The sequence below is a fragment of the Martes martes genome (assembly GCF_963455335.1).
Source record: "Martes martes genome assembly, chromosome: 14".
NCBI classification, from domain to species: Eukaryota; Metazoa; Chordata; class Mammalia; order Carnivora; family Mustelidae; genus Martes; species Martes martes.
The window spans coordinates 38,720,779-38,792,867 of NC_137902.1; the positions used below are offsets into that span (position 1 = coordinate 38,720,779).

At 38.9% G+C, this 72,089-nt stretch overlaps 3 protein-coding genes across 3 annotated transcripts; 2 read left to right on the top strand and 1 right to left on the bottom strand.

The window, feature by feature from the left end:
* Positions 1-10,420: 10,420 nt before the first annotated feature.
* LOC308355096 (olfactory receptor 6C74-like) lies at positions 10,421-11,374 on the top strand (the record flags this gene model as incomplete). The annotated part of the gene is made up of 1 exon (XM_080823047.1): positions 10,421-11,374. The coding sequence occupies exon 1, from the start codon at positions 10,430-10,432 to the stop codon at positions 11,372-11,374; it is 945 nt and encodes a 314-aa protein (XP_080679173.1). The 5' UTR covers positions 10,421-10,429.
* A 21,852-nt stretch (positions 11,375-33,226) lies between these two features.
* Positions 33,227-34,192, bottom strand: LOC308355001 (olfactory receptor 6C74-like; the record flags this gene model as incomplete). Its single annotated transcript, XM_080822920.1, has 1 exon — positions 33,227-34,192. One exon carries the CDS (start codon positions 34,190-34,192, stop codon positions 33,227-33,229), a length of 966 nt encoding a protein of 321 aa, XP_080679046.1.
* An 18,439-nt stretch (positions 34,193-52,631) lies between these two features.
* LOC308355173 (olfactory receptor 6C74-like) lies at positions 52,632-53,594 on the top strand (the record flags this gene model as incomplete). The annotated part of the gene is made up of 1 exon (XM_080823195.1): positions 52,632-53,594. The coding sequence occupies one exon, from the start codon at positions 52,632-52,634 to the stop codon at positions 53,592-53,594; it is 963 nt and encodes a 320-aa protein (XP_080679321.1).
* Between the last annotated feature and the right edge of the window lie 18,495 nt (positions 53,595-72,089).

Here is a 72,089-nt window from a genome sequence, read left to right on the forward strand (position 1 = left end):
TAAAAAAGAAAACACAGAAGCCCAGAAAGGATACATTACTCTATACCTTCAGTTTTGCCTCATGGGTCCAAGTTGGAAGCTACTAACACTACCATACTTTTACTCACATGGAGGGATAGGTATTGGGTGTGGTATTAACAAGACCTCTAAATCAGAATTGATCTGTTCCAGGTCCCTATTGGTATCATTACCTTATATTTATTGAAATTCTGAGGGAAAATGGTTCTCCATGTGTTAATAGTATGCCAATAGCTCCAACCTCAGCCTGGGATTTGGCCTAATGAGTGTTTCTCCCCTTCCTGATGCCCACATCCTGTTCAAATTAGTATCCTCTACAACCTCTCCCACAACATCATAGGTGATAGGATTCACCTTTCCTTGGGCATTAATTAAGCCTTCGCCCTTAGGGATATAACATTAGAACCTGGAACTTTTCTAGGAACAGACCATATTAACAATATACTATAAACCAAAATACTCTTATTATCTGAATCATGAATATATATGTGTAGCCTAACTTGTCAAGAGTGGCTGAGGGTTAGTGTGGCAAATATGATCATATTCTGCAGAGAAGAAACCACAAACTGATATTTGCTTTATCTTTTCATGTTTGATAATCACAAATACAACTTTAAGAACTACCCCCTTCCATACTCTAACTGGCTAACTAAAAACCCAAATCACAGGTAATGCTGGAAATGTCCAAGATAAATGAGATCTCAAGGTCATTTAAAAAATTAAGAAATGGGAGGAGTCAAGATGGTGGAGAAGTAGCAGGCTGAGACGACATCAGGTAGCAGGAGATCAGCTAGATAGCTTATCTAACCATTGTGAACACCTACAAATCCAACGGGAAATCGAAGAGAAGAATAGCAACAATTCCAGAAACAGAAAATCGATAACTTTCTGAAAGGTAGGGCCTGCGGAGAAGTGAATCCAAAGCGACGGGAAGATAGACCCCGGGGGGAGGGGCCGGCACCCGGCAAGCGGCGGAGCAACTGAGCACAAAATCAGGACTTTTAAAGGTCGGCTCCACTGGGAGACATCGCTCCAGAGGCTAAACTGAGGGGAAACCCAGGCGGGGTCAGCATAACCCCAGGTCCCGCGGGGTCACAGAAGGACTGGGGGTGTCTGAGTGCCACAGAGCTCACAGGTATTAGAGCGGGGAAGCCAGCTACAGCGACAAAGCCAAGGAGTGAGCTCTAAGCCCGGGGTTACCTTGTGCCGGTCGCAGGCTGGGTGGGCTCGGAGCGCAGCCGGAGGCCAGGGAGACGAAAGCGACCCGGCACTTTTCTCCAGCTCCAGCAATTGACTGCTTTCCTCAAGGCACGACCACAGGCCAGGGAGGCGGTGCGGTGGACGCTTTGCTCTGAATGCTCAATGAGGAGCAGAACCCCAAGCTCTCGGCTCCTCCGGGCCGGAGACTGGGAGGCCGCCATCTTCATTCCCTTCCTCCGGAACTCTACGGAAAGCACTCAGGGAACAAAAGCTCCCGAAAGCAAACCCGAGCAGATTACTTAGCCCGGCCCCTGGCAAGGGCGGTGCAATTCCGCCTGAGGCAAAGACACTTGAGAATCACTACAACAGGCCCCTCCCCCAGAAGATCAACAAGAAACCCATCCAAAACCAACTTTGCTCACCAAGAACAGCGGAATTCCACAGCAGGAGAAAGCAAATCTTATCTGGACAAAATGACAAGGCGGAAAAACTCACCTCAAAAAAAAGAACAAGAGGCTGGAGACCTAATCAATACGGACATAGGTAACATGACAGATCTAGAGTTCAGAATGACAATTCTCAAGGTTCTAGCCGGGCTCAAAAAAGGCATAGAAGATATCAGAGAAACCCTCTCCGGAGAGATAAAAGCCCTCTCTGGAGAAATAAAAGAACTAAAAACTAACCAGGTTGAAATCAAAAAAGCTATTCATGAGGTGCAATCAAAAATGGAAGCTCTCACTGCCAGGATAAATGAGGCAGAAGAAAGAATTAGTGACATAGAAGAGCAAATGACAGAGAATAAAGAAGCTGAGCAAAAGAGAGACAAACAAATACTGGACCACGAGGAGAGAATTCGAGAGATAAGTGACACCATAAGACGACACAACATTAGAATAATTGGGATTCCAGAAGAAGAAGAAAGAGAGAGGGGAGCAGAAGGTATATTGGAGACAATTATTGGAGAGAATTTCCCTAATATGGCAAAGGGAACAAACATCAAAATCCAGGAGATGCTAAGAACGCCCCTCAAATCAATAAAAATAGGTCCACACCTCGTCACCTGATAGTAAAATTTACAAGTCTTAGCGACAAAGAGAAAATCCTGAAAGCAGCCCGGGAAAAGAAGTCTGTAGCATACAAGGGTAAAAATATTAGATTGGCAGTGGACCTATCCACAGAGACCTGGTGGGCTGGAAAGAACTGGCATGATATATTCAGAGCACTAAACGAGAAAAACATGCAGCCAAGAATACTATATCCGGCTAGGCTATCATTGAAAATAGAAGGAGAGATAAAGAGCTTCCAGGACAAACAAAAGCTGAAAGAATTTGCAAACACCAAACCAGCTCTCCAGGAAATATTGAAAGGAGTCCTCTAAGCAAAGAGAGACCCTAAAAGTAGTAAATCAGAAAGAAACAGAGACAATATACAGTAACAGTCACCTTACAGGCAATACAATGGCAATAAATTCATATCTCTAAATAGTTACCCTGAATGTTAATGAGCTAAATGCCCCAATCAAAAGACACAGGGTATCAGAATGGATAAAAAAACAAAACCCATCAATATGCTGCCTACATGAAACTCCTTTTAGACCCGAAGACACCTCCAGATTTAAAGTGCGGGGGTGGAAAACACTGTACCATGCTAATGGACATCAGAAGAAAGCTGGGGTGGCAATCCTTATATCAGATCAATTAGATTTTAAGCCAAAGACTATAAGGTGAGGTGAGGAAGGACACTATATCATATTCAAAGGGTCTGTCCAACAAGAAGATCTAACAATCTTAAATATCTATGCCCCTAACATGGGAGCAGCCAACTATATAAACCAATTAATAACAAAATCAAAGAAATACATAGACAGTAATACAATAATAGCAGGGGACTTTAACACTCCCCTCACTGAAATGGACAGATCATCTAAGCAAAAGATCAACAAGGAAATAAAGGCCTTAAATGACACACTGGACCAGATGGACATCACAGATATCTTCAGAACATTCCATCCCAAAGCAACAGAATATACATTCTTCTCTAGTGCACATGGAGCATTCTCCAGAATAGACCACATCCTGGGTCATAAATCAGGTCTCAACCCGTATCAAAAGATTGGGATCATTCCCTGCATATTTTCAGACCACAATGCTCTAAAGCTAGAACTCAATCAGAAGAGGAAATTTGGAGAGAATGCAAATACATGGAGACTAAACAGCATCCTTCTAAAAAATGAATGGGTCAACCAGGAAATTAAAGAAGAATTGAAAAAATTCATGGAAACAAATGATAATGAAAACACAACAGTTCAAAATCTGTGGGACACAACAAAGGCAGTCCTGAGAGGAAAATATATAGCGGTACAAGCCTTTCTCAAGAAACAAGAAAGGTCTCAAATACACAACCTAACCCTACACCTAAAGGAGCTGGAGAGAGAACAACAAAGAAAGCCTAAACCCAGCAGGAGGAGAGAAATCATAAAGATCAGAGCAGAAATCAATGAAATAGAAACTAAAAAAACAATAGAACAAATCAACAAAACTAGGAGCTGGTTCTTTGAAAGAATTAATAAGATTGACAAACCAGCGGCCAGACTTATCAAAAAGAAAAGAGAAAGGACGCAATTAAATAAAATCATGAATGAAAGAGGAGAGATCACAACCAACACCAAAGAAATACAAACAATTATAAGAACATACTACGAGCAACTCTATGGCAACAAATTTGACAATCTGGAAGAAATGGATACATTTCTAGAGATGTATAAACTACCACAACTGAACCAGGAAGAAATAGATAACCTGAACTGACCCATAACCAGTAAGGAGATTGAAACAGTCATCAAAAATCTCCAAACAAACAAAAGTCCAGGACCAGACGGCTTCCCAGGGGAATTCTACCAAACATTTAAAGAAGAATTAATTCCTATTCTCCTGAAACTGTTCCAAAAAATAGAAATGGAAGGAAAACTTCCAAACTCATTCTATGAGGCCAGCATCACCTTGATCCCAAAACCAGACAAGGATCCCACCAAAAAAGAGAATTACAGACCGATATCCTTGATGAACACAGATGCGAAAATTCTCACCAAAATACAGGCCAATAGGATCCAACAGTACATTAAAAGGATTATTCACCACAACCAAGTGGGATTTATTCCAGGGCTGCAAGGTTGGTTCAACATCCGCAAATCCATCAATGTGATACAATACATTAATAAAAGAAAGAGTAAGAACCATATGATACTCTCAATAGATGCTGAAAAAGCATTTGACAAAGTGCAGCATCCCTTCCTGATTAAAACTCTTCAAAGTGTAGGGATAGAAGGCACATACCTCAATATTATCAAAGCCATCTATGAAAAACCCACCGCAAATATCATTCTCAATGGAGAAAAACTGAAAGCTTTTCTGCTAAGGTCAGGAACACGGCAGGGATGTCCGTTATCACCACTGCTGTTCAACATAGTACTAGAAGTTCTAGCCTCAGCAATCAGACAACAAAAAGAAATTAAAGGCATCCAAATCGGCAAAGAAGAAGTCAAACTATCACTCTTTGCAGATGATATGATACTATATGTGGAAAACCCAAAAGGCTCCACTCCAAAACTGCTAGAACTTATACAGGAATTCAGTAAAGTGTCAGGATATAAAGTCAATGCACAGAAATCAGTCGCATTTCTTTACACTAACAACAAGACAGAAGAAAGAGAAATTGAGGAGTCAGTCCCATTTACAATCGTACCCAAAACCATAAGATACCTAGGAATAAATCTAACCAAAGAGGCAAAGAATCTATACTCAGAAAACTATAAAGTACTCATGAAAGAAATTGAGGAAGACACAAAGAAATGGAAAAATGTTCCATGCTCATGGATTGGAAGAACAAATATTGTGAAAATGTCTATTCTACCTAAAGCAATCTACACAATTAATGCAATCCCTATCAAAATCCCATCCATTTTTTTAAAGAAATAGAACAAATAATCCTAAAATTTACATGGAACCAGAAAAGACCTCGAATAGCCAAAGGAATATTGAAAAAGAAAGCCAAAGTTGGTGGCATCACAATTCCAGACTTCAAGCTCTATTACAAAGCTGTCATCATCAAGACAGTATGGTACTGGCACAAAAACAGACATATAGACCAATGGAACAGAATAGAGAGCCCAGAAATAGACCCTCAACTCTATGGTCAACTAATCTTCGACAAAGCAGGAAAGAATATCCAATGGAAAAAAGACAGCCTCTTCAACAAATGGTGCTGGGAAAATTGGACAGCCACATGCAGAAAAATGAAATTGGACTATTTCCTTACACCACACACGAAAATAGACTCAAAATGGATGAAGGACCTCAATGTGTGAAAGGAATCTATCAAAATCCTTGAGGACAATGCAGGCAGCAACCTCTTTGACCTCAACCACAGCAACTTCTTCCTAGGAACATCGCCAAAGGCAACAGAAGCAAGGGCAAAAATGAACTATTGGGATTTCATCAAGATCAAAAGCTTTTGCACAGCCAAGGAAACAGTTAACAAATCCAAAAGACAACTGACAGAATGGGAGAAGATATTTGCAAACGACATATCAGATAAAGGGCTAGTATCCAAAATCTATAAAGAGCTTATCAAACTCAATACCCAAAGAACAAATAATCCAGTCAAGAAATGGGCAGAGGACATGAACAGACATTTCTGCAAAGAAGACATCCAGATTGCCAACAGACACATGAAAAATGCTCCACATCACTCGGCATCAGGGAAATACAAATCAAAACCACCATGAGATACCACCTCACACCAGTCAGAATGGCTAAAATTAACAAGTCAAGAAATGACAGATGCTGGCAAGGATGCGGAGAGAGGGGAACCCTCCTACACTGCTGGTGGGAATGCAAGCTGGTGCAACCACTCTGGAAAACAGTGTGGAGGTTCCTCAAAAAACTGAAAATAGAGCTACCCTACGACCCAGCAATTGCACTCCTGGGTATATATCCTAAAGATACAAACGTGGTGCTCCGAAGGGGCACGTGCACCCAAATGTTTATAGCAGCAATGTCCACAATAGCCAAACTGTGGAAAGAGCCTAGATGTCCATCAACAGATGAATGGATAAAGAAGAGTGGTATATATACACAATGGAATACTATGCAGCCATCAAAAGACATGAAATCTTGCCATTTGCGACGACGTGGATGGAACTAGAAGGTATCATGCTTAGCGAAATAAGTCAATCGGAGAAAGACAACTATCATATGATCTCTTTGATATGAGGAAGTGGAGATGCAAGGCGGGGGGGGGTTGGGGGGAGGTAGGAAAAGAAAAAATGAAAAGATGGGATTGGGAGGGAGACAAACCATAAAAGACTCAATCTCAAGAAACAGACTGAGGGTTGCAGGGGGGAGGGGGGACGGTGGGTGGTGGGGAAATGGACATTGGGGAGGGTATGGGCTATGATGAGTGCTGTGAAATGTGTAAACCTGAAGATTCACAGACCTGTACCCTTGGGGATAAAAATACATTATATGTTTATTAAAATAAAAAAAAATTAAGAAATGGCAGTTATTGGAGAGGCATAAGGGAACTCTCTCAGAAGAGAGAAATCATGGGCCAAGGACAATTTGAAACATTTCTGAGTGCTAGATGCAATGTAGAGTTAGCTCAGCCAATTTCTTTGAGAGTCTTCTCTGTAAGCCTTTCCATCAAACCTCATAGAGCCCCTCTCCTCCCACATTCCCACCATCTTGTTGGCACTGGGACTTGCTCAGGTGTGCCAGGTATTTCTGCACCATGACGTTAGCACTGAATAAAATTAAAACCCCATGAAATGAGCCTTTATCTGGGCATTAAAATCTATAGATAGTCTCACTTTGCTCCAGCTTCTATAACTCATCTCTCGTTATTGTTTATTTTCGCTCTTATCCAGGTTTAGCCTGGATTGAAAGCAGGGTGGGTAGATGGACAGATGTTATAAAAGTGTTTTTGTCTGGGGCACCTGGGTGGCTCAGTTGTTTAAGCATCCAACTCCTGATTTCGCTCAAGTCAGGTCATCGTCTGAGAGTTACAGAACAAGCCTCCTGTCATACTGCCCCCCGCCACCTTCAATCACACATGCTCTTTCTCTCTCTCTCAAAAAAAGGGAGATTTTGTCTATTTTGGGGAAGGTGGGACCCACATGGAAACTCATGAAAGTTTCTATATTTCCCTTGTCCTTCTAAGATCAATATTAATATGGGGGGATACAGGCAGAACAAATTTCCAAACAGCTCCCATATGTACCAGTGTTGCCTACAAATACTTTGGGAGGTTAGTACTCTTCTCTGGCTTGCGGTGGGAAGCCAAAAGTCACAGAAACATGGGTCTCCCTTGGCACAGTAGCCCAGCTGATATATCCTGTAAAAGAAGCAGCTTTCCAGGCTGCTGGTTGCTATGGATACAGCTTCTCCACCCTCAGACTCACATCTCCTCCTCTTCTGCATCTAGAAAGAATCTGGGTTCCATTTCCCACATTCTTTTTTAAAAGAGAGCCCTGTCAGGCTGGAGGTGTTACAGAAACCACCTAGCATTCCCCCTTCTGCCCTGAAGAGGAAAAAAAGGTGTACTTTCCTTTTTCAAGAAGATTGGAGAGCACAATGAAATTTTTTTCATATGAAAATATGAAATGAAAAGAACAATAACATTGGTGAAAGAATAAAGAAAAATTGACGAAGAAAGGCAGGTTTCCCCAGTACCTTCCTAAAAGCCTCATGAAATCTAGAATATAATCCAGCTTCTTCTCACCATAAAATCTGTTCTTTTAACAAGTATGCTCTGGCTTCAGTGCACACAGCACACGTAGAAAATTGTAGTCTGGACTGTTACGTCAAATCAGTAGCAACATTCAACTTGGGATTTTAAAAACCCTTGGGAAATTGTCATATAATTTCCTTCAAAATCTTGGCAGAGAAACAGTGTGGACATCTGGGAGTCAGCATCACCACACAAGGGAAGATAAATATAAGGGTTGCACCAGTAAATCTTGTCCTCAACATTGACCAATCAGCCGTGTCCAGGATACCAGCCATGCCCTTACTTTCTGTCCCTGTCTCTTCGGCATCTAAGAAGGTTTGGGGGCCTGAACTCTCTGCTCACTGGCTGGGTCCATGCTGCTTCACAACCATACAGTCTGGTAGGAAAACTATCACAGAGTCCCAAACTTGCATGACAGCAGCTTCTCAATGTTGATGCAGTGAAACAAGGATGCTTCTCCCTATGAAAAGGTGAGGATGTGATGGAGGAACATAGTGCTGTAGAAGGAGACTTGGTGCAGGTGTACCCATGATATGAAGCTCTAAACATAAGACCCTTGCCTTAGCAACACCAGGGCTAAACCTATAAGAAGCTACTGTTCCTGTTAAGATTGTAGGAGGTAACAGCAAGGTTGCATGGTAGGTGGGCTTTTACTCACTAAGGGAGCAGAGCCAGACCTCTATCAGAATGCTAAGTGGTCTGGAAGTCTAGCTCTAGCCCAGAATAGTAGGCAGTGAAATATAGTTGTTTTAGTCTGTCTGCTCCTTTCTGGGGCTTCCATGGTCAAGGCTTCCCATAGTTATGTTGTGCTATGAAACATCTGGGCTATGGAAAAAAAGACTTTGTCAGCCAGACATTGGCAGCATGGGATGTATATTCACCCCTCTCTGGGACAACAGGCTATGACAAAAGAATTTCCTTCTCCTCTCCTTTCCCTTCAGCCCAGAGCAAGCTCTTGATTTCTTAGAACAGGAGCTGCAGGGGAAGGAAATCCCATGAGATGACTCCTCTGTGTGCACCTGGCCTCACAGACCATGGTGGCTTGGTAGGCTTACTGGGGTCCACTGGGCCAGAAGCAGAGTCTCCCACAGGCTGTGGCACTCAAGAGGGAGCAGATGGTTCATGAGCAGCCCTTCACAGGACCTGGCCCAGGTTGGGTTAGTGAGAGAAACTCATGCCACACAGCTGACCTTCAGCCTAGCATTGAGATGCTACAGCCAAACAGCACGGTGAGAAAAGTCAGTGACAGAGAGCTCTGATGACAGCAAACTGTTCATTAAGCTTCAATGTAAGAGTGAGTGCATGAGTGACAGGTGCCCAGGCTATATACCTAACTGGGCTAGTTCCTCTGACCTAATGTCACTTTCACCTCATCACAGGACAGCATGAACCCTGGGTGGGGGTGGGGTAAATCCTGGATTTACAAATTATGTCATGCTGTAGAGAAGCCCCCAAAGTTCCAGTCTCCTGTCTCTTCTATAAAATGGTTGTGTTAAGGTAGATGTTCCCTAAGCCTCATGTCATTCCATAGGTCTCTAACTCATCAGTGATACTAACTAAGGGTAGAAACAAGATAAATAAAGCTAATCCATCACTTCAAGTTTAAAGATCATCAACAATACATTTTTTCCCTTTCAAAATATTTTGACATTGCATCTGGAAACAGCAGGGGTTCTGGATCTGGAAGATGTAGGTAAAGTGCCAGCTCTGTGAAGCAAATTCTCTGGAACTTTCTAAGCCTCAGTTCTGCTTCTCTAGAAGAAGGGGCTCATGGTTACTGTGAAGAGGAACAGAAATACTGAATTTCAGTGACCAGCATAGTGCTAAACATAAGTCCTCAACACATCATGGTGATCACAGTTTGGACCATAGAATGTTTTGCATTATTAAAAAGGACATCTAAAGGGAATATTACTAACATCATCATTATGTTACAAATAAATTGATAATACCATTAAAAATAAAACGTTGTATAACTAGAAAAACATCAGTACCCCTGCCTACAGATGTTGCTCTCCTAAGCATTATATTAGTGATCATAACATTACAATTAGACTTTGAGGAACATGTAGGAAACACTGGCATCAGATGCCAAGTGAGATACATGCTTTTCCTTACTTAGTTCTCACAGGAACATGAACAGGTAGATCCTATCAACTTCATTCTGCAGAGGATGTAAAAAAGTTCACAATGGTTAACTAACTTTCCAAAGATGCCCCATCTCTCATGAGTTAGGCCTGAGCATTGAGCTAATATTGAACTCAGGTCCATCTAATTGAAGAACCAACTGGCTAATCCACTTTACTACCAGCCTAGCCATCTTCCTGGGTAGTCAAGTAACTTAGTCATGCTCCTCTAAAATCTTTGTGTTCCCTGATGTCTTCATTGTAGGATAAGTACAGCCAGGACACTGCTGTGGAAAGAGATGCCCATGGAAATGGGGAATGGGACAACTGTCCAAGAATTCACCTTGGAGGGGTTTCCTGCCATCCAACACCTGGGAAAGGTCCTCTTCCTGGTGCACCTGCTGGCGTACCTGGCGTCCATTGCTGGCAATGTGATCATAATCACCATCACCTGTGCTGACTCCCGGCTCCATACACCTATGTACTTGTTTCTCAGCACTTTCTCCTTCTTGGAGTGTGGTGTCATAAGTGCTGTTATTCCTAAGTTGCTGGTCATCTTTCTCACAGGCAAGCAAACCATTTCCTTTCCTGCGTGTTTCATACAAGCCTTTGTCTTTTTATTTCTTGGAGCAGTAGGTTTCCTCCTCATAGCAGTGATGTCTCTGGATCGGTATGTGGCCATTTGCAAGCCTCTGCATTACCCGACCATCATGAACCTGAAGACTTGCTTCCTCCTGGTCACTGCCTGCTTCACATTGGCCTTTCCCCTTATCACTGGGCTGGTAGTGAAGGTTTTCCAGTTGTCCTTCTGTGGTCCCTGTATCATTCCTCACTTTTTCTGTGACATTGGCTCCCTAATTCATCTCTCCTGCTCTGACACCAGACCTACTGAAATGTTGACCTTTGTCCTCGCTTTGTTTATCCTTATAACATCTCTTATCATAACCATCATTGCATACAGCAACATAGTAGTCACAATCGTACAACTCCCATCAGCCAAGGAGAAACAGAAAGCTTTCTCCACCTGCTCCTCTCACCTCATAGTTCTCTCTCTGATGTATGGCAGCTGTGTGTTTATATATGTGAAACCAAAACAAATGAACAGGCTGGACTCCAACAGGGAGGCTGCCCTTGTGAACACGGTGGTGACCCCACTGCTGAACCCTGTCATCTACACTCTACGGAACAAGCAGGTCCACCGGGCTCTGAGGGAGACAATGTGCAGAATGAAAATATCAAGATAAAAAACTCACATGGCTTTGGGGTGGAAGGTTTCAGAGAACCCTGTGTCCTCATTCTTGCCAGTGTAGCAGTCCACAGAGTTGTTGTGCAGGGTCTCTGACAGACCTCACTGAACTCTGCACATTCCTAACAAAATGGAAACCTGCTTCTTCCAGGCTACATTTTACCTTGATGTGCATAGTTATCCCCTCCATAAATATCCCACATATTTATGACAACTGATTAATTTGAAAATCCTTCACTGAATTTTTATTCTTCCCTCTTTATAAACCACGTGCTTGAAATTTCCAAAATTTAGTAAATTTATAATATTATTTCACTTCTCTCTACCCATGAATGTGGCTGAACAGAATTAATAAATATCTACCAGAAGGCATTTAGATATTCAAATTATAGAAATTTATATAATAGGAATGTAGAAAATAATGGAAATAGTATGAACGCTTGGGTCTGCCTTCCCTCCATGCTTAGACTAAGGAAATTGTGGTCATAGTACCCTTCACCTTGGAATTATTTGGTTTGCATTAGGTGTGCTCTTAAATGCTGTTCTTGGCCCTTAGCTTCGCTACATATGTGTGCATCAGTCCCATTCTGGAGAGAAACAGAATTTTTCTTACTCTTAGAGAACGAAACACTAAGGAGAGGGAATAATCACAGCATCCCATGGCTGACCAATGTTCCTAGTTCCTAAATTATTTATTCTAGTTCCAGCCCTTCAGATGCATAATGCACACTTCTGAGTGTTTCCCATCCTAAATCCCTTACCACAGATGCTTGTGTACATCAGTGGATGGGAGCACTTATTTCATATTTCTTTAATTTCTTCCAAAGATTCAAGTTGGGGGAATCTAATTTATTTGCTTATCTTCTTCACATTACTAATGAAAATAAACAAGTAAGATTTTTCCTGGTTGACTGGTGTTGTCATGTATAAGGTTATCTTCTGATAGATAACCTACTTTAAAACCAACATTTCCATGATCTCAATCCTTAAACGTTGTAACCTTTATAATCTAGCAGGGTATGTATATTTTTTCTTCAGAATAAACATCTTCAAAAAAGATTAATGAGAGAGTAGAGGAATTAAGGTGGCCATGTAGCAGGGGGACCCCAAGGCTGCCGTGTCCCTCTCACACAGCTAGATCAACATCCAACTATTTTGAACAACTGTGAATTCAAACTGAGGATTAAGAAAACAGTCTGCATAGTTGAAGGGATAGAACATGGCAGATGGGAGGTTCAGAGCCCTGAATTAGGGGAGAGGAAAGCTGCAGGATGCAAAGGTGAGGGAACACTTTTCATGGAGCAAACTCTAGAAGAGGGAAAGAGCGAGAGACTGTACAATGGGTATAGATCAGACAAGAAAGCTTGGTGAGGAGATCCCCTGTCATACTGGAAGAAATTATTTCCCTTCCCAGAGCACATTTGGAAGAGCACACTTTGCATCTTGAAGGACAAAAGGCCATCTGGGAGCAACTGAGCAGTGCTCACCAGGAGGGACAGAAGTGCGCACAGAGGGCCAGTAACCTCAGTCAGAATTCAGAGAAAAACACAATGCTTCCAGTGGAGGCTAGAGTCCTCTACATTGAACCCCATCCCCCTGAGCCAGGCAGGGGCATCTTTACAAGGTAGAGTCAGCTTCTGAGCTAGCCCAGCAGGCCTCACTCTCAGAGGACCAACACAGGCTCCCCACATGTACTAAGTCTACTGATTAAGAGTGCTCCAAAACATCAGGCTCTGTTGGAAATAAGATGAGGCTTGCTTCTGTTTTCTTTCTTCTTGCCTTTTCTGGATAAAATGAGACAGAGAAATTCACTCCAAAAGAAAGAATAGGAGGTAATACTCATAGCAGGGGATTTAATGAATACAGAGGTAAGTAAGATATCTGAGCTAGAATTTAAAACAATGACTATAAAGATACTAGCTGGGCTTGGAAAAAGCAAAGAAGACATGAGATAATTCTGTACTGTAGTGATAAAAGAACTAGAATGTAGTCAGGCCAAAATTAAAAATGCTAAAACTAAGATGCAGTCCCAAGTGGAGGCTATAAAAATGAGGACGAATGACAGAAGAGCAAATCAGTGATACAGAAGAGAAAAGTATGGAAAACAATGAAACTTAAAAGAAGAGGGAAAGAATACTATTAGTTCTTGAAGGTAGACTTTGGGAACTCAGCAATTCCATAAAGCAATACGATATCTGTATTATAGGAGTCCCAGAAGAAGAAGAGTGGGAAAGGGGGGCAGAAGGTTTATTTGAATAAATTAGAACTGAGAACTTCCCTAATCTAGGGATGGGAACAGGAATTCATGTCCAAGAGACACAGAGAATTCCCCTCAAAATCAACAAGAAAAAGATCAACACCTTGACATATTATAATCAACCATGCAAATGACAAAGAGAAAGAGAAAATTCCTGAAAGCAGCTCAGGACAAGAGATCCTTAACCTACAAGGGGAGACACATAAGGCTGACAACAAGGTTGTCCACAGAGACCTGGCAGGCCAGAAAAACTAGCACAACATATTCAACATGCTAAATGGGAAAAATATGTAGCCAAGAACACTGTATCCAGCAAGGCTGCCATTAAGAATAGAAGGAGAGATCAAAAGTTTCCAAGACAAAACCTAAAGGAATTCATGAACACTAAACCAGCCCTTCAAGAAACATTAAAGGGGACCCTTTGAGCAGAGAGAGAGGACAAAAGTAACAAAAACCAGAAGGGAACAGAAACACTCTATAGGGACAGTGACTTTACAGGGAATACAAGGACACTATTCATATCTTTCAATAATTACTCAGAATGTAAATGAACTAAAATGCTCCAAACAAAAGACACAGTATATCAGAATGGATGCCCCAGCAATCAGACAACAAAAAGAAATGAAAGGCATCCAAAATGGCAAAGAAGTCAAACTATCACTCTTTGCAGAATACATTACACTTTATGTAGAAAACCCAAAAGACCCACCCAAAAATTTCTAGAACTGATATAGGAATTCAGCAAAGACTCAGGATAGAAACACAATGCACAGAACTCAATTACACTTCTATACACTAACAATGAGGCAGAAGAAAGAGAAGTCAAAGAAATGATCCCATTTACAATGGTACCACAAAACATAAGATAGTAAGGAATAAATCTAATCAAAGAGGCAAAGGATCTCTACTCTGCAAACTATAGAACACTCATGAAAGAAACTGAGGAAAACACAAAAATGGAAAAATATTCCATGCTCATGGATTGGAAGAAGAACCAGTGTCAAAATGTCTATGCTACCCAGAGTAAGCTACACATCCAATGCAATCCCTATCAAAATACCACCACCATTTTCCACAGAGCTGGAACAAATAACCCAAAAATGTGAATGGAACCAGAAAAGATCCAAAATAGCCAAGGGAATATGGAAAAAGAAAACCAAAGCTGGAGGCATCACAATTCTAGACTTCAAACTATATTACATAGCTGTAATAATCAAGACAGAATGGTACTGGCACAAAAACAAACACACAGATCAAGGGAACAGAATATAGAACCCAGAAATGGACCCTCAACTCTAGGGTCAACTTATCTTTGACAAAGCAGGAAAGAATATCCAAAGGGGGGAAAAAAAGTCTCTTCAACAAATGGTGTTGGGAAAATTGGACAGCCACATGCAAAAGAATGAAACTGTACCATTTTCTTATACCATACACAAAAATAAACTGAAATGGATGAAAGACCTAAATATGAGACAAGAATTTATCAAAATCCTAGGTGATAACACAGGCAGCAACCTCTTTGACCTTGACTCTAGCAACTTCTTTCTAGATACATCTTCAAAGGCAAGGGAAACAAAAGCAAAAATGAACTATTTGGACCTCATCAAGAGAAAAAGCCTTTGCATAGCAAAGGAAACAGTCTACAAAACTAAAAGGCAACCTATGAAATGGGAAAAGATATTTGCAAATTTCTTACCAGATAAAGGGCTAGTATCCAAAATCTATAAAGAACTTATCAAACTCAACACACACACACACACACACACACACACACACACACACACACAAAGAAACAAATAATCCTGTCAGGAAATGCGTAGAAGAGATGAACGCATATCTCCAAAGAAGACATTTAAATGGCCAACAGACACATGATAAAATGTTCCACATCACTCAGCATCAGGGAAATACATATCAAAACCACAATGAGATACCACCTCATGCCAGTCAGAATGGCTAAAATTAACAAGTCAGGAAATAACAGATGTTAACGAGGATGTGGAATAAGGGGAATCCTCTGACATTGTTAGTGGGAATGCAAACTGGTGCAGTCACTGTAGAAAACAGTATGGAGGTTTCTCAAAAAGTTACAAATGGACCCAGCAATTGCACTACGAGGTGTTTATCCAAAGGATACAAAAGCAGTGATTCAAAGCGGCACATACACCCAAATGCTTACAGCAGCAATGTCCACAATAGCCAAAATATGTAAAGAGCCCAGATGTCCATCCATAGATAAGTGGTTAAAGAAGATATGGTGTGTATACACACACACACACACACACACACACACACACACACACACACATATGTATGTGTGTGTATGTATATATATAATGGAATATTACACAGCCATCAAAAAAAAAGAAATCTTGAAGGTGCTTGGGTGGCTCAGTCAGTTAAATAGCTGCTTTTGGCTCAAGTCATGATCCCAGGTTCCTGGGATTGAGCTACACATTGGGCTCCCTGATCAGTAGGGAGCCAGCTTCTGCCCCACCCCTCAGCTCATGTTCTCTCTCTCTCTCTCTCTCTATCTCTCAAATAAAGAACTAAAATCTTTTAAAAAAGACCTTCTTTTAAAAAAAATGAAACCTTACAATTTGCAATGATGTGGATAGAAGTAGAAGGTTATTATGCAAAATGAAATAAGTCAGAGAAAGATAAATACCATATGATTTCACTCATATGTGTAATTTAAGAAACAAAACAGATGAACATAGGGGAAGGGAAGGAAAAATAAAATAAGATAAAAACAGAGAGGGAGGGCAACCAGAAAAGACTCTTAACTATAGGAAACAACTGAAGATTGCTGGAGGGGTGGTGGGTAGGGGGATAAGGTAATTGAGTGATAAGCACTGAAGAGGCACTTGATATAACTAGTATAAAATGGGTGTTATATGCAAATGATGAATCACTAAATTCTACCCCTGAAACTAATAATATATGTTACCTAAATTGAATCAAAATAAAAAATTGAATAAAAAACAAACAAAAGATATTAGTTTAAAAAAAAAGTTAACAACAGAAGAAACACATGGCATTGGGGAGTATGTGGAGAGAATTGAACCTTCTTACATTATTGGTGGGATGCAAACCAGTACATCTACCCTACCATCCAGCAATTGCACAACTAGGTAATTACCCAAAGAATACAAAATAGTAATTTGAAGACACATGCACCCTGATGTTTATAGAAGCATTACCTACAATAGCCAGTTATGGAAAGAGCCAAAGGTACATTGCCTGATGAATGGATAAAGAAGATGTGGTATTTATAAACAAAGGAAATTTACTCAGCTATAAAAAAGAATGAAATCGTGCCATTTGCAATGACATGGATAAAGCTGGAAAGTACTATACCACACCAAATAAGTCAGAGAATATACCATGTGATTTCATAATATGTAGAATTTAGAAACAAAACAAATGATCATAGCAGAAAAGATAAAGGCAAACCAAGACACAGAGTCTTGACTATAAGGACCAAACTGATGGTTACCAGAGGGGAAGTTGGGGGTGTTGTGAATAGGTGATGGAGCTTAAGAGTCACTTATTGCGATGAGCACAGGGTGTTGTCTGTAAGTGCTGAGTCACTAAATTATACACCTGAAAATAATATTACATTGTATGTTAACTAACTGGAATATAAATAAACACTGAAGAAAATTTTTAAAAACGTTTAGCACAATTTCTTATTTTGTTGGCTTTTAGCCAAAACCTGAGGTTAGGTAGTCTCAAATACATTTTATGAAACATAATTAGAACCTACTTGTCTTCATGGTCCTATTATAAAGTCCAGATTTCACCCAACTGACATTGAAGAAGTATCAACATGGCCTAAAAAATCACAGACGATTAGACGATTAGCTGTACACATTGCATTAACAAATTTGGAAAAGCCAAGATCAGAGTAGGAAAGTGGCTACAGACCCTGTTACAGGAATTGGAAGGACGAATGATGGCTTAGGGAAGTGCCAGTGGGAATGGAATGCAAAGGGACCACAGTAGACTCTGAATCATTTGCACTGGACAAACCTGGTGTTGCCTTCAACTAACTGATCAACTTCCGAAAACACAAAAGTCACCTTCTTCATAAAATATGGAGATTGAGCCAGATGATCTCTAGGGTCCCCTTGAAAATACTCATGGACATAGCATCAAGATGCTGCAGGAACATGGAAATAATGTTCCGCCCTGAGAGTTGAACAACTGAAGAGTGTATGGAAGTGGTTGAGGTTCAGTAATGTGGGAATAAATCAGGGAATTATGGTCAAACTACTGAAAAGAATGTGAACCTCCCAACATTTGAGTTACCATTGGATAATTTATCATACTTAAACTAATTAAATGCATTTATATTACCTTAAGAAAGCTTATGCTGATTGTGTAAACTGACCAATAGAAAAATGAAAACCAGAAATCTAAAACTGAGTCTATAAATCCAGGCTGATAGTTGCCAGCCCTAGATGGTACCCAGTGAGGAACAAACCCCAATGTGGAGATTAATGCACTAGATTCTGGTACTTTAAAACGTTTATTGAGACAAATCCCTTAAGTTAATTGAATGTTAAAGGTACATGATTTTAAAATACTTCAATGAAGTATGGGGACGCCTGGGTGGCTCAGTAGGTTAAGCCTCTGCCTTCAGCTTAGGTCGTGATCTCAGGGTCCTGGGATCAAGCCCCGCATTGGGCTCTCTGCTCAGCAGGGAGCCTGATTCCCCCTCTCTCTGCCTTCCTCTCTGCCTACTTGTGATCTCTGTCTGTCAAATAAATAAATAAAATCCTTAAAAAAAAACTTGTTCTTTTTGTATGCACTAAGTATGATTGACATATACATATTTAGTGCATACAACTTGAATATTTGGAGTTAAGTATACACCCTTGAAGCCATCATCACTATCAATGCCATTAACTTATCTTTGACATTCAACTATTTCTTCCTGTAATCTTTGTTGTGGATTTTTTGCCCTAACATGATAAGTTAAAGCATTTAATTTACCCACCCTATTAGCAAAATTTTAAATAGGCAATAAAACATTGTTAACCATAGGCCATATGTTATATAGATCTCCAGAACTCATTTATTATGCATAACTGAAATTTGATCAATACCTTATTTCCCCTTCCTTCCAGCCCTTGACAACCACCATTCTACTTTCTGCTTCTATGTATTTGATTAGATTCCACATATAAATGAGATCATGCAGCATTTGTCTTACCATGTTTGGCTTATTTTACTTAGATAGAATAATATCCTACCTGGGGTGGAGGTGAGGGAAGTCCAGGGTGTCACCCTGTGCTCTGTCCTCAGCTTGCCTTCCACTCCCTCATCAGAAATTAATAGGATTCACCATGGTACTTCTTACTGCTTCCATGGTAACAACTTTGGAAATTAACAGCAGCCATGGCCATGATCTGTTAAGGACACAGTAACCAGAGGCTCAGACCTCTCAGGTATGAAGGTCTATGTTACCTTAGAGGGCAAGCAAATGAAACTAGCAGTCATTTGGCAAAGGGTGAAGAAAAACATACTAAATGAATGAACATAAGGAAGATGATGGAATATTTATTTGGACTTCATAATGTGGGGGGAAAATAGCAAAAGAAAAATTAAATTTCCTTACTACCTATAGCCCACTGATAAATCCTTGAAAAGGGCAGAGTGATGTTCCTCTAGGAACTCAACTGCCTCAATGTTAGTACTTTGCTAAGGGCTAAAGGGAATCTTAGCCCAATGCCCAGGATCCTGTTAAGTCTACTTTAACACATAAAAATTACTTTGAAAACTTCCTTTTTCTCTACCCCCAAAGATCCATGTTGACAATCATTCCCCAAACATATGACCCACCAATATACACCTGAAGGGTCTCATTGAAGAGGAAAATTACCCAGAGCAGGCCCAGACCAGGAGGCCCCAGAAGATGGAAAGTTGCTAACAATAAGCTAGAGATAACCAGAAGCCCTACTGAGAGCAAGCGATAACCAGCCATTTCTGCTTCTGTAAAAAGGCCTCCCTCCTCAGGCTCCCTGCACTACTGTTCCTGCCTAAAGCAGCCCCCACTCCTTCAGTTTAAAACCACCTACCAGCAGTCAGCATAGCCCTTGGAACCTGACTGCCTCCATTTCCTTATAAAAGCCCTATAACCCCATTGTCCAGGGCCCAGAACTTCAAGCATGAAGTTCATCTAGGTCTGTAGGTGTAAAATAAATACAAGTTCTCCTACTTCTCCAAGTGTCACTTGGTCTCTTGCTGGCCTGATTTTCCACAACATCATGACTAAGGTTTTATCAGACAGTAGTAAATTATTTTTCCCAATAATAGCCCCCTCAAGGTCCTGGAAACCTTGCTTTTCAAATTCCTTAGAGACTTACACTATCTCTAACCCTCTCCCAACTTGAAAGTATATAATGGGCCACTCCTGACCCCAGTGGAGATCTTTGTGCCCAGAGGTCCATCCCCATGCTTTAAGAAAACCACCTTTTTGCGCCAAAGATGTCTCAAGAATTCTTTCTTGTCTGTAGTCAATGAAACCTAACATGTTTAAAAAAAAAAAAAAAAAAAGAAACCTAACATGTTTTCTTACACCTCTGGGACCAATGGCCACAGCAGGGACTACAGCTCACCCACTTACCCCTCTGCTCTGAGTCAGGTTTTTTACTTTAAAAATGTGATGAACCACTACAGTGAAGAATAAGTAATAGGACAGGGTGAACTTAAGATGATATAAAAGTAAATTTAATTAGTGTACTTGGATTAAGAAAGACACTGCTAGACCCCACCAATATTACTTTGGTATTCAACTTGACCGGCAACCTGTAGAGTGTTTACTGCAAATTTCTGCAAACTGTGCCAGAGCACTATTTTCTGGGCCTGGGAGCACATTTTTTGATGCACGAAGCAAGCAATAAGTGCTTGAAAAGGTATGCTCCCAGAAGCAATCCTCAGTGAATGATGGGTGTGATGAGGGAACAGAAGGCAAGCTGAGGACAAAGCAGAAGCTGACACCCTGCAACACCTCCCCTCCATGGGATATATGTGACATTCCTCAGGCACTCCCAGCTGCCCTAAAGGAAAAACAAATAGTTAGCTTGTAGGGATCACAATCCTGCAAGAGCTGAGTCTCCCTCAGTTTACAGATGTCTTAGCAATCTACAAGAAAAAAGCATTCCTATCAATAACCTAGCTTCCAGAAGGAAATGTAGATATAATTAAATGTCCTTATAACTTGCAGCCATTGACAGATACTTAAAGAGGGCAGAGTATAATGTTTCTCTAAGAAGCTCCCAACTATCTACTTGTTAATGCCTTGCTAGAGGAAAAACAACTTTAACTTGGCAATGGGAAGGCCTCTGGTATCTTGCAGGTCCTCTTTAGCACATGAGAGTTCTTTGGAAACCTCCCTTTCTCCTTGCTTCCCCCAAACCCACAGTATATAATCAGCCACCCCTCAAAATCCTGGTGCAGCAGCTCTTTCTGCCCAGGGGCCTTGTCCCCATGCTTTAATAAACCACCATTTTGCACCAAAGATGTCTCAAAAATTCTTTCTTGGTCATTGGCTCCAGACTTCACCCCCCTGAACCTCAGCTATACTGTAAAACCCAACTGGGGCAGAGTTGCTATATACACATCCCATCTTCTTTTCTTCTGGGTTTGAAAAGCTGTGAAGAGTATTCTACACTACACTCAGAATTCCACAGTGAGACTGGGCTCTAAGTTCCCAGAAGGGTAACTGGCTTGGTAATGCACAATTCTGTTAACTACAACTTTCTGTCCTCCCTACTGGTCTTCCCTGGCACGAACTCTCCAATAAATTACTTGTCTTCAAATCCTTGCCTCTGGGTCTGCTTCTGGGGTGATTCAACTAAGACATTGAGCTTTCTTCTATTACCTAGTTAACTGCTCCAGAAATTCACGTCTTCTTTGCAAATTGTATACATAGTAAGACTATGAAGTTTCTTCTGTGAATCCAGCCTCAGATCAGTTTTCATGGGCTGCCATATGAGGAATGTCCTTCACAAAGAAATGCCTTTCAGTCCAAAATAACTTTGATTTCAAGGAGTTCATTAAGGACTTTCTCCATCTAGGTGGAATAACCCCTTTCTTCAGGTCTTTCCTCTGTATTTTTTTTTAAGATTTTATTTATTTATTTGACATAGAGAGAGAGCTTGCAAGTAGGCAGAGAGGCAGGCAGAGAGAGAGGGGGCAAAGCAGGCTCCCCACCGAGCAAAGAGCCTGATGCAGGGCTCCCAGGATCCTGAGACCATGACCCAAGCCGAAGGCAGAGGCTTAACCCACTGAACCACCCAGGTGCCCCAGGTCTTTCCTCTTTAAAATAAAATACCCTGAGGGTGCCTGGTGGGTGGGTCCATTGATTGACTCTTGATTTCAGCTCCGGTCAGGATGTCAGGGTTCTGAGATAGAACTGGATTTGGTTCTGTGTTCAGCAGGGAATCTGCTTCTCTCTCGCTCAGTTCTTCCCTCTGCTTGCTTGCATGCACACTCTCTCTCTCTAAATAAGGTAAATAAATCTTTACAGCAAAGGAAACAATGAACAAAACAAAGAGGCAACCCACAGAATGGGAGAAGTTATTTGCAAATGGCATTACAGACAAAGGGCTGATATCCAAAATCTATAAAGAACTCCTCAAACTCAACACTCAAAAAACAGATAATCACATCAAAAAATGGGCAGAAGACATAAACAGACACTTCTCCAAAGAAGATATACAAATGGATAACAGACACATTAAAAAATGTTCATCATCATTAGCCAGAAGGGAGATTCAAATCAAAAACCACATTGAGTTACCACCTTACACCAGTTAGAATGGCCAAAATTAGCAAGACAGTAAACAACAAGTGTTGGAGAGGATGTGGAGAAAGGGAAACCCTCTTACACTGTTGGTGGGAATGCAAGTTGGTGCAGCCACTTTGGAAAGCAGTGTGGAGATTCCTTAAGAAATTAAAAATAGAGCTACCCTATGACCCTGCAATTGCACTACTGGGAATTTACCTCAAAGGTACAGATGTAGTGAGAAGAAGGGCCATCTGTACCCCAATGTTCATAGCAGCAATGGCCACAGTTGCCAAACTGTGGAAAGAGCCAAGATGCCCTTCAATAGATGAATGGGTAAAGAAGATATGGCCCATATATACAATGGAGTATTATGCCTCCATCAGAAGTGATGAGTACTCAACTTTTGTATCAACATGGACAGGACTGGAGGAGATTATGCCGAGTAAAATAAGTCAAGCAGAGAGAGTCGATTATCATACGGTTTCACTTGTGGAGCATAAGGGAGGACATTAGGAAAAGGAAAGGAAAAGTAAAATTGGGGGAAATTAGAGGGGGAGACTGTGGACTTTGAGAAACAAACTGAGGGTTTTCGAGGGGAGGGAGGGGCGGTTGGGTGAGTCTTGTCGTGGGTATTAAGGAGGGCACATATTGCACTAGGTGTGGTGCATAAACAATGAATCTTGGAACACTGAAAAAATAAAATAAAATAAAATAAGAGGTTTTTTTCTAGATGCAGAAAAGGAAGAGATCTGGAGAATCTGTGTCCATAGCAACCATGTGTCCATAGCTTGAAGAAGTTGTTCTTCTCCTCGGTATCTCTGCTGGGCTTCTGTGGCGGGAGTGAGCCACTATTCTGTGGTCTGGCTTCCATTGAAAGCCAGAGAGGGGGACTAAACTCCAAAGTGTATTGTAGGCAACCCTGAGGCATGTGATAGCTGGAAATTTGTTCTGCCTGAATCTGCCCTCATCAGAATTGATGTTACATCAAGGTCAACACAAATATTATAGAAACTTTCACAAGCATTTATATGGGTCCTACCTTCCCACAAATAGACTAAATCATTTTTATAACATTTGTCCTTCTACCACTGTGCTTTCAGTCCAGGCCAAACCTGGACCTCATGGTCATATTCTCAGTTGAAGCGAGGGAAAATAAAGAATAATGGTAGATGAGTTACAGAAGCTACAGCAATGTGAGACTATACATTTTAATGCTCAGATAAAGGCTTGTTTGCATGGGGTTTTAATTTTATTCAGTGCTAGCTTCATGGTGCAGAAATACCTGTCACACCTGAGTGAGTCTGAATGGTTCATGGTGAGAAGGTGGGAGGAGAGGGACTCTACATGGCTTGATGGAAAGGCTTACAAACTGAACAGTCAAAGAAATGGGCGAAAATAACTCTATACTGCATCTAACATAAGCAGTGATGAGCTGGCACCAAGATATGCTTCAAATTATCCTTGGCCTATAGTTTCTCTTTCTTGGATAGTACCTTCATGGTTTGCCAATACCTAGTATTTCTTCCTCTTTTTTTTTTTTTTTTTTTTTTTTTTGCTGTGGTTGTAATAGTTTATTTATTTTATTTTTGCTTTTTTCCCCTTGCCACAGAGACGTATTTAGAAAGAAATTGCTATGGTCAATGTCTAAGAGGGTACTGCCTATGCTCTCCTGGGATTGTGTTGGTTTTTTGTCTCATATTTAGGTTTTTCAACCATTTTGAATTTATTTTTGTGTATGGTGAAATAAAGTGGTCTAGTTTCATTCTTTTCATGTTGCTGCCCAATCTTTCCAACACCTTTTGTTGAAGGGACTGTCTTTTCCCTTTGGATATTCTTTCCTGCTTTGTTGAAGATTAATCGACCATATAGCTGTGGGTTCATTTCTGGGTTTTTCTATTCTGTTCCCTTCATCTAGGTCTCTACTTTTGTGCCCGTACCACACTGTTTTAATCACTACAGCTTTGTAATAGGATTCAAAGTCTGGAATTGTGATGGCTCCAGCTTTACTTTGCATTTTCATGATTGCTTTGGCCATTTGGGGTCTTTAGTGTTTCCATACAAATTTTAGGATTATTTGTTCTAGCTCTGTGAAAAATGCTTTTGGTATTTTGATAGGAATTGCATTTAATGTGTAGATTGCTTTGGGTAATATAGACATTTTAAGAATATTTGCTCTTCTGGTTCATGAGCATGGAATATCTTTCCATTTCTTTGTATCTTCTTCAATTTCTTTCATCAGTGTTTTGTAGTTTTCAGAGTACATGTCTTTCACTTCTTTGGTTAGGCTTATTCCTAGGTATCTTATTGGTTTTGGCAAAGCTGTAAATGGGATTGATTCCTTGATATCTCTTTCTGCTGTTTATTATTGGTGTCTAGAAGTGCCACAGATTTCCGTACATTGATTTTTTGTATTCTGTGACTTGACTGAATTTGTGTATCAGTTCTAGCAATTTTGGGGGTGGGGGTCTTTGGGTTTTCTGTATAGAATATCATGACACTTGCAAATAGTGAAAGTTTGGCTTTCTTGTCAATATGGATGCCTTTTATTTCTTTTTGTTGTCTCATTGCTGAGGACTTCCAGTACTATGTTAAGTAACAGTAGTGAGAATGGACATGCTTGTCTTATTCCTGACCATAGAGGAAAATCTGTTATTTTTTCTTCATTGAGAATGATATTAGCTGTTGGTTTTTTATATATGACCTTTCTAATGCTGATATATATTCCCTTCTAAACCAACATCTTGAGAGTTTTTATCAAAAATGGATGTTGTACTTTGTCAAATGCTTTTTCTGCATCTATTGAGAGGATCATATAATTCTTATCCTTTCTTTTACTAATTTGGTGTATCACATTGATTGATTTTTGAATATTATGCCACCCTTGCAGCCCCAGAATAATTGCCACTTAATCATGGTGAATGCTTCTATTAAAGTACTATTGGATTGGGTTTGCAGTATCTTATTAAGAATTTTTTTTATTATGTTCAGTTAGCTGACATAGTATTTTTACATCTATGTTCATAGAGGATATTAGCCTATAGTTCTCTTTTTTAATGGAGTCTTTGTCTAGTTTTGGTATCAGGGTAATGTTGGCCTCATGGAATGAATTTGGATGTTTTCCTTCTTTTTTTTGTGGAATATTTTGAGAAGAATAGGTATTAACTCTTCCTTCAATGTTTGGTAGAACTTGCCTGTCCAGCCATCTGGCCCTTATCGCCCTTCAAATACCCCAGAAAGGGTGCTGCGGGAGGGTCCAACTCAGAACCACCAGATTTTTAAAAATAGCTACAAAAGGGGTGGGGGCGCCTGTTTCCCCTAACCAAAAAACTGGGAGAAGAATGACCTAATAATAGAATTTTTGTCAATACCAACATTACTCCAGACAAACACCAACAGAAAAGCCATACCTCCTTCTAGTGGTTGAGCAGGGATTTTATCTCCCCTACCCATTCATGATAAAAAATAAAAATAAACTCTCGATAAGCTAGGAGTACTACCTACTACCTCAACTTGAAGAGGAGAGGAGAACTACCTCAACTTGATAAAGTGTATCTACAAAAGACTCAGAGGTAAGTCTTCTTAGAGATAACATCATACTTAATGCCAGAAGACTGAGTGTTTCCCCTCTAAGATAAAGAATAAGAAAACTCTGGAAGTTTAGCCTCTGCAATAAGGCAAGAAAAAGAAATAAAACGCATGCAGATTGGAAAGGAAGATATAAAACCATCCCTATTGGCAGATGATATAAAGACTTAGAAAACCCTTAACAAACTACAAAAATAGTCCCGGAATTAATAAGTTATTTCAGTAAGGTCATAGGTTATAAGATCAACACCCCAAAAATCACATTTTTATATACTAATTATAAACCTGTGGAAACCTAAATTAAAAATACATTACCACCTGCAGTAACTCCAAAGGAATGGTGCTAGTGCAATTAGACACCCACATACAAAAATAAAAAGAGAGGGAGTGTTCTGTAGTTCCTCGAGTACAGATCTTTAACCTCTTTGGTTAGGTTTATTCCGAGGTATCTTATGTTTCTTGGTGCTATAGTAAATGGAATTGATCCTCTAATTTGCCTTTCTGTATTTTCATTATTAGTGTATAAGAAAGCCACTGATTTCTGGACATTGACTTTGTATCCTGCCACATTACTGAATTGCTGCATGAGTTCTAGTAGTTTGGGGGTGGAGTCTTTCGGGTTTTCCATATAAAGAATCATGTCATCTGCAAAGAGAGAGAGTTTGACTTCTTCCTTGCCAATTTGGATACCTTTTATTTCTCTTTGTTGTCTGATTGCTGTTGCTAGGATTTCTAATACAATGTTGAACAAGAGTGGTGAGAGTGGGCATCCTTGTCGTGTTCCTGATCTCAACGGGAAGGCTGCAAGCTTTTTCCCATTGAGGATGATATTTGCTGTGGGTCTTTCATAGATAGGTTTGATGAAGTTCTGTACTCGAGGAACTACAGAACACTCCTTAAAGAAATTGAAGAAGACACAAAAAGATGGAAGACCATTCCATGCTCTTGGATCAGAAGAATAAACATCGTTAAAATGTCTATACTGCCCAGAGCAATCTATACTTATAATGCCATTCCGATCAAAATTCCACCAGTATTTTTCAAAGAGCTGGAGCAAATAATCCTAAAATTTGTATGGAATCAGAAGAGACCCCGAATTGCTAAGGAAATGTTGAAAAACAAAAATAAAACTGGCGGCATCATGTTACCTGATTTCAAGCTTTACTACAAAGCTGTGATCACCAAGACAGCATGGTACTGGCACAAAAACAGACACATGGACCAATGGAACAGAGTAGAGAGCCCAGATATGGACCCTCAACTCTATGGTCAAATAATCTTCGACAAAACAGGAAAAAATATCCAGTGGAAAAAAGACAGTCTTTTCAATAAATGGTGCTGGGAAAACTGGACAGCCATATGTAGAAGAATGAAACTCGACCATTCTCTTACACCGTACACAAAGATAAACTCGAAATGGATAAAAGACCTCAACGTGAGACAGGAATCCATCAGAATCCTCGAGGAGAACATAGGCAGTAACCTCTTTGATATCAGCCACAGCAACTTCTTTCAAGATATGTCTCCAAAGGCGAAGGAAACAAAAGTGAAAATGAACTTTTGGGACTTCATCAAGATCAAAAGCTTCTGCATAGCAAAAGAAACAGTCAACAAAACAAAGAGGCAACCCACGGAATGGGAGAAGATATTTACAAATGACAGTACAGACAAAAGGTTGATATCCAGGATCTATAAAGAACTCCTCAAACTCAACACATACAAAACAATCATATTAAAAAATGGGCAGAAGATATGAACAGACACTTCTCCAATGAAGACATACAAACGGCTACCAGACACATGAAAAAATGTTCATCATCATTAGCCAGAAGGGAGATTCAAATCAAAACCACATTGAGATACCACCTTACACCAGTTAGAATGGCCAAAATTAGCAAGACAGGAAATAACGTGTGTTGGAGAGGATGTGGAGAAAGGGGAACCCTCTTCCACTGTTGGTGGGAATGCAAATTGGTGCAGCCACTTTGGAGAACAGTGTGGAGATTCCTCAGGAAATTAAAAATAGAGCTTCCCTATGACCCTGCCATTGCACTACTGGGTATTTACCCCAAAGATACAGATGTAGTGAAAAGAAGGGCCATCTGTACCCCAATGTTTATAGCAGCAATGGCCACGGTCGCCAAACTGTGGAAAGAACCAAGATGCCCTTCAATGGATGAATGGATGAGGAAGATGTGGTCCATATACACTATGGAGTTTTATGCCTCCATCAGAAAGGACGAATACCCAACTTTTGTAGCAACATGGACAGGACTGGAAGAGATTATGCTGAGTGAAATAAGTCAAACAGAGAGAGTCAAGTATCATATGGTTTCACTTATTTGCAGAGCATAAGAAATAACATGGAGGACATGGGGAGATGGAGAGGAGAAGGGAGTTGAGGGAAATTGGAAGGGGAGGTGAACCATGAGAGACTACGGACTCTGAAAAACAACCTGAGGGTTTTGAAGGGGCGGGGGGTGGGAGGTTGGGGGAACCAGGTGGTGGGTATTAGAGAGGGCACAGATTGCATGGAGCACTGGGTGTGGTGAAAAAGCAATGAATACTGTTACGCTGAAAATAAAATAAAATAAAATAAAATAAAATAAAAAGAGAGGGAGAGAGAGAAGGAGAACAAAAGAAAACCTCAATCTAAGTCTGACAACTTAAAACAAAGCTAACAACAAAAACTAACTCAAAATGGATCCCAGACAAACATAAAACACAAAACTATTAACAATTTTTAGAAAAAAAAATGGGAAATCTGCAGGATCTAGGGCTAGGAAAAGACTTCTTAGACTTGACACCAAAAGTATGATCCATAAAAGGAAAAATTGGAAATTAGACCACATCAAAATTTTAAAAACTTTTGTTTTGTGAAAGTATATGAAAAGAGGATAAAAAGACAAGCTACAGACTGGGGAAAAATATTGGCAATCCACATTTCTGACAAAAGACTTATATCTGGAATACATAAAGACCTCTTAAAACTCAACAGTAAAAAATATTAATAATAATAGTAAACCAATGAGAATATAGGCAAAGGCCATAAACGGACATTTTACCTAAAAGGTATACAAATGCCATTTAAGCAAGTGAAAAACATTCAACATCATTAGTCATCAGGGAAATACAAATTAAAACAACAACAAAATGTTAGTACACACTTTACAGAGTGGCTGAAAACATAGTGATAAGACCAAATATTTTTGAGGATGCAGAGAAACTGGTCCACCTATACACTGCTAGTGGGAATATAAATTGGTACAAGCACTCTCAAAAATTATTTGACAGTTTCTTATAAAACTAAACATACAACTATCGTACAGCCCAGCAATTGCACATTTGGGTGCTTATCCCAAAGAAATGAAAACCTGTGTTCACACAAAAACCTGTACACAAACATGAATGTTCATGGCAGCTTTACTGGTAAAAGCCAAAAACTGAAATCAGCCCATATGTCCTTTAACAGGTGAATAAACACATCATACCATCCACACCATTGCCTACTATTCAGCAATAAAAAGGAATGCAATATTGGCGGGTGCAAAAGTTCAGATGAATCTCAAGGGAATCATGTAGACTTAAAAAAAAAAAAAGATTCAAAAGGTTACATATCATATGATTCCATTTGTATAACAGTTTTGCAATGAGAACACTTTAGAAACTGAGGATGTGAGATGCCTGGCTAGCTCAGTTGGTAGAGCATGTGACTCTTGAATGCCAGGTAGTGAGATCAAGCCCCACATTAAGCACAGAGCTTAAAAAAATGAAAGAAAAGAAAAGAAACTGAAGACATTGCTTAGGTGTAGGAGGGTAAAGTAAGTGTAGCTTTTAAAAGGCAACAGGAGGGATGTTTGTGATGTTGGAAATGTCCAGTATCTTGACTGTGCTGGTAGATACATGAAACAAGACAATGTGATAAAATTGTACAAGAGGTAAACACACACACACACACACACACACACACACACACACACATGAGTATAAGTAATATTGGAGAAATCTGAAAATGATTGGTGGATTGTATTAGTCAATATCCCGATTGTGATATTAAACTATAATTTTGCAAAATGTTATCATTGCAGGAAAATGAGCAGTGTACACAAATCTTCCTATTTCTTATAACTGCATGTGAATCTACAGTTATCTCAATAAAAATTTCAATTAAAGAAGAAAAGGATAGTTTGGGAGGTTTGAGTGATGGTGTTTCATAAAAAGTAGTACATTCCCTGGTTTTTCAAAAACTGGATATTTAATTTCTAATTGTAGTGAAACGAAAATAGTAATGCTCAAGGCTCATGAAAATGCAAAGACACTGGGTCACTCATGCATTGCTAATTGGAATGTAAAATGGTATAATCACTCTGGAAAACAATTTGTCACATTCTTGTAAAACTAAATGTGCGATTACCATACAACCCAGCTGTTGTGTTCTTAGGCACTTACCCCAGGAAAACGAAATCTTATATTCATACAAACACCTGTACATGAATGTTCAGAGAAGCTTTATTTGTAACAGCTAAAAACTAGAAATGGGACACCAGGAAGATGGCAAGATAGGAGACCTCTGATTGTCCCCCCTCTTCCCACAGACACCCTGAATAAACAGCTACACACAGATCAATTCCCTCTGAAAGATATTCAGAAATTAGCTGAGACACTCCTACAATACCAGGCAACTGAGAAAATAGCCACATCAAAATAGGTGGGAAAAGCTGAGACACTCTCACCATAAACTCCACCACACATAGCACCTTACAATCCGGTGAGAACCCCTAACCCCCAGCTTTTCCCAGAAGAGGAAAGGGCTTACACCACACATCTAGGGCCTCAACTTATAGGGCTGACAACCAAAGGATTGGCTCCTAACTTGCCTATTTCTAGGAGCTGAGAGGCCCATCATAGACTAAAATCAGAGACTGACATTAAAGCAGCATGTGAAAACTTTCCTCAGCTCTTCCCCCTGGGTCGACATAGAGCAAGCAGGCAAAAACGGCCAGCTCTCAGTTTCTCTGTAGAAGGGATTAGACTATACATCTAAAGTCTCAACTTGACCAGCTCCTACCCTGACGGTCGGGCTTCTAACTAGCCTGCATCTGGGAGCTGACAGACAGGAAGTCACTACGTTCCTAGGAGCCTGAATAAGCCAGTGGCCACTTTCTGTAGCTCCTTCTCCCCTGGCTTGCTCCAGAGACAGAACCAAGTCTCCAACTAACAAGCCTGTCTCCGAGATCCAACAGCCCCCCGCTTTCATCAGGCCTTTGAGGATGACAGACAGTAAAGCAACAGTTTTAAAGAGTGTGGTCTGAGTGAGAATGCAGCCATTTCCCACAGGGCCTCTACCCAACTCAGCGAACAGTGAGTAGGGGATTCACTCTCTCAACTGCTCACTGAGGAGAGAAGGAATTGGACCACGCATCTAGCATTCCCCACTTTTCTAGCTTCTGCTAGAAAGACTAGTTTCTATCCTACCTGTCACAGGGACTAATAGGGTTTGGCATACTTTAGTCTCCTGGGGCATACTAGAAACAAAGATAGTGGTTTGGATGAGCACAAAGGTTCAAGAAGTACCCAGAATCTGGCTGGGCTGATAGGGGAGGTTCGTCTCCTACAATAGTCTGGTTCATGAGGCCAGGCTGTGAAAATTGGCAGAGGTGGCTATTTCATCTAATGCACAGAAACCAGAAACCCCAGGAACTCCTGCTTTTAGATTAGGCTCAGAAATTACTTCTTTGGAGAAAGAAGGGACAAAGACACAGCTGTCCTTGGAAGATCCTAACCCCCAGGACACTTTATAATCAAACCATTCCAAGGCCAAAAAAAAAAAAAAAATCTAAATCTGCCAATATTTTTTGATAGTCTAAAGTTCTTTAAATCAGATTATGCCTTGAATATAAGTAATTCTCAAATCACGCAGGAAAGGAGTATATGTGCTCAAATCAGACATATTGAAAATCAAATGCATAGCATGCACATGCCATGTGGGATGTGACAGGAACCACTTCCCATTAGGGCCAGTTGTCTTCAGGTGGGAGCCACTTCCTCCATGAACTTACAAACACAATAACTGACCCAATCTTAATCCATTTTTTAAAAAATTATCAATTCCACTTATTTTCCTTTTAAACTTTCCTAATTATGAGATTTGTTAGCTTTTGCTGCATAAAGGGTCAACCGTAATTCAACTTAACCTGGGAGACAGCAGCAGCTCCCGCACCCAAAGTCACGTTAGGAGAAAACATCTCTTCCAAAGAGGGAGAAAATTTGGTAGTGGGGTCACCTACCTTTCAGCAACCTACTGGGATCAAGGCTTAGCAACATCAATTACAGGGAAAAAAACTGAACAAATTTAAATGTTCTGGGATGCCTGGGTGGCTCAGTCAGTTAAACATCTGCCTTCAGCTCAGGTCATGATCCCAGCATGCTGGGACTGAGTCCCGCATTGGGATCCCTGCCTGGCAAAGAGCCTGCTTCTCCCTCTCCTCCCGACTCATGCTCTCTGTCACTATGTCTGTCTCTCTCTGAAATAAATAAAATATTTTTAAAACTTTTTATAGTTTTGCATTTTATTTCTATTTTAAGAAAGAGTTAAAGACAATTTTGTTGATAATATTAGATACATCCTAACCACCTGGAGTTACACTGAGTTATTTACACCTCTAAAACCAATAGACCCAAAGAGAGAACCAGCCTACTGTTGGTTCATTTACATAAAAGATCCAATTAATGAAATACCATCAATTTTCATTAGGTTATAATATTTTGACTTTATATAATTCCAGAACAATTTGCTTCTACAATTTCAAACCCTGAATCCATAAAATGGTGATGGTTTCTATCCTTTCTTAGTATCAGAAAACTCAAGCATAAGCATGTACCATGAAGAGTAATTATTATTATATGATTGACAATTTTTTTATTCCTAAAGAGTTTGTATTATGTGATTTATGTACACTGGGCTCTCCATAAATGTTGTGTGAACTGAATTCATGAAAGACCACTGAGTAGAAAATCAAGGAAGATATTCTTCAGCATGATATAGAGAACTCAGAGGAGTTTTCAAAGAGTGAAAAGTATTGTATTGCAAAGTAAGATTGTATCCAGCCAGATGAAAATTAGCTTAAGCTGGATCACCATATGTAGAATTCTATAGAAAATATTTCCCCAATTGTGGGAAATTGAACTAGAAGACCAAGAAGATCCATTTACGCTCCAAAGCTCTGTTTCTGTAACCTCAACCTCGACAGAGCATCCCTCAGAGCCCAATGGACCTGCTTGTTCCGTAGAGTATAGATGACAGGGTTGAGCAGTGGGGTCACCACCGTGTTCACAAGGGCAGCCTCCCTATTGGAGTCCAGTCTGTTTGTTTGCTTTGGTTTCACATATATAAACACACAGCTCCCATACATCAGAAAGAGAACCATGAGGTGAGAGGAGCAGGTGGAGAAAGCTTTCTGTTTCTCCTTGGCTGATGGAAGTCGCAGGATTGTGACTACTATGTTGCTGTATGCAATGGTGGTTATGATAAGAGATGTTATAAGGACAAACAAAGCGAGGACAAGGGTCAACATTTCAGTAGGTCTGGTGTCAGAGCAGGAGAGATGAATCAGGGGGCCAAGGTCACAGAAAAAGTGGGGGATGACATGGGGGCCACAGAAAGATAACTGGGAAACCTTCACTACCAGCCCAGTGATGAGAGGGAAGGCCAAAGCAAAGCACGCAGTGACCAGGAGGAAGCAAGTCTTCAGGTTCATGATGGTTGGGTAATGCAGAGGCTTGCAAATGGCCACATACCGATCCAGAGACATCACTGCCATGAGGAAGAAAATTATTGACCCAAAAAAGAAAAAAGAAAAGGCTTGTATGAGACAAGCAGTAAAGGAAATTGGTTCCCTTCCCAAAAGGAAGATGGACAGCAGTTTAGGAATAACTGAGGTGATAAAACAGCATTCAGAAAAGGAGAATGTGCTGAGTAAAATATACATTGGTGTCTGGAGGCGATGGTCAACCCAAGTGATGGTGATGATCACCACATTTCCTGTGATAGAGGCCAGGTATGCCAGCAGATGGATCAGGAAGAAGATATTCCCTAGGTCCTGGATGGCAGGAAACCCTTCCAGAATGAATTCTTGGATTGTTGTCTCATTCCTCACCTCCATAGTGATCTCCATTTCTCTATCATCAACTCTGCTGGATCTGTCAAACAGAAAATGCTACCACCAAAGAATAAAAATTTAACTGATGGCCACTATTAAAAAGCAATAAATACTAGTTGCAGCTACAATTCTGAATGAGGAATCACTTTATATAATTTAAATGTTATATTACAAATTATTTTGAAATTTGTCAATTATTAAATTGTAAAAATTGAAGGTTTATTGTTCATTTTGAATATAATTTTTAATGTGCAACTTAACTTTTCTAGAAAATAATATATTTGAATAATAGCCCACAAGGTAAACACTGTAAAATAAAAATTATTTTCAAATAACATATAAACCCAACAGATAACAGTGAAGGCTGTCATCCCACAGAGAATATTTTTATGGGGTCACAATGTTAATTTCTATACTTCAGGTAGCATATGCAATATATAAAGGCCTCCAATGCACTGGCTTTAGCCCTCTGGAAAGAGAAAGTGTGGGGTAGGGAGCCGTTTTCCTATTAGCATGTTTCAAACCAGTTATGTTCCTCAGCTGGTTCATCCTCAGTTCTTTGCCCAAAACTTTAAGACTGAGCAGGATATCTAGTTTATCACAGTATCTCATAACTACCCAGTCCTTGGGTTTAAAGAAACCATGTCTAAAAATGGGAGTGAGGGATGGTTGCATGACTTGGTTGTTCAGAATCAATGAGAAAACATTTAAATGTGCATCAATTTCCCTCTCACTCTACACACCTGGCAGAACAGTCGATTTTCCTTCTGCTATTAAGTCATATTACCTTTCAACGTTGTTTTCTGGGAATATTTTTGTTACACTGGGAAGTTTCAGTGTGGTGGAATTATAAATATATTCCCATTGCAATCACAATAGGAACATTCATTTTTTTCTTTCTTTAAAGATTTATTTATATGAGATAGAGAGTGAGAGAGAGCATGGGGGCACAGAGAGAGAAGAAGAATCCCTGCTGAGCAGGGAACCCAAGCGGAGATCAATCCCTGCACCCTGGGATCATGACTGAGCTGAAGGCAGATACTTAACCAACTGAGCCACCCAGGCACCTGAGGAACATTTGTTTTTTAAAAAATGCCAGTGCCTAGCTGGAAGCCAAATGAATTGTCATGTAATCTTTGGGAAAGGATTCAGGCACATGTTGGAAATCAGTGCTCTAGTAAATCACCATAATTAAATTGTATTTTACTTAATTCTTTGACTTAGTTAAAACTATTACATTAACTATGCATGATCCACAATACAAACTTAAACATTACTAGTCTCTGCTTTAAATATTTGACTTATGGGGCACCTGGGTGGCTCAGTGGGTTAAAGCCCCACATCGGGCTCTCTGCTCAGCGGGGAGCCTGCTTCCCTCCCTCTCTCTGCCTGCCTCTCTGCCTACTTGTGATCTCTCTCTCTCTGTCAAATAAACAAATAAAATCTTTAAAAATAAATAAATAAATAAATAAATATTTGACTTATTAGATTGCAAGTTATTCCCATAGGCAAGTACTCACCAAGAAACAGCTCACAGGAAACAGCTTCTTTGACAACATGCTGCTTTTTTCTTCCAACAAACCAGGATCTTTCCTCAAAGCTAATGAAAGGGGGAGGTGAGATGTACTTTCTGGGGAACTTATAAAGAAATCAATGAATGCCTATGTCTTAAATTAATAGGAAATTATTAAAGCTAATTTTTTTCATGGAAGACAGAGATTTCTAAACTCTGGAAGATTAACAGTCATAGTTTTCCCCTATGGCAATTGGAATGATAAATCCTAGACCAAGACAATAGAAACTGCTGTAAATATGCACAAGAATATGCTGATGTAACCATTTAAAATTCCTGAACAAACTTATATCCATTCTATGGGATACAATGACACAGCCCATGATGAACATCAAATCTGGTGGGTTGTGCATTCAAAATAGAAGAGAGTCAGGAAGAAGAAACAACAAACTTTACTTTCCTTTGGACCGTCTCGCTAGTCATTTTCTTATCAACTACTTGCTTCCCACCTTTCAGAGTAGGTGAAGATCATTGAAGCCATAAATGAGAATATATTCAAGTGCCCTGATGATATATTTACCACAGAGTCATTTACCATCCCTCATGAGGACACACAGGACCCAAAAGGACAAACCTCTGGAATATTCAAGATTCATTAGAGGAGTACCAAAAAAAGGGAGCACGAACTTAAATCACAACAGAGTCCCAGAGGACATTTAATTGTTCATATTTGGAAATTAGAAATTTCAGCAGAAATATACCCTAATAACCATTTCACTGCATGTGGTAGCATACTATCACCATTCTCAGGAGCCTACGCAATCCTTTGTACAAGTCCTCAAAGGTTTATTTGTCATGAGTGCCCTAGCATTGCAAAATCTACAAAGTCCTAAATTACATATGTTAAAAAAGACAAGCTTAGGCATCAGAAAGAATGTTGTACAATTGCCCTCGCTTTTTTTTCCTTTTTAACCTGGTATTTTCTTTAATGAGGTATAATTTATACACTGTAAAATGCATAAATTTTAATTACAAGTTGATAATTTTTTACATATGTAAACATCTATGTAACCACTACCCAAACCATAGAAATTCCCATCTCATCACAAGTGTCCTTGTGCCCTGTCCCAGTCAATAGCCCACACCATGAGAAAACAACTAAAGATCTACTTTTATTTCTGTCATCAAAATTTACTTTTGACACCTCTTGAAATTCATTTATGTTTAACCCGCTGAGCCATCCAGGTGCCCCTGAAATTCATTTAAATGGAACACAGCATATGTCTGGCTTTATTTTTCCTCAGATTCCTCTGAGTTATCCATGCTGTCACATGAGCCAATGATTAATTCATTTGTATTGTTTTGTAGTAGGTCATTATCTATATATATCACCGTTTTCCATTCTCTCACTGAAGGACATTTATGTCCTTTCCAATTTAGGGCTACTATGAATAAAGACATTATGAATATTCTTCTATAAGTCTTTTTGAAGACAGCATTCATTTCTCTTGAGTATATGGCTTGGAGTAAAAGTACTGAATTAATTATAGAATAGGTCTTAGCACTATAAGAAATCGCAAAACAAGTTCCCAAATTGGATTTAGGCTCTCAATAGCAATGCATGAGAACTTAAAATGCTCCATATTATCACATTGATCTTGTAAATCATTTGTAATTGAACACATTCTCTATAAATTGGTTCAGCCACTATGGAAAACAATATGGAGATTCCTCAAAAAATTAAAAATAGAACTACCTTATGATCCAGAAATTCTACTTCTGAGCGTATATCCAAAGGAAATGAAAACAAGATATTGAAAGATATCTGCACACCATATTTATCACCGCATTAGTCACAATAGCCAATATATGAAAACAGCCATCAGTGGATGAATGGGTAAAGAGGACATTATATGTGTATGTGTGTGTGTATAACATGTATATATGCACACATTATATATAACATGTATATAATGTGTATACATTATACATTACGTATACATATATACTGTGTGTATGTTATGTTTATGTATAATATAATATGTGTATGTGTGTATATATATGTATATAATGTATTATTATTAAGCCTTGAGAAAGAAAGAAATCCTAACATTTCTGACAACATTGATGGTCCTAGAGGACATTATGCAAAATGAAATAAGTCAGCGAAAGATAAATAATATATGATATCTCGTTTTTCTTATTGGTCTTGCTAAGAGTTTAACAATTTTAAGAGTCATTTCAAAGAACCAACTTTTTAATTTTTTTTTTAATTTTTTATTTTAATAAACATATAATGTATTTTTATCCCCAGGGGTACAGGTCTGTGAATCATCTGGTTTACACATTTCACAGCACTCATCATAGCCCATACCCTCCCCAATGTCCATTTCCCCACCCCCCTCTCCCGTCCCCCTTCCCCCCCGCAACCCTCAGTCTGTTTCTTGAGATTGAGTCTTTTATGGTTTGTCTCCCTCCCAATCCCATCTTTTCATTTTTTCTTTTCCTACCTCCCCCCAAACCCCCCCACCTTGCATCTCCCCTTCCTCATATCAAAGAGATCATATGATAGTTATATTTCTCCGATTGACTTATTTCGCTAAGCATGATACCCTCTAGTTCCATCCACGTCGTCGCAAATGGCAAGATTTCATGTCTTTTGATGGCTGCATAGTATTCCATTGTGTATATATACCACTCTTCTTTATCCATTCATCTGTTGATGGACATCTAGGCGCTTTCCACAGTTTGGCTATTGTGGACATTGCTGCTATAAACATTCGGGTGCACGTGCCCCTTCGGAGCACCACGTTTGTATCTTTAGGATATATACCCAGTAGTGCAATTGCTGGGTCGTAGGGTAGCTCTATTTTCAGTTTTTTGAGGAACCTCCACACTGTTTTCCAGAGTGGTTGCACAAGCTTGCATTCCCACCAACAGTGTAGGAGGGTTCCCCTCTCTCCGCATCCTTGCCAGCATCTGTCATTTCTTGACTTGTTAATTTTAGCCATTCTGACTGGTGTGAGGTGGTATCTCATTGTGGTTTTGATTTGTATTTCCCTGATGCCGAGTGATGTGGAGCATTTTTTCATGTGTCTGTTGGCCATCTGGATGTCTTCCTTGCAGAAATGTCTGTTCATGTCCTCTGCCCATTTCTTGACTGGATTATTTGTTCTTTGGGTATTGAGTTTGATAAGCTCTTTATAGATTTTGGATACGAGCCCTTTATCTGATATGTCGTTTGCAAATATCTTCTCCCATTCTGTCAGTTGTCTTTTGGTTTTGTTTACTGTTTCCTTTGCTGTGCAAAAGCTTTTAATCTTGATGAAATCCCAATAGTTCATTTTTGCCCTTGCTTCTGTTGCCTTTGGCGATGTTCCTAGGAAGAAGTTGCTGCGGTTGAGGTCAAAGAGGTTGCTGCCTGCATTGTCCTCAAGGATTTTGATAGATTCCTTTCGCACATTGAGGTCCTTCATCCACTTTGAGTCTATTTTCGTGTGTGGTGTAAGGAAATAGTCCAATTTCATTTTTCTGCATGTGGCTGTCCAATTTTCCCAGCACCATTTGTTGAAGAGGCTGTCTTTTTTCCATTGGATATTCTTTCCTGCTTTGTCGAAGATTAGTTGACCATAGAGTTGAGGGTCTATTTCTGGGCTCTCTATTCTGTTCCATTGATCTATATGTCTGTTTTTGTGCCAGTACCATACTGTCTTGATGATGACAGCTTTGTAATAGAGCTTGAAGTCTGGAATTGTGATGCCACCGACTTTGGCTTTTTTTTTCAATATTCCTTTGGCTATTCGAGGTCTTTTCTGGTTCCATATAAATTTTAGGATTATTTGTTCTATTTCTTTAAAAAAAATGGATGGGATTTTGATAGGGATTGCATTAATTGTGTAGATTGCTTTAGGTAGAATAGACATTTTCACAATATTTGTTCTTCCAATCCATGAGCATGGAATATTTTTCCATTTCTTTGTGTCTTCCTCAATTTCTTTCATGAGTACTTTATAGTTTTCTGAGTATAGATTCTTTGCCTCTTTGGTTAGATTTATTCCTAGGTATCTTATGGTTTTGGGTACGATTGTAAATGGGACTGACTCCTCAATTTCTCTTTCTTCTGTCTTGTTGTTAGTGTAAAGAAATGCGACTGATTTCTGTGCATTGACTTTATATCCTGACACTTTACTGAATTCCTGTATAAGTTCTAGCAGTTTTGGAGTGGAACCTTTTGGGTTTTCCACATATAGTATCATATCATCTGCAAAGAGTGATAGTTTGACTTCTTCTTTGCCGATTTGGATGCCTTTAATTTCTTTTTGTTGTCTGATTGCTGAGGCTAGGACTTCTAGTACTATATTGAACAGCAGTGGTGATAACGGACATCCCTGCCGTGTTCCTGACCTTAGCGGAAAAGCTTTCAGTTTTTCTCCATTGAGAATGATATTTGCGGTGGGTTTTTCATAGATGGCTTTGATAATATTGAGGTATGTGCCTTCTATCCCTACACTTTGAAGAGTTTTAATCAGGAAGGGATGCTGCACTTTGTCAAATGCTTTTTCAGCATCTATTGAGAGTATCATATGGTTCTTACTCTTTCTTTTATTAATGTATTGTATCACATTGATGGATTTGCGGATGTTGAACCAACCTTGCAGCCCTGGAATAAATCCCACTTGGTCGTGGTGAATAATCCTTTTAATGTACTGTTGGATCCTATTGGCCAGTATTTTGGTGAGAATTTTCGCATCTGTGTTCATCAAGGATATTGGTCTGTAATTCTCTTTTTTGGTGGGATCCTTGTCTGGTTTTGGGATCAAGGTGATGCTGGCCTCATAGAATGAGTTTGGAAGTTTTCCTTCCATTTCTATTTTTTGGAACAGTTTCAGGAGAATAGGAATTAATTCTTCTTTAAATGTTTGGTAGAATTCCCCTGGGAAGCCGTCTGGTCCTGGACTTTTGTTTGTTTGGAGATTTTTGATGACTGTTTCAATCTCCTTACTGGTTATGGGTCTGTTCAGGTTATCTATTTCTTCCTGGTTCAGTTGTGGTAGTTTATACATCTCTAGAAATGTATCCATTTCTTCCAGGTTGTCAAATTTGTTGCCATAGAGTTGCTCGTAGTATGTTCTTATAATTGTTTGTATTTCTTTGGTGTTGGTTGTGATCTCTCCTCTTTCATTCATGATTTTATTTATTTGCGTCCTTTCTCTTTTCTTTTTGATAAGTCTGGCCAGGGGCTTATCAATCTTATTAATTCTTTCAAAGAACCAGCTCCTAGTTTTGTTGATTTGTTCTATTGTTTTTTTAGTTTCTATTTCATTGATTTCTGCTCTGATCTTTATGATTTCTCTTCTCCTGCTGGGTTTAGGCTTTCTTTGTTGTTCTCTCTCCAGCTCCTTTAGGTGTAGGGTTAGGTTGTGTATTTGAGACCTTTCTTGTTTCTTGAGAAAGGCTTGCACTGCTATATATTTTCCTCTCAGGACTGCCTTTTTTGTATCCCACAGATTTTGAACTGTTGTGTTTTCATTATCATTTGTTTCCATGAATTTTTTCAATTCTTCTTTAATTTCCTGGTTGACCCATTCATTTTTTAGAAGGATGCTGTTTAGTCTCCATGTATTTGCGTTCTTTCCAAATTTCCTCTTGTGATTGAGTTTGAGCTTCAGAGCATTGTGGTCTGAAAATATGCAGGGAATGATCTCGATCTTTTGGTACCGATTGAGACCTGATTTATGACCCAGGATGTGGTCTATTCTGGAGAATGTTCCATGTGCACTAGAGAAGAATGTATATTCTGTTGCTTTGGGATGGAATGTTCTGAAGATATCTGTGATGTCCATCTGGTCCAGTGTGTCATTTAAGGCCTTTATTTCCTTGTTGATCTTTTGCTTAGATGATCTGTCCATTTCAGTGAGGGGAGTGTTAAAGTCCCCTGCTATTATTGTATTACTGTCGATGTATTTCTTTGATTTTGTTATTAATTGGTTTATATAGTTGGCTGCTCCCATGTTAGGGGCATAGATATTTAAGATTGTTAGATCTTCTTGTTGGACAGACCCTTTGAGTATGATATAGTGTCCTTCCTCATCTCTTATTATAGTCTTTGGCTTAAAATCTAATTGATCTGATATAAGGATTGCCACCCCAGCTTTCTTCTGATGTCCATTGGCATGGTAGATTGTTTTCCACCCCCTCACTTTAAATCTGGAGGTGTCTTCGGATCTAAAATGAGTTTCTTGTAGGCAGCATATTGATGGGTTTTGTTTTTTTATCCATTCTGATACCCTGTGTCTTTTGATTGGGGCATTTAGCCCATTAACATTCAGGGTAACTATTGAGAGATATGAATTTAGTGCCATTGTATTGCCTGTAAGGTGATTGTTACTGTATATTGTTTCTGCTTCTTTCTGATCTACTACTTTTAGCGTCTCTCTTTGCTTAGAGGACCCCTTTCAATATTTCCTGTAGAGCTGGTTTGGTGTTTGCAAATTCTTTCAGCTTTTGTTTGTCCTGGAAGCTCTTTATCTCTCCTTCTATTTTCAATGATAGCCTAGCCGGATATAGTATTCTTGGCTGCATGTTTTTCTCGTTTAGTGCTCTGAATATGTCATGCCAGTTCTTTCTGGCCTGCCAGGTCTCTGTGGATAGGTCCGCTGCCAATCTAATGTTTTTACCCTTGTATGTTACAGACTTCTTTTCCCGGGCTGCTTTCAGGATTTTCTCTTTGTCGCTAAGACTTGTAAATTTTACTATCAGGTGACGAGGTGTGGACCTATTTTTATTGATTTTGAGGGGCGTTCTTAGCATCTCCTGGATTTTGATGTTTGTTCCCTTTGCCATATTAGGGAAATTCTCTCCAATAATTGTCTCCAATATACCTTCTGCTCCCCTCTCTCTTTCTTCTTCTTCTGGAATCCCAATTATTCTAATGTTGTGTCGTCTTATGGTGTCACTTATCTCTCGAATCCTCTCCTCGTGTTCCAGTAGTTGTTTGTCTCTCTTTTGCTCAGCTTCTTTATTCTCTGTCATTTGCTCTTCTATGTCACTAATTCTTTCTTCTGCCTCATTTATCCTGGCAGTGAGAGCTTCCATTTTTGATTGCACCTCATGAATAGCTTTTTTGATTTCAACTTGGTTAGATTTTAGTTCTTTTATTTCTCCAGAAAGGGCTTTTATCTCTCCGGAGAGGGTTTCTCTAATATCTTCTATGCCTTTTTCGAGCCCGGCTAGAACCTTGAGAATTGTCATTCTGAACTCTAGATCTGTCATGCTACCTATGTCTGTATTGATTAGGTCTCCAGCCTTCGGTACGGCCTCTTGTTCTTTTTTTTGAGGTGAGTTTTTCCGCCTTTTCATTTTGTCCAGGTAGGATTTGCTTTCTCCTGCTGTGGAATTCCGCTGTTCTTGGTGACTGAAGTTGGTTTTGGATCGGTTTCTTGTTGATCTTCTGGGAGAGGGACCTGTTGTAGTGATTTTCAAGTGTCCTTGCCGCAGGCGGAATTGCACCGCCCTTGCCAGGGGCCGGGCTAAGGAATCCGCTCGGGTTTGCTTTCAGGAGCTTTTGTTCCCTGAGCGCTTTCCGTAGAGTTCCGGAGGACGGGAATGAAGATGGCGGCCTCCCAATCTCTCGGCCCGGAGGAGCCGAGAGCTTGGGGTTCCGCTCCTCAGTGCGCTCTCAGAGCAAAGCGCCCAACAGTCCCACCTCCCTGGCTTGCGGTCACGCCTCGAGGAAAGCAGTGAATTGTTGGAGCTGGAGAAAAGCGCCGGGTCACTTTTGTCTCCGCGGCCTCCGGCCGCGCTCCGAGCCCACCCAGCCTGCGACCGGCACAAGGTAACCCTGGGCTTAGAGCTCACTCCTCGGCTTTGTCGCTGTAGCCGGCTTCCCCGCTCCAATACCTGCGAGCTCTGTGGCACTCAGACACCCCCAGTCCTTCTGTGACCCTGCGGGTCCTGGGGTTATGCTGACCCCGCCTGGGTTTCCCCCCAGTTTAGCCTCTGGAGCGATGTCTCCCAGTGGAGCCGACTTTTAAAAGTCCCGATTTTGTGCTCCGTCGCTCCGCCGCTTGCCGGGTGCCGGCCCCTCCCCCCGGGGTCTATCTTCCCGTCGCTTTGGATTCACTTCTCCGCAGGTCCTACCTTTCAGAAAGTGATCGATTTTCTGTTTCTGGGATTGTTGCTCTTCTTCTCTTTGATTTCCCGTTGGATTTGTAGGTGTTCACAATGGTTAGATAAGCTATCTAGCTGATCTCCTGCTACCCGATGTCGTCTCAGCCTGCTACTTCTCCGCCATCTTGACTCCTCCCCCCACTTTTTAATTTTTTATTGTTTGTTTTCTATTCCATTGGTTTATATATATTTCCATTCATATTTATATGAATTCACACTTATTTGCATAGTTCAGTTGTAATTTCCTTTTACATTCCTACCATTTAAAACTGAACATCTAAATGATTAATTTTATACACTTATTTCTAATATAAACATTAATGCTATGAAGTTTCCTCTAAGCATGGCTTTAGGCTGCATTTCACAAATTTTAGTATGTTGTGTTAATATTTTTGCATCCAAAATATTTTCAGATTGTCTTAGTAAAATTTTCTGTAATCCAAGAGTAATATAGAAATGTATTGTTTATATCCAAGTATTGAGGAATTTTCTAGATGAATCATTGTAATTGATTTGTTTAATTCAATTGTGACTAGAGAAAGTATTCTATCGTATTCTGTATTTTCAGTCCTTTAACATGTTTTGAGATTTATTTTACAACCCAGCATAAAATATATCTTGAAATTTCTTTTTTTTTTTTTTGTAGTTTCAAGTTTTTATTTAAAGTCCAGTTAGTTAAGATACAGTGTAATATTAGTTTTAGGAGAATGGTGATTCATCACTTATATATAACACCCAGTGCCTATCAAAAGTGCCCTCCTTAATATCCATCACCCATTTACCCCATCCCCTACCTCCCCTCCAGCAACCCTCATTTTGTTCTCTATAGTTAAGCCTCTCTTAAGTGTTGCCTCTCTTTTTTTCCTTTCCCCCATGTTCATCTGTTCTCTTTCTTAAATTCCACATATGAATGAAAGCATATGGTATTTGTCTTTCTCTGATTGACTTATTTTGCTTAGCATAATATACTCTAGCTCCCTCCACATCATTGCAAATGATATTCCAAGTCCAAAAATGACATGACATTGCAAATTCCAAAAAATAGAGTATCATTCTTTTTTATGGCTGAGTAATATTCCATCATGTGTGTGTGTGCGCGCGTGCGCGTGTGTGCGTGCGCACACACGCATGCATGTCACATCTTTATCTATTCATCAGTTGATGACATTTGACTCTCTCTATAATTTACTATTGCTGATAATGCTGCCATAATCATCGGGGTGAATGTATCCCTTCAGATCAGTATTTTTGTATCCTTTGGATAAATACCTAGTAGTACAACTTTTAGGTGCACATGGAAATAATGTGTATTCTCTGGGTACTAAATGTAATAATGTATAATTATATGTACAATTAATGTAAAATAATCTACAATTATGAATTAAGTCCACTTACTTGATATTCACACAAATTCTCTATACTTACTGATTTTTTTTTGTCATTTTGCTGTATAATTATTTAAATCATCGTGTTTAAACCTCTAACTATGATTGTGGATTTTTTTTACTTCTCCTTTTACTTCTTCTAAGTTTTCTTTTATGAACTTTAAGCACTATCATTGTATGCATATACATATAGAATTATGTCTTCCTGATTATTTCATTTCTTTATCATTATAAATTTATCTCTTTATATCTGAAATACACTTCACTTGTGAAGTCTGTTTTTTAAATATATATTACTATGGTCACACAAGCTTTCTTTAGCTTGATGTTTGCTTGGAATTTCTTACTCTATGTATTTAAATGTTATTCTTATGACCAGCATGTAGTAACCTTCCTTTTTACCTAATATGGTAATCTCTGTCTCTGTCACTCTGTGTGTGTATGTGTGTGCGTTTGTGTCTCTCTCTCTTTTTTAATTAGAGTACTTAGTCCATTTATATGAGTGTCATTATTGTAAGGTTAGATTTAACTCCACCATCTTGATATTTCCTTTTATTTGTCCCCTCTGTTATGTATTTCTTATTCTCCTTTCCTGTCTTCTTTTGAATTAACCAAGCATTTTTAGTATTCCATTACAAAGAGCTCTACAGATTTCTTGAGTTATCCCTGATATACAATGGCTATATCTAAAGTGTATCATTTGATATGTTTTAACATTTAAATACCTGTGAAATCACCATTATAATGAGTATAATAAAAATATACATCAACCCAGTTTCCTACTGCCCTATTGTGATGATTCCATTTTATCGCTTTTTATTGGCTTCTTAAATACAACTTTGGATTTTTATTTTAGTAGTTGCTTTAGTATTATAGTATACATCTTTAACTTGTCACTGTCTACCTCCTAGTGATAGTTTACCACTTCCCATATAAGAAACTTAAAATAACATACTTCTACTTCTACCCCCTCAGCTTTTATATTGTTGTCATGTATTTTCCTTATACATATGTTATAAACACCACAGTGCATTGTTACTATTTTTGTTGCAAGAGTCAATTACCTTTCAACAACATTTAAATAATTTTAAAAAAGTATCTTGTATGCCCATATAATTATTATTTCTGGTGCTTTTCCTTACTTTCCATAGATCCATATTTCCATCTGGTATAATTTTCTTTTTCTTGGAATGACTGACTTTACCAATTATTATTCTGTAGGTTTTCTGGTGATTAATCTTTTTATCTTTTGTATGTCTCCATTTTTTTTAAGATTATTTATTTATTTATTTATTTAACAGAGAGCAAGAGATCATAGGTAGGCAGAGAGGCAAGCAGAGAGAGAAGGGGAAGCAGGCTCCCCGATGAGCAGAGAGCCTGATGTGGGGCTCAATTCCTGGGCCCTGAGATCATGACACTAGCCAAAGGCGGAGGCTTAACCCACTGACCCCCCCCCCCAGGCGACCCTGTATGCCTCCATTTTTGAAAGACATTTTCACAGGTATAGAATTCCAGGTTGGCAGATTTTTATCCATGGTCCTCTCAAAGTCCTTGTATCATTGTATTCTCATTGTTTTTTTATTTTTTTTTCAACTACCATCTTCTTTTCTTATATATTTTATTCAAATTCAATTAGTTAACATAGTGTATCATTTGTTTCAGATGTAGATTTTGGTTATTCATCAGTTGCATATAACACCCAGTGCTCATTACATCATATGCCCTCCTTAATGCCCATCACCCACTTATCCCACCACCCAACACGCATCCCCTCCAGCAACCCTCAGTTTGTTCCCTACAGTTAAGAGTCTCTTATAGTTTGTCTCCCTCTCTGATTTCATCTTATTTTTTCCTCCTTTCCCCTATGATCCTCTGTTTTGTTTCTTAAATTCCACACATGAGGGAAACCATATGATCGTTGTTTTTCTCTGGTTGACTTATTTCACTTACCATAATACCCTCCAGTTCCATCCATGTCCTTGTAAATGATAAGATTTCACCTTTTTTGATGACTAATATTCCATTGTGTGTGTGTGTGTGTGTGTATACCACAGCTTCTTTATCCATTCATCTGTCAATGGACATCTTTCCAGAGAAGATTCTATGTTATCTTTATCTTTGTTCCTCAACAAGAAACATGTAATTTTTCCTCCTGGCTGCTTTTAAGATGTTCTGTTTATCACTGGTTTTGGGCAATTTATTATGTGCCATGGTGTAGATTTTTTCATTTTCCTAATGTTTGGGTTTTACTGAGATTTTTGGTTCTGTTTTCATGAAATTTAGAAAATTTTGGCCATCATTTCCTTGAATCTTTTTGTGTCATCCCCCTCCACACATAAACGTCATCTTCAGAAATTTAATTATATGCATGTTGGATTACCTAAAGTTGTCCCATACTTCATTGATTATCTTTTCAATTTTATGTAGATTACTTTGTGTTTAACTTTCTGTATCTTCAAATTTGCAAATCTTTCATCTTCAATGTCTAATATGCTATTCATCCCATCTATTAATATTATTCATAAAAATTCTGACACAAATAAGTACAATTTTCTTTTTTAAAGCCACTTGTTTCAGTTATGATTGACATATAGGAAGTTGAGAGGCAAAGTGGGGGGTTTGTGGGGTAGAGAAGAAAAAAACAGTGAAACAAGATGGGATTGAGAAGGAGACAAAGCATAAGAGACTCTTAATCTCACAAAACAAAGGGTTGCTGTGGGGAGGGGGGTAGGAAGAGGGTGGTTGGGTTATGGACATTGGAGAAGATATGTGCTATGGTGAGTGCTGTGAAGTGTGTAAACCTGGCAATTCACAGACCTGTACCACTGGGGCTAATAATACACTATATGTCAATAAAAAATTTTTTTAAAGAATTAGAATATCATTTTCCCAGCTGTAACTTTCATTTGTTGCTTGATTGTGGGCAATTAATTCAGTCTCCTCATGCCTATGTTTTCCCATTTGTAAAACAGAAATAATATGTAGTTTATAGGAATATTGTGAAGCACAATTAATTTTTGTAAAGTGCTTTTTAACAACTTCAATGTCATAAAAATGTAAAAAAAAGTCTTAATTAAAAATTTTTTTAAAAAGGCAACAAAGAAATCCGGACAGGGTAACTTACTCTACGCCTTCACTTCTCCTCCTGGACTCAGATTGGAAGCTACTAACACTACCATGCTTCTCCTCACATGGATGGATGGGTAATGGGCATGGTATTAATGAACTCCCTATTTTAGAATTGATGTGTTCTGTGTCCTTATTGCCATTGTTGCCTTAGTTTTATAGAAATTCCAACAGGGACCGTGGTTCTCAGAGTATTATTAGTATTCCTACAGTTCCACCCTTGCCCTGGGATTCTGCCTAATGAGAATTTCAGTGGGTTCTGATCCCCACTTTCTGTTCAAATTAGCATCCCCTATGCCCTCTCCCACAATATCATAGATGATGGGATTTACCTTTCCTCAGGCCTCAATTTAGCCTTCTTCCTTAGGGATATGATACTAGAAATTGGAACCATTCTAGGAATATATCATATTAACCAGATACACTATAAACCAAAATATTCTTACTATCTAAATCCTGAATATATGTGTAGCCTATTTTTAAGAGTGGCCAAGGGCCAGAATGGCTAACATAATAGTATTCTGAAGAGGAGAATCCTCAGCTGATATTTGCTTAATCTCTGAATATTTTGATAATTACAAATAAAACCTTAAGAACTATTCCTTCCTTAACTAAAACAGTATACTCACACATTCAAAGCACAAGGAATGCTGGAAATGTCCTTGATAAAAGAGATCTCAAGTATCCTTTAGAAAACATAAAGATATAGTGTGTATTGGAGAGCCAAAAGGCACTATCCAGAAAAGAGAAAATAGACCAAAGACAATTAGAAATATTTCTTGGTATCAGCTCACCACCCCTTATGCTAGATACAATGTAGAGTTAGTTCAACCCATTTCTTTGAGTGTCCACTTTGTAAAACTTCCCATCAAAACCATCCCATGTTCCCACCATCACACTATTATTGGGACTCACTCAGGTATGATAGGTATTTCTGCACCATGAAGCTGGCATTGAATAATATTAAAACCCCCTGAAAATGAGCCTTGATCTGAGCATGAAAATGTATAGTCTCATATGGCTCTAGCTGCTGTAACTCTTCTACCATTATTCTTTATTCTCCCTCACTTCCAAGTGAGAAAATAAGCATGAGGTGCAAGTTTGCCATGAACTGAGAACAGGGTGTGTAGATGGACAGATGATCTAAAAGTGATTTTGTATACTTGTGGGAAGGTGGAACCCATAGGAATACTCATGAAATTTTCTATAATATTTGCCTTGACCTTGTAAGATCAATAATGTTGAGGGCAGATTCAGGCAGAACAAATTTCCAGCTACCATATACCCCGTGATCTCCAGCAAATACAAGAGTTTAGTCCCCTTCTCAGGCTCTGGATGGGAATCCAGGGGCCACAGAAAAATGGGTCACTCCTGCCACCGATGCCCAGCTGACAAACCCAGGAGGAGAAGCACCCTCCAACCCAGTGGTTGCTATGGGTACAGCTTCTCCACCCTCAGGCTCACATCTCTTCCTCTTCTGCATCTAGAAAGATCTGGGGAGTCATATCACAGAAACTTTTCAAGAGCGAGGGGTCTGACAGGTTACAGATGTTGCAGAAACCACCTACCATACCATGCCCCCTTCTTCCCTGAAGAGGAAAAAGTGCGTGCTTTCCTTTTTCAAAAAGACTGGGGAGCACAATGAACATATTCTTCAGATGAAAATATGCAATGAAAAGAATTATAATGTCAGTGAAAGCATGAAGAATTTGTGAATAAAAAGGAGGACTTCTCCAGTACTTTCCCAAAAGCCTCATGAAAGCCAGAGTGTGATCCCACTGTTTCTTACCATAAAATATGTTATTTTAACAACTATGCTCTGGTCTCAGTGTATATATTACATGTAGAAAATTGTAGTCTGGACTTTTACCTAAAATCAGGATGAATATTCAACTTGGGACTTTAAAAACCCTTGAGAAATTGTCATATAATTTCCTTGAAAAATCTTGGCAGAGAACAGTGTGGACATCTGGGAGTCAGCGTCGCTACACACAAGGGAAGATAAATACAAAGGTTGCATCAGTAATTCTCATTCTCAACAGTAACCAATTAGCTGCCCCTAAGACACCAGCTGTACCTTTACTTTCTGCCCCCGTCTCTTCAGCATCTAATAAGGCCTGGAGACCCACACTTTCTGCTCACTGGCTGGGTTCATCCTGCTTGGTGACCACACAGTCTTGTGGTAAAACTATCACAGAGCCTCAGACTTGCGTGTCAGCATCGCTTCACTGTTGATGCAGTAAAACAAGGATGCTTCTCCACGTGGGAAGGTGAGCATATAATGGAAGGGCATATGCAAGAGAAGGTGTTCGGAGCAGGTGTGCCCACGACACGGAGCACTGCCGCAGAAGGATCCCTGTCTCAGCAGCACCCAGGGCTAAACCAGTAAGAAGCTGTGAGCTCCCATTAACTGCTATAGGAGGCGACAGCAATATTGCATGTTAGGTGGGCTTCTACCAGTGGGGAAGGCAGAGCCAGACATTTCATGAGAACCCTAAGTAGTCTAGGAGTCCAGCTCTAGCCCAGAATTCAGAGCAGTGAAATGTGCTTGTTTTAGTCCCTCTGTTCCTTTTGGGGTTTCAGTGGTCCAGGGTGCCATGTAGCCTTTTTTCACTTTGGAAACAGGCACTGGCAGCCAGAATACTGGCAACATGGTATGCATATTCACCACGCACCCTCCCCTTCACCACCCCAGCCAGGGGCCCCAGGCCGTGACAAATGAGTCTCCTTCTCTCTCCTTTCCCCTCAGCCCAGAGCAAGCTTTTGATTTCTTAGAAGACAATAACTCAAAGGAAGGAAGCCCTACTCCCCATATGGTGACTCTTGGCTGAGTGCCTGTCCTCTGGCATCCTGGTAACTTGGTGGACTTACTGGGGTCAACAGGAACAGAAGGAGAGGCTCTTCAGGCTGTGCCACTCAGGGGTGAGCCATTCAGTTACATGAGCTGCCCTCAGAACACCAGTCTCACAGTGCTTTACTGAGAAGGACACATTCCTCACTGCCAACCTTCAGCCTAGTGTTGATGTGCAGGAGCCAAACACCATCCTGAGAGAAGTTACTGATGGAGAGGACTGAAGAAAGTATGTTCACTGAGCTTGGATGTAAGAGTGAGTGCATGAGCATAAGGTGCCCAGCACATCCTCATAAGTGGGTTAATTCTATGAACTACTATCATACCCTTTTCTGTCACAGGCCAGCGTGAACCATGTGAAGGTGGGTAGTAAATCCTAGATTTACAACTTACCTCATAATACTGTGCAGCCCTTAATATCTCTGGTCTCCAGCCCCTTCTATAAAATGTTTGTACTAAAGTAGATCCTCTCTAAGCCCCATGTCATTCCACAGGTCTGTAACACATCAGTGCTATTGTCTGAAGAGAGAAACAATTAAGATAAATAAAGCTAATATTTCACTTAAGGTTGAGAGGGCATCAAGAATACATTTGTTCCTGTTTTAAAATATTTTGGGGGCTTCTGGGTGGCTCAGTGGTTTAGAGCCTCTGCTTTCGGCTCAGGTCATGATCCCAGCATCCTGGAATCGAGCCCCACATTGGGCTCTCTGCTTAGCAAGGAGCCTGCTATCTCCTCTCTCTCTCTCTGCCTGCCTACTTGTGATCTCTGTAACAAGAAAAAAAAAAGAAAAGAAAAGAAAGAGAAAAAAAATATTTTGTCACTGTATTTGGAAACAGCAGTTACTTCAAATTTGGGCATTTTGGCTAAAATCCCAGCTATGTGATCTAAGATCCCTAGAACTTTCTAAGCTTTATTTTCTGCTTTTAGAAGAAGGTGCTCATGATTATTATGGTGAGTAACAGAAATACTGAATTTCAGTGATGAGCAGAGAAAAAATGTAAGTTCTCAACAGATGATGATGGACCATAGAATGTGTTGCAGATTTTAAAAGGGATAGTGAAAGGGAATATTACTAACATTACTATAATGATACTTACAAATTAGGTTATAAAAAGAATAAAATATATAATACAAAAATGTTAATAACTCTGTCTACTTAAACTCCAGGAATAATACTAGTGATCATAATACTAAGAATTTAAGGAACACATTAAGAAACATTGGGACCATCTGGCAAGTGAGTTACATGATTTATCTTAATTAAGTCTCACAAGAACATGAACAGGTAGATTCTATCATAGTCATTGCCTAACACCTAGCCACCTTCTTGGCTACTGAAATAACTTAATCATGGTCTCCTAAAATCTTTATGCTCCCTGATGTCTCTATTATAGGTTAGACCATCAGTGATGATGATGTGGAAAGAGATGCCCACAGAAATGGGGAATGGGACAACTGTCCAAGAATTCACCTTGGAAGGGTTTCCTGCCATCCAACACCTGGGAAAGATCCTCTTCCTGGTACACCTGTTGGCCTACCTGGCATCCATTGCAGGCAATGCGGTCATAGTCACCATCACCTGTGCTGACTCCCGGCTCCACACACCTATGTACTTCTTCCTCAGCATTTTCTCCTTCTTTGAGTGTTGTTTTACAAGTACTGTTATTCCTAAGTTGCTGGTTATCTTTCTTTCAGGCAGGCAAACCATTTCCTTCCCTGCCTGTTTCATACAAGCATTTGTCTTTGTATTTCTGGGAGCAGCAGGATTCCTCCTCATAGCAGTGATGTCTCTGGATCGGTATGTGGCCATTTGCAAGCCTCTGCATTACCCGACCATCATGAACCTGAAGACTTGCTTCCTCCTGGTCACTGCCTGTTTCACTTTGGCCTTCCCTTTCATCACTGGTCTCGTAGTGAAGGTTTTCCAGTTGTCCTTCTGTGGTCCCCGTATCATTCCTCACTTTTTCTGTGACCTTGCCCCCCTGATTCATCTCTCCTGCTCTGACACCAGCTCCACTGAAATGTTGGCCTTTGTCCTCGCTTTGGTTATCCTTTTGACATCTCTTATCATAACCATCATTGCATACAGCAACATAGTAGTCACAATCATACAACTCCCATCAGCCAAGGAGAAAAAGAAAGCTTTCTCCACCTGCTCATCTCACCTCATAGTTCTCTCTCTGATGTATGGCAGCTGTGTGTTTATATATGTGAAACCAAAGCAAACGAACAGGCTGGACTCCAACAGAAAGGCTGCCCTTGTGAACACGGTGGTGACCCCGTTGCTCAACCCTGTCATCTACACTCTGCGGAACAAGCAAGTCCACCAGGCTCTGAGGGAGACAATGTACAGAATGAAAATATCAAGATGAAAAAAATCACATGGCCTTTGACTAGAGAACCAGTGTCCTCAATCTGGCCAATGTAGCAGTCCACGCAGTTGTAGTTCAGGGTCTCTAGCAGATCTCACTTGACCTAGCACACCTTAAAAAAAATGGAAATCTGTTTTTACAAGGTCACATTTTACCTTGATGCACATACTATCTTCTCTCTAAATATTCCACATTTTATGACAATTGATTAATTGAAATAATCTTTTACTGAATTTCCTTCTTCTTTCAGATACAAAGATGTGTTTGAAATTTCCAAAATTTTGTAATTTATGCACTTTTTTTAGATTTTATTAATTTGACAGACAGAGATTACAAGTAGGCAGGCAGAGAGAGGAGGAAGTAGGCTCCCTGCTGAGCAGAGATTCCCAATGTGGGGCTCAATCCCAGGACCCTGGGATCATGACTTGAGCCCAAGGCAGAGGCTTTAACCCACTGAGCCACTTAGGCGCCCCTTATGCACTTTTTATCTCACTTCTCTCTAGCCATAATCATGGCACAATGGATTGATGATTAACCAAAAGGCATTTAGATAATTAAATAACAGAAGGTTGTTTATTATTTTCTGGTTATGAAGGAAATGATGGAAATACTACCAATACTTTGGTCCACATTCCTTTCATGCCTAGCCTAAGGAAACAATGGTCATAGTACAATTCACCTTGGAATATATATGGTTTGCTCAGGTGTGCTCTGAAATGCTGTTTTTGGCCCTTAGCTCAGCTACATATGCGTTTTTCAGTCCCATGCTGGAGGGAAACAGAATTGTTCTCAGGCTTAGACCATTCTCTAAAGAGTGAGAATGACTGCACCATGGCATGGCTGACCAGCTTCTATCTCCTAAATTATTTACTCTCGCTCCAGCCTCTCAGATGCATTATTCATATTTATGATTGGTTCCTATCCTAAAGCTGTTACTACAGATGCTTGTGTATATCGGTGGAAGGGAGCACTTATTTCATACTCATATAATTTCTTCCAAAGATTCTAATGCTTTATCTACTTCATGTTATTAATGAAAATAAATGAATTAAAAATTTTCCCTCATTGAATTGTGTTGTCAAATATAAGGTTATCTTCTGTTTGATCATCTATTTTAAAACTAACATTTCTGTTATCTCAATCCTTATAACTTGTACTTTTTCCAACTATTTGACAGCTAAAATGTACCTATTTATTCTTCAAAAGAAACATCTCTAAAATGATTAAGACAATTTTTTATTTTGTTTCTCTTTAACCAAACCCTGAGGTTAGATAACCTCACATATATTTTATGAAACACATTGTACACCATGATTAGATCCTATTTGGCCTGTGTGGTCCTATTACCATGGTCAGAATTTATCTGATTGATAGTAAGGAAATATCAAACATGTCCTAAAAAAGTCTCAGATGATTGGCTGTTATCCATTGTATAAAAAAGGGTTTGGAAAAGCCAAGATCAGAGTAGGAAAGTGTATAGACAGTTTTACAGGAATTGGAAGAAAGAGAGTGATGGTTTAGGGAAGTGGCAGTGGGAATGGAATGTAAATGGACCAGAGTAGACTCTGAATCATTTGCACTGAACAAGCCTGGTGCTGCCGTCAACTAACTGGTCAACTGCCAAAAACATGTCAGTCACCTTCTCCATAAAATATGGAGACTAAACCATATAATCTCTAGAATCCACTTGAAAATACTCATATGCATAGCAATACGATGCTGCATGAACATGGAAATAATTGTCCACCCTGAGAGTTGAATTATGGAGGAATGTTGTGAAGTGGTCGAAGTTCAGGAATGTAAGAATAAATCAAAGAATCGTGGTCAAAGTAATGAAAAGAATGTGAGCCTTCCCAATGTTTTTAGTCAGCATTTGATAATAATTATTACACATAAACTAGATAAATGCACTTTATATTACTTTGAGATAGACTATGATTGAAGAGTAAACTTGACAAACACAAAAGTGAATACCAGAAATCTAAAATTTAGTCTATAAGTCCAGGATGGTCATTACCAGCCATAGATCATATTCAGTGAAGGACAAACCCAAATCCTAACGTGGAAATTAATGCACTAAATTGTGGTCCTATAAAATGTTTTATTGAGACAAATCCCCTGAACTAATTCTGTGTTGAAGATACATCCAATCATAAAAATTAAACCACTTAATTAATGATGGTCATACAAAAAGCTGTAGATATTTAAGGTATAGAACCTGATGTGTTCAGAGATATGTATACCCTCTTGAAACCATCATCACTACCATTACCATACCTATCTGCCACCTCCAAAAATTTCTTCCTAGCTACTTTTGTTGATTTTTTTGTCATTATATGGTAGGCAAAAGCACTTAATTTAAGATATTCCCTCTTGGCAAAATTTTAAGTAGTCAATAAACTATTGCTAATCACAGGCCCTATGCTACACAGAACTCCAAAACTTATTATGTATCACTGAAACTTGATCAATACCTCCTTATTTCATTCTCCCTTAGCCCCTGACACCCACAATTCTATACTCTGCTTCACATATTTGTTTAGATCATACATATAAGTGAGATCACGCAATCTTTGTCTTTCTGTTGCCAGCCTTTTCCCTTAGAATAATGTCCTCCACGTATATCCATGTGGTTGCAAGTGGCAGGATCTTCTTTTTTGTAAAGACTGAGTGATATTCCATTATGTATATATGCCACATTTTATTTATCCATTCTTCTTTACATGGACTTTCAAGTTATATCTACATCGTAGCGATTGTGAAACCTGCTGCAGTGAACATGGGAGTACAGCTATCTCTTTGAGGTCCATATTTCAATTCCTTTGGATATATACCCATAAGTGGGATTCCTGGATCAAAAAATGATTCTATTATGAAATGTATCAGGAAACACTACATTGTTTACCAGATTGGCTGGATCAATTTACATTTTCATCAGTAATGTGCAAGGGTTCGTTTTTGTTCATATCCTTGCTAACCTTTTTAATGTTCTGAGGGTTTTTTTGGTAATAGCCATCCAAAGAAGTGTGAAGTGATATCTCATTGTGGTCTTACTTGTATTTTTCCTTTAATGATGCATGCATTTTCATTAGTGATGATGAGCATCTTTTCATGTACCTGTTGGCCATTTGTATGTCTTCTTTAGAAAGATGTCTATTCAGTTTCTCTGCCCATTTTTTCCACTTTCTTTAAGTTTGTATTTAAATATCAGTTAGTTAATGCACAGTGTAATATTAGTTTCAGATATACAATTTAGTGATTCAACACTTACAAACAACACCCAGAGTTCATCACGACAACTGCATCCTTTAATCCCCATCCCTTATTTTACCCATCCCTCCAGCCACAACCCCCTGCCCCCTGGTAACCATCAGTTTGTTTTCTATAGTTAAAAGTCTGCTTCTTGGTTTTCCTCTCTCTCTCTCTTTTATTTCCCTATGCTTCATTTTGTTTCTTAAATTTCATATATGAGTGAAATCACATGGTATTTGTCTTTCTCTAATGGGCATTTTACTTAGCATAATACCCTAAGCTCCATCCACATCTTGCAAATGGCAAGATTTCATTCTTTTTGATGGATGAGTAATATTCCATTGCACATTTATGCCATATCCTCTTTATCCATTTAGCAGTCAAAAATTTTGGGCTCTTTCCATAATTTGACTATTGTAGATAATGCAGCTATACATATTGGGGTGTATGTATCCCTTTGCATTGTATTTTTTATCTTTTCCTTAAATACTTAGTGCAATTGCCAAATCATAGGGTAACTCTATTTCTAACTTTCTGAGGAATCTCCATACTGTTTCCTAGAGTGGCTTCAGCAGTTTACGTTCCCACCAAGAGTGGAAGAGGGTTCCCCTTTCTCTACATCCTCATTGAAAACTGATGTTTCTTGTATTGTTGCTGTTAGCCATTCTGAGAGGGGTGAGGTGGTATCTCACTGTAGTTTTGATTTGTACTTCCCTACTGATGAGTGATATTGAGCATCTTTTCCTCTATCTGTTGGCTATTTGTATATAATCTCTGGAAAATGGTTTATTATATCTTCTGCCCATTTTTTAATTGGATTATTCATTTTCGGGATGTTGAGTTTTATAAATTCTTCATCAATTTTAGATATTAACTCTTTATCAGGTATGTCATTTGAAAATATCGTTTCTTTAAAAAAAAAGATTTTATTCTATCTACCTACCTACCTATCTATTCCTTTCCATGGTTGCCCAAGGTGTTCCATATCTTAGAATATCTGTAGCCTTTAGATCTTCATCAATGACACATGGGATTTTTTTGGTAAGATTTTATTTAAATTCTAGTTACTTAACATACAGTGAAATTAGTTTCAGGTGTACAATTTACTGATTTAACATTAAATGCAATGCCCAGTGCTTATCATAAGTGCATTCTTTTATCTCCATCACCTATTTAAACCATTCCCCCACCTATCTCCTCCTGGGTGACAATCAATTTGTTCTCTAGTTAAGAAAATGTTTTCTCTATTTCTCTTTCTGTACCTGAAGATTTTTACTTTGATGTAGTCCCAATAGTTTATTTTTGCTTTTGTTTCACTCCCCTCAGGAGACATACCTAATAAGGAGTTCCTCCAGCCAATGTTGAAGAGCTTCTGGACTGTATTCTCCTCTAGGATTTTTATGGTTTCCCTTCTCACATCAAGATCTATCATTTATATTGAATTTATTTTTGTGTATGGTGAAAGAAAGTGGTCCAGCTTCATTCTTCCACATGTTGTCACCTAGTTTTCACAACCCATTTGTTGAAGAGATTGCCTTTTTACCATTGGATATTCTTTCCTGCTTCATCATATATTAGTTGACCACGTAGTTGTGGGTCCATTTCTGGGTTCTCTATCTGTTCCATTGATCTATATGCCTGTTTTTGTGCCAGTAACATACTGTCTTGATGACTACAGGTGTACAATATAGCTTGACATCCAGAATCATGATGCCTCCATTGTTTTTCTTTCCAGAATTGATTTGGCTATTCGGGATCTTTTGTGGCTCCATACAACTTTTAGGATTGATTTTTCTAGCTCTTTGAAAAATGCTGATGGTATTTTGATGGGGATTGCATTTCATGTGTAGATTTTCTGGGTAGTATAGACATTTTGACAATGTTTGTTCTTCCAATCCATGAGCATGAAGTGCTTTTCCATTTGTTTGTGTCCTCTTCAGTTCCTTTCATAAGTGTGTTACAGTTCTCAGAGTACAGATCTTTTACTTATTTAGTTAGATTTATTCCTAGGTATCTTATTGGTTTTGGTGCATTTGCAAAGGGATCAATTTCTTGGTTTCTTTTTCTGCTGCTTCATTATTGGCATATAGAAATGCAACAGAGATTTCTGCACATTGATTTTATATCCTGTGACTTTGCTGAACTCATATATGAGTTCTAGCAAACTTTTGGTGGTGTCTTTCAGATTTTCTATATAGAGTATCCTGTCATCTGCAAATAGTGACAGGTTGACTTCTTCCTTGCCAGTTTGCATGCATTTTATTTCTTTTTCTTGTCTGATTGCTGATGCTAAGACTTCCAGTACTATGTTAAATAGTAATGGTGAGAGTGGACATCCTTCTCTTATATCTGACTGTCTGGCAAAGGCCCTGTGTTTCACCATTGAGAATGATATTGGCTATGGGTCTTTGTATATAGCTTTTATGATGGTGAAGTACGTTCCATCCATCCCTACTTTGCTGAGGGTTTTTATCAGGAGAGGATGCTGAATTTCCTCAAATGCTTTTTCTGCCTCTGTTCACAGCAACATTTGGTTCTTATCTTTTCTTTTATTAATATGGTGTATCACATTGATTTATTTGGGAATATTCAACCATCCTTGCAGCCCAGGAATATATCACACTTGATCTTGGTGAATAATTATTTTAATGTACTGTTCAATCCAATTTTCTATAATTGTATTGAGAATTTTTGTATCCATATTCACCAGGGATGTTTGTCTTTTGAGGTCTTTGTCTGGTTTTAGAATCAAGGTGATCTTGGCTTCTTAGAACGAGTTTGGAAGATTTCCTTCCATTTCCTTTTCTGGAACAACTTCAGAAGACTAGGTATTAACTCTTGTTTAAAAATCTGCTAGAATTCCCCTGCAAGACAGCCAGCCCAGGACTTTGGTTTTTTGGGAGATTTTTGATTACTGATTCAATTTCTTGGGTGGTTATGGGTCTTTTCAAGTTTTCTATTTCTTCCTGTTTCAGTTTTGGTAGTTTGTAAGCTTCTAGGAAGTTGTCCATTTCTCCCAGGTTGCCCAGTTTATTAGCATATAACTTTTCATAGTATTCTCTTATAATGGTTTGTATTTCTGTGGTGTTGGTTGTGATCTCTTCTCTACCATCTGTGATTTTATCTATCCGGGTCCTTTCTCCTTTCTTTTTGTTAAGTCTATTATGGGTTATCTATTTTATTCTTATGAAGAACCAGCTCTTAGTTTTGTTAACCTGTTCTAATGGGGTGTTTTTTGTTTGTTTGTTTCTACATCATTAATTTCTGCTCTACTCTTTATTATTTCCCTTCTTCTGCTGGCTTTAGTCTTTGTTGTTGTTGTTGTTGTTCCTTTTCTATCTCCTTTAGATTAGGTTATGTTCTATATTTGAGACTTTTCTTGCTTCTTGAGGTAAGCCTGCACAGCAATATACTTCCCTCTTGAAGTATATATTTTGATGAATCCCAAAGGTTTTAGGATGTTGTGCTTTCATTTTCATTTAATTACATGTATTTTTTAAAATTATTTTTTAATTTCCCAGGATGTTCTTTAACCTCCGTGTATTGAGGTACTTCCAAATTTTTCCTTGTGGTTGACTTCCAGTTTCATAGGGTTGTGATATGAAAATATGCATGGTATGATCTCGATCATTTTGTACTTGATGAGGACTGATTTGCAACCCAGTTGTGATCTCTTCTACAGAATGTTATATGTGTACTCAAGAAGAATGTGTATTCTGTTGCTTGAGGATGAAATGCTCTGAATATATCTGTTAAGTCCATCTGGTCCAGTATGTCATTCAAAGCCATTGTTTCCTTGTTGGTTTTCTGCTTAGATGATTTGTCCACTGTTATAAATGGGGTGTTAATATCCCCTACTATTATTGTATTATCATCAATGAGTTTATGTTTGTTATTAATTGATTTGTATATTTGGGTGCTCCCAAGTTGGGGGCATAAATATTTAGATATTGTTAGATATTTTTGATGTCCTTCTTCACCTCCTCGTATAGTGTGTTTTAAAATCTACTTTTTCTGATATAAGTTTGGTGACTCTGGCTTTCTTTGACATCCATTAGCCTGATTGATGGTTCTCATCCCCTCACTTTCAATCTGTAGATGTCTTTAGGTCTAAAATATTTCTTCTGTTGGCAGCACGTAGATGGATTTTAAAATTTTTCTTAATCCATTCTCATACACTATGTCCTTTGAATGGTACATTTAGTCCATTTACATTTAGAGTGATTTACTAAGAGATATGAACTTATTGCCATGTTGTTGCCTGTAGAGTTGGTGCTTCTGGGAATATTCTTTGATTCTTTCTAGTTTTTATTGCTTTTGGCCTTTTTCTCTCCACTCAAAGAGTCCCCCTTAAATGTCTCGCAAGTGTGGTTTAGTGGTCAGGAACTCCTTTAGTTTTTATTTTTCTGGAAAACTCTTTATCTCTCCTTCTCTTTTGAATGACAGCCTGACTAGATAAATAATTCTGGGCATATTTTTCTCATGCTGAGAATATTCTGAGAATAGCAGAATATTACCTTCCACTCCTTTCTGGCCTGCCAAGTCTCTGTGAACAGATCCACATTGAACCTGATCTGTGTTTCCTTGAAGGCTAAGGACCTTTTTTTCCCTTACTGCCTTCAGGCTTCTTTCCTTGTCTGTGTATTTTGTGAATTTGATTATGATATGCATTGGCAATGGCCTATGTTTGTTGAATTGAATGGGAGTTCTCTGTGCTTCTTGAATTTTGATGTCTGTGCCATTCCCAGATTAGGGAAGTTTACAGCTGTAATTTGTTTGAATTAAACTTCTGCCCCTTTTTCTCACTCTTCATCATCTGAGACTCCAATGATATGAATGTTATTATGTTTTATTAAGTCACTGCATTCTCTAAACTGACTTTTAGGGTCCATTACGTTTCTTTCCCTCTTCTTTTCAGCTTCATTATTTTCCATTATTATACCTCTGCTTTGTCCATCCTCGTTTTTAAGACCTCCATTTGTGTTTGCATCTTGGTTATAGCATTTTAAATTTCAGTCTGACTAGATTTTATATTTTATCTTTTACCTGATATATTTTAGTTATTTTATCTTTTACCTGAGGAAAAAGGTGCACTAGTGTTTTCTATGCCTTTTTTCAAGCCCAGCTAGTATTCTTATAATCACTGTTTTAAATTCTAGGTCAGACATTTTACTTTTCTCTGTATTGATTAAATCTCTGACCAAGAGTTTTGCCTCATGTTCTTTCTTTTGGGGAGAACACCTCCGTCTTGTCATTTTGTCCAGAAAAGAAAAGAAGAGGGGGGGAGAAACCATAAAAAGAACAAACAAAAGAAAAAAAAAAAGAACAAACAAAAAACAAAAATGAAGCAAAAGACAAGGAAAAAAAAACAAAACACAGAAAACAAAAAAAAATACATCAAAACAAAACAAAACTTGATTGTGGGTACATTCTGGTCTGCTTGTTAAAAGGATCTAGGTCCCAAAATTAAAAAAATTAAAATGAAAGTAGACCAGGGTACCTGGTCAGTCGTTGAGTGTCTGCCTTCAGCTCAGGTCATGACCCCAGAGACCTGGGATTGAGCCCCATATTGGTTTCCTTTCTTGGCAGGACGTCTGCTTCTCTCTCTGCCACTCCACTTGCCTGTGTTCCCTCTCTCACTGTGTCCCTTTCTGTCAAATAAATTTTAAAAATCTTTAAAAAAAAAGAAAAAGAAAAAATGAAAGTAGACCAAAAAATTTTAAAATACATCTGAAGATTATACACACACACACACACACACACACACACACACACACACATATTTTTTAAATTTATAATAAGATTTTTAAAAGGAATGGAAAATATAATAAATGAAAAAAATAATAAAAATAAAGGAAATTTCAAAAAGTGAAAAGGAAGCTCAAACCTGTATCCTCTAGAGCTGAAGCATTGTAGCACTCTGATCAATAAACTTGGTGTGAGCTAGTTGTTTGAGTTGTTTGTACTGGTCTACTGGAGGAGGGGCCAATGGCACTGATTCTTAGGGTGACTTGTGTATGACTTGTTTCAGTGGAAATGCTTCTCAAGGACTGGTGGGGGATGGCCAGGGGTGGGAACCCTTGTGGTATACACAGCTCCAGCCTCCAATAGGTGGTGCTGTTTTCTCCCTAAGTCTTTCAGCAGTGATGGGCTGGATGAAAATGGCTGTGTCCTACTCTCTAGCCTCAGAGCTGAAAGATTCATGTCCCTATTCCAGTGAGCCCTCACAGAAGAGTAATCAGTCACCTTATTTGTTTCCCCAGTTTCCATCTGAACCCTGCCTTCACCCTGTTAGTGCCCTAGCCTTGTTATCTCAGGTGTGTAACCAAGTTCCAAAACTCCAAATTCAGGGATGCTTACAGCACAGACACCCCGTGTTCCCCCAAGGGAAGGCCTCACAATGCCTGCTAGGTCTGCAGTTTATAGCAGAAAGCCGATGCCAAGATCCTGTGCTCTTTACTAGCTTCCCAGATGCTATGCCTGGGAACAGTGTCACACCTTGGTGCCACCCATTCTTCTTGTGACCCCAAGGCTTCTCAGACCACCCTTTCATTCCTGGGATTTTGCCCCTCTTTGCCACCTGAGGACCTTTCATCCAGGCACAATTCTTCTCAAGGTAGTAAATTTTTAAAGTTCAGATTTTTTGCGTCACCACTTCTAATACTTTGCAGTAGCCTCTGTAGGCAGGATCCTTCCCCATCACTACAGCCCAAGTGAACTTCCACATCTTCAATCTTCCAAAAGGTGGTGGCTTTTCTACGTATAGAATTCCAGTTTTGTTCTCTCAGACCTCTAATTGACTTCTTGGTGTTCAGAATAATTTGACAACTATCTAGCTGTGTTTGAGGGACAAGACAAGCCCAGCGTCTTCCTGCTCCTCTATCATCTTAACTCCCCTTGTGAATTGACAATTTTATCATTATGTTATCTTTCTCTTTAAGTCTTCATAATTATCTTTGCTCTGAAGTGTATTTGTCTATATTAATATAGCTACTCTAACATTATTTTGATTAGCATCTGCATGCTACATCATTTTCCATTCTTTTACTTATAACTACTTATATCATTGTATCTCGTTAGTTTCTTACAAACCACATTTAGTTTAGTCATGTTTTATTTGTTCATTTCTATGTTTTCAATCTGACAGCCTGTCTTTTTATTGTTGTAAAAAGAACATAATATAAAGTTTACCATCTGAACCATTTTTCAGTGTACAGTACATCAGTATTAAATATATCTACATTGTTGTGTAGATATACTTAAAAAGCTCAAGTTCTCTTGAGCTTTTTCACCTTGCAAAACTCAAACTCTGTATCCACCAAAGATCTCCCTTTCCCCCTCCTCCTATCCCTGTCAACCACTATTCTACTTTCTATTTCTAAGAGTTTGAGTACTTTAGATATTCCATCTATAAGATTATGCCAATCTCTTTTGGTGGGTGAGATTAGGTCACTTCCACTTAATGCAAATATTGGTATCTTTAGATTTAGTTGTACCATTTTTTAATTTGTTTTTATGTGTTTTTTCCTGTTTATTCTTCCTTCATGTCCTCAAATCCAGCCTTCATTTGAGGTCTTAGAATATTGCTATTATTCTATTTTAATTCATCAGGTTTTTAAAAATAATATCTACAGGTTTTTAAAAATAATATCTACTATTAGCTGGTTACTAGGAAAATTACAGTTTACATTTTAACTTTCCATAGTACAAATAGAATCAACATGTTACCATTTAAGTGGAATTTGGAAATCTTTCAACCACATGGATCCCGGTACCCTCCTCCTCTTTATGTTACAATCATCTTATATATTATATTGGGATACATTGAAAAAACCTCTGCAGATAATGTCACTGTTTTCCCTTTCAACCATCAAATATATTTTTCAAGAGCTCAAAAATGGAATATGTGCTAAGATATTTACCATTTCTCTTTGTTGTTATCCCCAATGTAATGTTTTCTTCTGGTATCATTGACTTCTCTCTGTAAGTACTTCCTTTAGCTAAAACAATAAAATAAAAAATAAAAAAATTAATTAATTTTAAAAATAAAACTAAATTACAAAGCAAAATAAGAAAAATAACAACAGTCATAAAGATTCATTTAGCAATTCTTTTATAGCAGCTCTGGTGAGAACAAACTCTCTTAGCTTTCCTTCATCTCAAAACACCTTCAATTTACCTTCATTCCTAAAGGTGGTTTTGCTAGAAATAAAATTACAAGTTGACAGTAGGTCTTTTCTTTCTGCAATTGAAAACTATCATGCAACTTCCTTCTGTAGTTTCTGGTTAGAAATCCACAGTCATGCAAATTGTTCTTCTCCTACAAGTAATACACCTTTATTTTTCTAGTTGAATTGAATATTTTTTTTGTCTTTGATATTCAATTGTTTAATTATGTTTGGCCTGAGGATGGAATGTCTTTGGATTTATCTCGTTTAAGGTTTTTTCAGCTTCTTGAATCTGTGGGTTTATGTGGTTTGCTAAATTTAGGAAGTTTTCAGCCATTGTCTCTTGAAATACATTTTTCAGCACTGAACTCCTTGTGCATGTACTTCAGATGAAAAGAAGTTTTACCTTCTATTCTTCTACAGGTCCCTGAGGCCTATTCCTTGGTTTTAAGTCTTCTCTCTCTCTCTCTCTCTCTCTTTTTTTTCCAGGTGAAATAATTTTTCCTGATCTATTTTCACTTTCATGGACAATTTTACATCATCTCCACTTGCACTTTTGAGCTTAGTCAGTAAGTGTTACTTTAATCATTGTATTGTTCAGTTCTAATATTTCCATTGGCTTCTTCTTTAAACATCATTGTGGAGTCCTATGTTTCTATTCATTTTACAAGTGCTTATAATTGCTTGTTGTGATATTTTTAAATAATTGATTTAAAGTCTTTCTCAGATAATTTCAACATCTTTTCATGTGAAAGTTGATGTGTCTTGACTATCTTTTCCTAAGAGAACCAAGATTTTCCTGGTTCTTCATGTGCTGAGTTATTTTGAACTGGGATATCATGTTTTCAGATTCTGAAAACATGCTTTTGAAAATGGTGATTTCTTTATTTGGGCAAGAAATGGACCTGATTCATCTCAAGGCATACGTGCCCTCCCATCTTCTATAGGCAGTTTCAATGTTAGTGCAGTTTTCAAAACCTTTGCAAAGCTATTCAGATCTGTCCCACATGTGTACCACCAGTGGCAGTCTGGGATGGGCCAGATATCTTTCTGGTAATTCCATTTTCAAAGTTTTGATTATGCTGATTAAGATCAGATCCCTTCATGCACAGTTTAGGAGTACACCTTTGAGTTACTGAACAAATTAATGGGATCTCTTTCCTCTGATTACCCCTCGTCATATCTTCCCAATACATCTCATGTCCCTAAAGTGCCTCTTTTGTGTTTTGTGGCCAGAAGCATGGGGCCTTAGTTACTCTTATCTGTTGCTCAGTTTCGTGACTGGACCAAGAAACAAGAGAGAATAAATAAACGTGGTAAACTCATCACTGATTTGGTAGTACTTCAAATTTTGGTCTTCTTTCCAATCCTCCTGCTATCGTCCACAAGGCAGAATCCTCTCACAGCTTCCCCAGCCATTCTGTTTTATAGCCATTTTCAGTGAGGGAGACAAGGTAGAACATGTTTTCCCAAAGTACCTGAAACTAGTTCCTGCAGTTATTTAATTCCTTCTTCATTTTTGTATATCATCTTCATCCAATCTTGGACCTCTAGTTTTTGAACACCTTCTGGTCTTGATTCACTTTCCGTCTTCACCAGTCAAAGCCAAATACTCAGTCGTTGCATTGTTAAATTACTTGTGTAGCTTTTGTATTATAACTAGTCCCATTCTGAGTTCAAAGACCAGACTCACTGAGGTTTTGGGAGGGGAAATGCCTGATGACTATTTTCCTGCATTAATTATTTAAGAGTATCAGCAAGATAATGATGGCAATATTTTATGATTTCCCACAAGCTTGTAAGTTTCACAGAAAAATATTTTCAAGTTGAAATAAACAATGAAAAAATACTCCCTAAAGAATTAATTATCTGCTAATTTATCCCCACTGGAATCACTGATAGGCTAGGAAATGAATATGTTACTTCTTATTATAAGCCCAAGTGCACAGAGAATTTCTGTGTGGTAGCTCCTTACTCATGGTGTTCAGGGATGAAAAGGGTCTCATGCAGCTCTGGAGAATTAACTGATAATACTCTGCCACAATTACCACTAACTCTGAAGCCACTTCTGCTTATGGCTCTCAGAGTCAGTTGACACACCAAGTTAAGCAAAAATAAATAAATAAACTTCCTCTTGCCTGTCACCCTGCCTCTTTATTCTTTCTACCCCTCCTTCCTACAAACTGTTCCATTCTAATAAGCCCCTCATCTGAGACTACTATTTCCCGTGGCATTGATTTGCTTATACTCCACTTAGTTCCTGGATGTAAAACAGCTTTATTTCCTTAGCTTCCCCTTCCCTCGCTGATAATCTTCACGAAGATGAATTCAGAATTACTGGAAGAGAATTGGAATGATGTCAAAGAGTGAAATATCTCATTGGATCTCCAAGTGTGGTCCCTACACCAGTACAGTAGCAATACATCACCTGGTAACTTGTTATAAATGCAAATCCACAGGTACCACCCACACTGTCAGAAACTCTTGGGATAGGGCCCAGTAATGTGTATTTTTACAAACTTTCCAGGTGACATTGATGCATGCCAGTGTTTGGGAACCACTGCAACTAGGGAGTTAATCACCTGGCAGTGGCATAATGAGGGAGAAGAGTGTTTCAGATGTGGATTGCTTGTCAAATTGGAAGGACCTTTTGAACTAGTTTTCCACTGTGCTTGGAAGAAGAATTATTGCTAGCACCCTGAGTGGTTCAGTGCGGTGCAGGAGGGGAGACAAAGTATAAATGTTGAGTCAGATAGGCTGACAATGCCTAAAGCCTTCATTCCCTCTCTGCCTACCTGCTCCATCTGTTAGCCTAGATATTAATCTCTCCACCTACTGATAACACTTTGACAATTATTCCCAGTGGGATTTTTCTAATAAAAATTCACTCATTATTATTCCAGCACTTTTCTCCTTCAGTGATCCTGGGTGTAATTGGCAAACACAATTTTAATGACTAGGCTTCACAAACATGACATTATTATGCTCTCCATATATAACTTCAATAATGTACTCACACTTCTTGGCTGGCTTTTTGCTGTTTTTATCACATAAATTTGGATTCAACCAAAAAAATTATTTTGTTGATGTATAGTTATTTCAGTTTTATAAATAATCTGAAAGCTGAATTGCTTCAGTGACACATGGCACCGTCTGAATTTTACATTTTAACCTTGCTGATTTATGTGAAATATTAGTGCGGTGTGGCTTTAATTTATATTTCCCTCATCATTAAGTACCCTCAATATTTTAATATAACCCCAGCCTCTTGTAAAATCTTTTTGTGTAGGGACTCTGCAAATATTTTGAACAGTTTTCTTTTGTTCCATTGCTTTTTCCTTACTGATTTGTAGATTTGTTAGATTAAAAATAGCTTCTCCCACACTGTGACCTGCCCTTTCATTTCCTTAATGCTGTCTTGTAATAAATAGAGGTACTTAACACCATTGTTTCTATGGTAAATTCTTTAATCTTAGTCAAGAAATTGTTTTTGTTTTCCCCCAACCACATTAAGATATTCTGCCATGTTGTCTTTTAGATGATTGTTATACCATTTACATTTAGATCTACAGTGCATCTTCTGCATTTCTTTTCTCTTCTCCTCTTTTAACTTTTTTTTGGTATGACATAGAGAAAGGGTTAAGTTGTATTTTCTCCATTTGAATACCCCCTGACACACCACCATCTACATTTATTGAAGGACTGTCCCTTCCCTACTGCATTAGACTGTCATCTTTGTCATAAATCTGCTGATGTATATTTTATGGTAAGCCAAGTAAGTTAGAGAAAGACAAATACTGTATTATCTCATTTGTGTGTGAAATCTAAAAACATCTAACTCATAAAAACAGACAGTGAAATGGTAGTTGTCAGGGCTGAGAACTGGGGGAAATGGGGAGATTACTGGTCAAAGGCATGAACTTTCAGTCATGAAATGAGTAAGTTTGGAGGATCTAAAGTATAGGAAGATGACTATAGTTAACAATATTGTATTGCACACTTGAAAATTGCTGAGAGTGGAGTTTTTAACATTCTTACCATAAAAACAATATGCTAACTATGTGAAGTGAAAGATACGTTAGTTAATCTTACTGTGGTAAACATTTCATAATACATGGGTATATCAAATCATCACTCTGTACACCTTAAGCTTATACCATGTTATATGTCAATTATGTCCCAGTAAGGTGGGGAAAAGGAGAATATCTGCTGCATGAAGCTCTTTGGAAATTTTGGAAACTTTTCATACTGATGAAGTTTTAGAATATAAGTGGGGTTCAGTGGGATGAGGTCCAGAGCCAATGACCAAGAAAGAACACTTGAGACATCTTTAGTGCAAAATGGTGGTTTATTAAAGCATGGGGACAGGACTGTTGGGCAGAAAGAGCTGCTGCCCAGGGGTTGTGAGGGGTGGCAGGTTATGTACCATGGGGTTGGGGAAGGAAAAGGGAGGTTTCAGTAGAACTTTCATATGCTAAAGAGGACCTACAAGATACCAGATACCAGAGGCCTTGCCATTGCCAAGGTCATTTTGGCCTTTAGCAAGGTTTTAACATTAAGAGAGTTGGGAAATTCCTAAAGAATGTCACAATATGTGCCACCCAGGAGTGGGGGTGGGAGAAGGTTGCTGTGTGTCAGCTTTTGCTTTGTCCTCAGCCAGCCTTCTGTTTCCTCATCATCCCCCCCTGAACAATTTTGACACTTAAATCTTTAAGGTTGTTGAAGGTGGAAGGTCTCAGCTTCTGTAAATTCTTCCTGCTGACAGGGGCATAGAGATGTCCCTACCTATGGGTCAACATTGGCCAGTTGGGAAATGTATAGGGGAGTTGTGAAAGGCAGCAGCAGCTGAGTCCAGGGAAGACTGTTCAGGTGATCTTCCCAAGTGGAAAGGATCATCTGTGGAAGTTATGGCAGCAAAGGAGTTGATGCCAGGTGAGGAGACATGGGAGAATACAGCAAGACATGATTAGTGTAGCAAAAAGAAAATGAAGCTCAAGTAAGTTTTTGCTAATTGACAAAAAGCCCTTTTCCAGTCCAGGAATTTAATCAATCATTAAAGGAGAGAGAAACTGTTTAAAGTGTTTACTTGAGTATGTCAGAACCCAAGAAATATTTTGTGATAATCTGGAATATAAACATAGTATTTTGTTTTTGTGATAGCGCAACTTCTACCTTGTGTGACAGTTGAAACATTCAATGCCACTCTATTTTGCAAACCTGCTTCACATTTGTATTACTATAGCATTTTAATAGAGAAATGCTACTTTGAGGGTCCTTTAGAGTTGACCACGTACTTATTAAGAGCTTTCATGTACCAAACATCCTCCAGTTCCAAAGGGGGAACAAAAGTGGATGTTAATTGGTCATATCAATGAGAGAGAACGAGTTCACCACTGTTTCAAGTTTTGGAAGGTTAGCCAAGTTGGTAATGGTTTTAATAAAGCATCCGTGATTCCAAGCAAAACCCAGAGTACCGTCGCCTTTCCCACCTGGGGGAAGCCATGAGCACAAGTTAGAGCCATGTAACCATTGGGTTAGGAGACAGTCCTCCAATTTTGGGCTTCTGTAACTGCAGTCAAGATATCAAGGGCTATTCAGTTTTGGAGGGCCATCTTTTAATGTGTAATAAAAAGCAGTCCATTGCTACTTTGCAGGGACCAAGGGAGTCCAAACCTAGGGACAACTTTCCTTTATGAAGTTTGTCACCTCCATGGCCATTTTGCCCAGATCAGCAGCCTGGTGTAAGCCCTATATTGATTTGACTGGTTCCTAAGGGCATATCTTTTAATGTCCTTTGAAGTGGATTACAGCTATCTCCTTAGGTAGGTGTACAGCCTTAAGAATAGTAATTTTAGGCCTGTATTTGATTGTAGAGTTATGGCTTGATAATAATCTCCTTTTCTTCCAAATTGCTCCACGGACATGTAGGACTAGGAAAGCATACTTGGAGTCAGTATTAATATTTATTTTTAAGGCTTTGCCAATTGCAAAGTGCTAGTGAGCACTATGGCATACCCAGCTTTTCTTGTTCTTTTTATGAAAACCATTGTCATCAGTAAACCGTCATTTGTATTTTTAACAGGAGCATCTTAAATCTGGCCAACTAGAGTAAGCAAGATCAATAACCTCTGAACAGTTTTTGCTCTATAGAGAAAGAAGTACAATGGTCAGGTTCAGGCATATGGGTACCTAGGTTTAAAGTTTGACAACTTTTTAGTATTATTTCTGGCATATCTGTAAGTGTAGTCCAGTATTTAGTAAGTCGGCCTCTATCATCCATGGGTGGTCTTTGGTTTCTAAGACAAATCTGGACCTGATGTGAAGTCATCATAGTCAGGGACTGTCCCATAGTGAGCTTTGAGGCTTCTTTTATGAGGAGGACTGTTCTATGCTTAGCTAACGCCTTTGTTTGCAATTGTACCTCAATAGAGGTGGCTTCTAGGATAAATACGACTAAGGGATGAAACCAATAAGAAGCCCTTTTTGAGTGGTCCAGCCTTAACAATATCCTAATTACAAAGGATCACTGGCAAGTGGGAAAAAACTTGTCAAGAGATAATCTGAGTCCCACATGCATTATCCAATCCAATCCTAAAGAAAGTGGGGTCATCCATTATCTCCACAAGTTTGTAGTTAGCACTGTGGGGTGGGGGATGCTCTGACTTTTAGGAATGAGGTCATTCCAACCACACAGAATTGGTCAAGGTGATAGTTAAGTTATCCAATTTTGGGGGAATCAATCCCATTTTCCAGTTCCTATTATTATCCCCACAGAATAAAAAGCAAAAAGATCATCTAAATGAGCTATTGTGCAACTCCTCTGAAGTTTATCTCAAGTTATCTAGTTGTTAGGTAAACAACAAACATTTAAAGTCAATCAAATCTAGAACGTAACATCCACAAAGTTATGTTATTGAAACATAATTTTTCTCTCTAAAATAACCCTCATTTCCAGAAATGGCCAAATCAGAACTAATTTATTTGAAAAATAATTCCAGTTTTAACAAAGTTGACCTAATTATTTACATAAGCTCAGCAAGAACAGTGAGTGATCATATAGATCTTTTAGAATCTG